The sequence below is a fragment of the Saccostrea cucullata genome, unplaced genomic scaffold (assembly GCF_032062105.1).
Source record: "Saccostrea cucullata isolate Sc308-1 unplaced genomic scaffold, CSIRO_AGI_Scuc_v1 ctg697, whole genome shotgun sequence".
NCBI classification, from domain to species: Eukaryota; Metazoa; Mollusca; class Bivalvia; order Ostreida; family Ostreidae; genus Saccostrea; species Saccostrea cuccullata.
The window spans coordinates 257,969-330,057 of record NW_026928374.1 but is presented as its reverse complement, the minus strand read 5'-3'; the positions used below and the strand labels follow the sequence as shown (position 1 = coordinate 330,057).

Here is a 72,089-nt window from a genome sequence, read left to right as displayed (position 1 = left end):
ATGTAATTATAAAGTATATTCAAAAAGAAAATACCAGGAGGACAGCTAAGAAGGACAGACAGTCTCAAATATTTTTGAAATAAATGTACATAGTTTTTGTAAAGATTGTATATTTGAATTGGCCATGAGTTCATAAAACTTGACAACATTTGGTCTGGTGCAGTAACTTTTGTGTAAAATTTTTTTTTCTTATCTCTGAAAAAGCTGTACACTCTAAAATGTAGTAGTATTCATCGCCTATCTTTCCATTGTTACAGAGTAAACATACTCTTTCATTTAATGGGATGCCACACCACCTCCCTGTTTCTATAGGTAGATGATGATTTGAGGTACGCATTTTCATCAATAGCTATCTTTGTTTTGGGCGTAAATTTTTAATGTAGCTTTCAAATCCGAAATTGGTTTTAAAAATTCTGTAAATCTGGCCTTTGGAAGAACTATTTATGTCATTTGACCATTTTTGAATGAACTGGTCTTTTAAATTCTGATTTACAATAGTCAATGGGTTTGATTTCGACCTCTATGTGCGGTGTGACCTAACCCTTTGTCATTCAATTTGAAATAAGGTGAAACAAAAATACCATGCAATTAATCTGAGAAATTAAATTTGGAAAATAATGAAAGATTTTTTTTCAGGAATTTCAAAGAAAATGTCTGTCCAACAGACGGGAATTCCAAGTTTTGTGATAGCAGAAATGCTTGTTCTTTCACAGGTTCATATTTTTAATATTATTTTTATTTATAAAATTTCTTTCTAAATACCAGTAAGTCTCATTTCTTTATATAAGACCGCCTTTATTATTTTTAATGTATTTTAGGTCTCTTCAGTCAATGGGAAAGACCACTGCAAGTTCTCAATTGTTGATAATTGTCCATCGACAGAGAAAAATTGGAAAGAAAAAGAGATATTGATGAAATGCCCACTTGGATTGACATATCATTGTTTGTCGACAATGCAGTCTTTTAAGGAATTTTGTGCTCCAGTGATTTTTCTTCAAGGTATACGTGCAAGAATTGTTTATAATATTAAGGTCAGACGACACCTTCTTCAAATATGTTTTTTTTTTTATCTCTTAGTGGTATATAATTTTTTTTATATTTGTTTTTTCTTCTTCTGATATCTAGTTTTCAAAAGGTTTTTAAATACAAGTACACCAAAAATGGTGATATGGGACATTTAGAAGATTTTCCATAAGGGATGTAAAAGAAATATGGCCCTGTGGTATCTTGTCCAAATGCCTGATAAAGAACCCTAATAATTTTTTTAGGAATCTTGTTTAAGTATCTAGACTTCAATGACAAATTCTTAGCAAAAAAATATATATTTTTGAGGAATATGTCATTTGACCCTAAGTCAATATTCTTATCTCAATTTCTTATATATACTAAAATTAATTAATTTATCATAGTTTACTGTAGGAAAGTATAAAGGATGAATTTGTACTGTGGTTTACTTTAAAAATTTCTTTAAGACATTTTTGAGATGTCAAAGGCAAAAATTCTTAGAAATGGTTATAGTAATGTAACATTTAGAAATACAAAATGTGTAATTTTGGCTTAAAAATTTGCATTCATGAATTTGAAAAAATAACACCCAGGTTGATAAAATAACTCATTAGTTATGTAATGAGAGCTATAGTGAACTACGGGATAATCTCCAAGAGATTGCTTATTGTCGTTTGTTCACTTTTTATAAAAAAAAAAAGTGTTAGCACATATTCTCGTTTGCCTATAAAAATTTCATGGCAGTTTTAGTTTGTTAATGTAATAGGAAAACACGTTTTAGGAAATTGTGCCATATTTGATGAAAAAGAATGTATAGTCAAAAACAATGACGAGAGGGTCTGCACAAACAACTCTTTTACACCAGAGCATACTCCATGTCCATCGAGATTCCCTTCCAACGAAATCTTTAAATGTAAGTTATAAGATTTATTTTTTAAATCAAGGGTGTCGAATGATCATTAATCTTGTTACACTGTAACAAGAAGGTTGGATTTTAATGGGAGTTTTGATCCGGCATAAAAGGATATCGAGACAGTATTAGATTGCATAGTAATAAATGGTTATTGCCCTTTCGATTCTAAGTAAGATTTCGAAGAATAGTTTTGTCATTTGAGGCCGTCTTCAATACATCTGAATGTCAACTGGAAGGACAAAGATAGAGACATAATCTTTTTTATATTATAAGATTTTAAAAACGATTTTCTTCATTTAAAGACATGAAAACTACAAAACATGCTTAAATTTTGCCAAACAAAATAGAAATATCAATCATCTTTTTTTGAGTACTTTGATATACAATTAGAAATTATCACATAATTGAAAATTTAAAAAATGCCAGTGTTTTGTTGTTTGTTTTTACAGATAAAGTTTGTAACAAGAATCTTCAAAGCAATTCATCAATACATCAGATGCCATTATCAGACGGGTATTTTATTTTCTTAGCCAATAGAAAAAAAATTAAAATTGTACATTTTATAACACCAATCGAAGGAAGGGCATACTTGTTTAAGTAAAATGATGTTGTTTTCATGCCCTTTTATATCGTAAGTATTATAATTACTCAATGATATTAGGCAAAGAAACTTCATTTTATACATCTTCAAAAAAAATGTTGCATATTAAACACAGGTTTTTTTTTTTACCCTTTATTTTAAAGATGAAAATATGACAAGTGCCTCAAAGCTAAAAAAACTATTTGATCTAAATTCATTTCAACTTAAATCAGTCCATGTACATGATGTCGAAAGTATCATGCGCATCCTACAACTACATTAACATCTTTGTCACTCTTTAATCTTTATGCAAGGGGGATTGTGAAGAAGTCATCTAAGTATTGAAATGCACAAGAAAACAAGACGTTTAAATTATTAAAATGTCTTGGTTTATAATTATTTTCCTTTTGAGTACGTAGATGGCCTCATCACATTATGCAAAAACAATTGAAATATAATAGGAATATTATTATTTTAATGTAAAGAAAGATAGGTTATATAGGCTTTTCATTTATCTTGTAAAGTGATGATCATGAGTATCTCCTAAATATACTGGATTTGCATGGGTCTGTGTAATATTTAACAATTCAAATTTCTAAATGATTTTAGGTTTTAGAATGCTTATTTAATAGATCAAATTTCTAAATTTCAAAAACTCAAACTAATTTCGTATATGGAATTTAATATTTTAGTACAGTTTTACTTCTTTTAAGCTCACCTGAGCCGAAGGCTCAAGTGAGCTTTTCTGATCAAAATTTGTCCGTTTTCTGTCGTCGTTGTAGTCGTTGTTGTCGTCCTCGTCGTCGTAAACTTTTCACATTTTCATCTTCTCCAGAACCACTGGTCCAATTTCAACCAAACTTGGTACAAAGTATCCTTGGGTTAAGGGAATTCAAGTTTGTTCAAATGAAGGGCCAGGCCCTTTTCCAAGGGGAGATAATTATGAATTAAAAATTAATGGCATTTTTAAAAATATTCTTCTCCAGAACTGCTGGGCCAGGAAAGATGAAACTCATGTGGGATCATCCTCAGGTAGTGTAAATTCAAGTTTGTTCAAATCATGACCCCCGGGGGAAGGGTGGGGCCAAAATGGCCGATCAAAGTTTTACATAGGAATATATAGAAAAAATCTTTAAAAATATTCTTCTCAAGAACCTTTGGGTCAGGAAAGATGAAACTCATGTGGAATCATCCTCAGGTAGTGTAAATTCAAGTTTGTTCAAATCATGACCCCCGGGGGAAATGTTTGGCAAAAATGGCCGATCAAAGTTTTACATAGGAATATATCGGAAAAATCTTTAAAAATCTTCTTCTCAAGAACCACTGGGCCAGGAAAGATGAAACTTATTTCGGATCATCCTCAGGTAGTGTAGATTCAAGTTTGTTCAAATCAGGACCCCCGGGGGAACGGTTGGGCCAAAATGGCCGATCAAAGTTAAACATAGGAATATATAGGAAAAATCTTTAAAAATCTTTTTCTCAAGAACTACTGGGCCGGGAATGATGAAACTGATGTGAAATAATCCTCAGGTAGTGTAGATTCAAATTTGTTCAAATCATGACCCCCGGGGGTAGGGTGAGGCCAAAATGGCCGATCAAAGTTTTACATAGGAATATATAGGAAAAATCTTTAAAAATATTCTTCTCAAGTACTACTGGGCCAGGAAAGATGAAACTCATGTGGGATCATCCTCAGGTAGTGTAGATTCAAGTTTGTTCAAATCATGACCCCCGGAGGTAGGGTGGGGCCAACATGGCCTATCAAATTTTTACATAGGAATATATAGGGAAAATCTTTAAACATATTCTTCTCAAGAACCTTTGGGTCAGGAAAGATGAAATCATGTGGAATCGTCCTCAAGTAGTGTAGATTCAAATTTGTTCAAATCATGACCCCCGGGGGAAGGGTAGGGCCAAAATGGCCGATCAAAGTTTTACATAAGAATATACAGCTGTAATGGAAAAATCTTTAAAAATCTTCTCAAGAACCACTAGGCAAGGAAAGATGAAACGCATGTGGAATCATCCTAAGGTAATGTAGATTCAAGTTTGTTCAAATCATGACCCCCGGAGGTAGGGTGGGGCCAAAATGGCCGATCAAAGTTTTACATAGGTATATATAAGAAAAATCTTTAAAAGTATTCTTCTCAAGTACCACTGGGCCAAGAAAGATGAAACTCATGTGGGATCATCCTCAGGTAGTGTAGATTCAAGTTTGTTCAAATCATGACCCCCGGGGGAAGGTGGGGCCAAAATGTCCGATCAAAGTTTTACATAGGAATATATAGGGAAACCTTTTAAAATCTTTTCAAGTACTTCAAAGCCAGGCTTCGTTAAATAGTGTAAATTCAAGTTTGTTAAAATCAGGACCCCCGGGGGAAGGTGGGGCGAAATGGCCGATCAAAGTTTTACATAGGACTATATAGGAAAAATCTGTAAAAATCTTCTCAAGAGCCACTGGGCCAGGAAAGATGAAACTCATTTGGGATCATCCTTAGGTAGTGTACATTCAAATTTGTTCAAATCATGACCCCCGGGGGAAGGTGGGGCCAAAATGGCCGATCAAAGTTTTACATAGGAATATATAGGAAAAATCTTTAAAAATCTTCTTCTCAAGAACCACTGGGCCAGGAAAGATGAAACTGATGTGAAATAATCCTCAGGTAGTGTAGATTCAAATTTGTTCAAATCATGACCCCCGGGGGTAGGGTGAGGCCAAAATGGCCGATCAAAGTTTTACATAGGAATATATAGGAAAAATCTTTAAAAATATTCTTCTCAAGTACTACTGGGCCAGGAAAGATGAAACTCATTTGGGATCATCCTCAGGTAGTGTAGATTCAAGTTTGTTCAAATCATGACCCCCGGAGGTAGGGTGGGGCCAACATGGCCGATCAAATTTTTACATAGGAATATATAGGGAAAATCTTTAAACATATTCTTCTCAAGAACCTTTGGGTCAGGAAAGATGAAATCATGTGGAATCGTCCTCAAGTAGTGTAGATTCAAATTTGTTCAAATCATGACACCCGGGGGAAGGGTAGGGCCAAAATGGCCGATCAAAGTTTTACATAAGAATATACAGCTGTAATGGAAAAATCTTTAAAAATCTTCTTCTCAAGAACCACTAGGCAAGGAAAGATGAAACGCATGTGGAATCATCCTAAGGTAATGTAGATTCAAGTTTGTTCAAATCATGACCCCCGGAGGTAGGGTGGGGCCAAAATGGCCGATCAAAGTTTTACATAGGTATATATAAGAAAAATCTTTAAAAGTATTCTTCTCAAGTACCACTGGGCCAAGAAAGATGAAACTCATGTGGGATCATCCTCAGGTAGTGTAGATTCAAGTTTGTTCAAATCATGACCCCCGGGGGAAGGTGGGGCCAAAATGTCCGATCAAAGTTTTACATAGGAATATATAGGGAAACCTTTTAAAATCTTTTCAAGTACTTCAAAGCCAGGCTTCGTTAAATAGTGTAAATTCAAGTTTGTTAAAATCAGGACCCCCGGGGGAAGGTGGGGCGAAATGGCCGATCAAAGTTTTACATAGGAATATATAGGAAAAATCTTTAAAAATCTTCTCAAGAGCCACTGGGCCAGGAAAGATGAAACTCATTTGGGATCATCCTTAGGTAGTGTACATTCAAATTTGTTCAAATCATGACCCCCGGGGGAAGGTGGGGCCAAAATGGCCGATCAAAGTTTTACATAGGAATATATAGGAAAAATCTTTAAAAATCTTCTTCTCAAGAACCACTAGGCCAGGAAAGATGAAACTCATTTGGGATCATCCTCAGGTAGTGTAGATTCAAGTTTGTTCAAATCATGACCCCCGGGGGAAGGGTGGGGCCAAAATGTCCGATCAAAGTTTTACAGTGGAATATAATGGAAAAATCTTTAAAAATCTTCTCAAGAACCACTAGGCCAGGAAAGATGAAACGCATGTGGAATCATTCTAAGGTAGTGTAGATTCAAGTTTGTTCAAATCATGACCCCCGGGGATAGGGTGGGGCCACAATGGCCGATCAAAGTTTTACATAGGAATATATAGGAAAAATCTTTAAAAATCTTCTTCTCAATAACCACTGGGCCAGGAAAGATGAAACTCATTTGGGATCATCCTCAGGTAGTGTAAATTCAAGTTTGTTCAAATCAGGACCCCCGGGGGAAGGTGGGGCCAAAATGGCCGATCAAAGTTTTACATAGGAATATATAGGGAAACCTTTTAAAATCTTCTTTTCAAGTACTTCAAAGCCAGGCTTCGTTAAATAGTGTAAATTCAAGTTTGTTCAAATCAGGACACCCGGGGGAAGGTGGGGCCAAAATGGCCCATCAAAGTTTTACATAGGAATATATAGGAAAAATCTTTAAAAATCTTTTTCTCAAGAACCACTGGGTCAGGAATGATGAAACTGTTGCGGAATAATCCTCAGGTAGTGTAGATTCAAGTTTGTTCAAATCATGACCCCCGGAGGTAGGGTGGGGCCAAAATGGCCGATCAAAGTTTTACATAGGAATATATAGGGAAAATCTTTAAAAATATTCTTCTCAAGAACCTTTGGGTCAGGAAAGATGAAATTCATGTCTAATCGTCCTCAGGTAGTGTAGATTTAAATTTGTTCAAATCATGACCCCCGGGGGAAGGGTGGGGCCAAAATGGCGGATCAAAGTTTTACATAGGAACATATAGGGAAACCTTTTAAAATCTTCTTTTCAAGTACTTCAAAGCCAGGCTTCGTTATACTTATAGGGAATCATCCTAAGGTAGTGTAGATTCAGGTTTGTTCAAATCATGACCTCCTGGGAGGGGGGTGTAAAATTCAAGCGTGCCCCCCCCTAGTTTACTTTTAGTTCTGATCTGATCTGTGTGTTTTTCCTAGCCAATTGCTCAGGTGAGCGATGTGGCCCCTGGGCTTTTTGTTAAAATTTAAAATTTTCTACAAACTTCTAATCCAGTCACGGTAGCTTCGAGATAGAGCTATCGCTTCGTGATAGAGAGGCCTGGGGATGTTACATTTATACAATCAATCATTCATTTCATCTTTCAAAAGTTTTAGATTTTTGGGAATTTGGAATTTGGGTTCAAACATTCAAATTTCAAATAACCGAAACACTTTGATTTTATAGATTTTAACTTCAAATATCTAAATTATCAAATTTTCAAACGCTATTTGAATTTTTTAAGCCATGTCTGTACATGTATCAATTCAATATTCTGATAATATGGATATATGAAATAAGTAGCTTCTAAACCCTCAAAGTGTTTTGCTCATTTGGAATTTAAATGATTGAATCAAAATATAAAATTTCAACAACAAAAAAAATTGAAAGTTAGGAATAAGAAGTTTGAAGTAATATCTTAAAATTAAAATACGAAAAATATTAAACTTGAGATTGTTAAGCGTAAATTTTATGAGCACACGGTTGATTAAAAACTCTAAAATTTAAAATACAAAAAGCGTTTTTTGGAAATTTGAATTTTGAAATTTAAGTAAAACTATAAAAATTAAAATTGTAAACCTGTTTGGAAATTTGATAATTTAGATTTTTTTAATTAAATATTGATTTTCAATACACCAAATCAGTATGATTTTTTGAAATTTAGAAATTTGAACTATTATATTAACATTCTTTAACTCTGAATTATTTTAGAAATTTGAATTGTTAAGTGTAACACGGACGTGTATGGACTCTGCTCGAACGATTTGTAATATTAAGAACCAGTTTGACGTACGCGGCCGAATATACAGAGTTCAACAAGAGTAAATAAATTATTTTCAAATTATGTAAATATTTTCTTGTTTCAGATCTTGGCTAGTATTCACCTACCTCTCTTTACTTTTGATTTCGGGTGCACTGTATTCTTTCTATCTATACATTGAACAATTCTGTAAGTATTCAAATCCTTAATATTTTTTCTATAAAACATTTACTGGTTTCAAATTGGTGACAGTCTGTAAATATAATGTAAAACATTTTTAAAGATAATGTGAAGATTAACATTATCATGCTATGACTGTCAAAATTATATTAGTTTCCCGTCAATATTTTGAAAAAAGTCACTTTAATTTACTTCAATCTGTAATATTCAATATTTCCATTTATAAATAAAAAGTACTATGAAATTTCACAAATGTTGGGATCAAACTCGTTTTAAGTATACTCAGCAAAAAAAAAAAAAAAAAAGAAACGCATATTGCTTTACTCATCAAAAAAAATTTGAAAATGTATATGGAACAACTACCTATTTATCATTGGATACCTGTGATATATTTAGAGGACAACATGGGGTTTTAAACCCCAAGTGTTGAATTATTTCCCTTGAATAATCATTTCTATAAAAATAGTGTTTTACATGATTTCTTGTAAACTGGTGGTCTATTTTCATTGATATTCTGGATTTAGAGAAACAATAAACATGCCTATTAAACCCATATTTAAGATTTTATAACAATGTTGCAATCTCTCGCCTTAACAAAGATGAACGACGCAGGCTAACTATGAGGATAACCGGAGCAATGCAATAAGAGGTTGCAACTGCATTAAGTGTACATCAATCGGCTTTGCAGCCGTTTTAACGTACGTCTCCCCAGCTAAGAACATGGATGTCAGACCAAGAACTGGCCTTCAACGGATTACCACACCCAAACAGGATTGTTAGTCCCCCCTTTAGCAATCGATTCAGAACTTCTGCACAAATTGCTACTATTGCTGGTTGAAGAAACAAGCATAAAAAGTTCACAAATTGTTCACAAGAGACTGGGAGGAGCTGGAGCTGGTATTCGTCGACGACAGAAGTACATTGGAAACCCACCAGCACTGAGATATCGCACAATACATATTATTATGCCCCTTAAATTTGGGGGTGATGAAAATGACATCAACTTGATTTTTCAGTTCCCAACATAGGACATTTTTTTTATTTTTATCACAACACACTCTAAAATCACTTTTAATAAAATAAGGTTAAGCTGAAAACTCAGATTGTCATTTTTAATCTGAATATGCTTTTCTTTTTTTTGTGGAGTATGTTAAAATCTGACATCTCACGACGAGAAAAATTAAAGACCTGCACATGACTAATGGTATGTCATTCATGCATATATTTCAATTTATCTTTTACAGGCCAAAACTTAAGAGGTGATCAAAACCAAAATTTAAGGAAGGCTTCCCCAATATGTAAGTATAATTACATATAAGGAAAAATCAATCGTGTAATCGTGTAATCAATCGTAAGTGGCATCTCGAATCTTAAAAGTTTTGTTTTTAAATGTGATTTATAAATGACTTTTCAATAAAAAATGTAACAATCTGGAATTTTTGCATTTTTGTATTACATTTTCTGCCAAAATCAAACCAGAATGAAATAACCCAAAATATAAAAGCACACTTTTTAGGCGAATGTTATTTTGTGTTATGGCATTTTGCGTCGAGATCAACGCAAAATGTAATAATGCAAAATAGAATAACACGGATTTAGATTCTTACATCTTGCCTTGTTATTGCCTCGAGATTTATCAAAAGGTCTAAACGCAAAATATAATAACACACTTTTTGGTCAGTTAGGTTGAGTATAATTTTCAATGGAGTAGTGGGCGGAAAAAAACGAACAGAAAAAAAAAACGAGAGAAAAAATAAGCATAATGATAATTCTTAATTTAAAATAAATCGGATTCTTAATATATTGATTTCATTATCTACATCTGTTAAAAAATCAGTTAAATAATCAACCGCGCAGGATCGTTTTTTTGGGGTGGGCTGGGCTGGGGGTGGGGGGGGGGTGGGGTGTATTTTTGTAGGCCAGTGTGCTTTTGCTCCTTGATAGACAAATGCAATGACCTAAAAAAAAAATATATTACTTGGGACTAGCAGGTGTAGATCTTCAACAGGAAGGATTTTTACTGACAATTAGGATTCTTCACTGTTCTGCAAATCAAGTGCATGGCAGACCAACAAAAACAAAATTCTCTCTCTTATTTTTTAATAATAAAATAGATTGTTTCTGCATGTCCACAGTATTGCAAGTACAATGACCAACATACGAAGTAATCACCCCCACCTTTCCCCCCTTCTCGCTAGACACACACAAACATATATTTCTAAGTTGCTAACCAATATAGTATACACATTTTGAACATGAATATCAAGAGCTTTAAATGACCTTTGGTCTAACTTTTTGCAATTCAAAATGTTATAAGTTAAATATTTATTTTATTATTTAAGAAGACTTATTTTAATCATAAAAAATGACTTAAGAAATCAGTGTCTATTTAGTAGATTTAGAGTATGCCAGGGAATCAACAATTAGGCAGCTTAAGGTTGGGAACGATGTTTTGGATTATACCCGTTATACATAAACTACCCCATATTTTACAACTATTGTTGATGTTTCTGGCATACTCTGCTTTCGAGACCGTGAGTTTTATATTTCTATTTTATTGTGAAATAAATTCTAAATTTAGAATTTTGAAAATATAGACTTAAATATTTCAAGTACGCAAGAAACTCGTGTCAATTTCTGTAGTCCCTGCGCTCTGACGACAAACAAAAAAAGAAAGCCGCACAAGATTAACATGCATACTGGGCCTTCTTCCTCTTATCCTATCGCTTGGAGAAATTCCTATACTACCGGGGGTAGCTTTAAAAATGTTATCACAGGAAAAACAAAAATAAATGGAAATATACCGGTATGGAAATCAATTTTTAATTAAAGTTTTATAAGTACCGTGTTTTCAATATACATGGAAATGTAAGAAACAGAGTGGGAATTAAAGAAATGATATATACATTTAGGCAAAGCCGCCTCGGAAATAGTTTCCTCCCTCGGGGAACCATAAATTTGCTAGCTATTTCCCTCGTACACATTCCATAACTGGTTTATTATACCGAAACAATCATAGGCGTTTGCTAATTGACATCTTTTATATACCTGTTATCTGATCATGTATTGAACGTATTGAAGTTCCCCAAAAATATTTACATGCGTACATGATAATTAACTCTCAAAATATTGATCATCTGATCAGCTGATTAACTCTGCATGGCAATCTTAGTTAAACACAATTAAGTACTAAAGTCATGAAAAAAAGTAGGTTTCAGGACTGAAATGGATTAGAATTTAATCATGGCGGCTCCCGATTTTAACCATGGTGCAGCTCGTTTAACCATGGCGCACATAAATTTAACCATGGCGGGCGGCCATGGTTAAACCCTTTGTGGAGAACCCTGATGCATAATTACAAATATGTATGTGTTTTAACACATTGTACATGTATGATAAGTAATGCACCGTGTCCTAAAACAATTTAATTATTTTTAAAAAGTATTTTCACTGACATTTCGAAGAATTATCGTTGTTCTCATTTTGCTATCTAGAATTCAAGTATGATTTTGACATCGCATGTCGATCGAAATGTTTTGACGTCATAGTTACTTTGCTAAAAACATGACTTCATAGACTCGAGAGTCCTTCAACGATTGGTTAAAAATACTAATAAATATTCATGAGGGAATAGTCCCAGGGAGTAGCTCTGATATTCAAGGAAGTAGTCTTCAGATGAGGGCAATAGTCTCTTCTCGGGGAAATAGACAATTTTATGGTATTTATTTTATACAGAGAAATTACAGTAGAGATATAATAATTCTTACTATTTTATAAAGTGAGTTTTCCCATGGATGATATATAAATCAGTTTATGATGTTTTGTGTTAAACACAATCCAAAAATTAGTTATAATTTGTTTTATTACATATTGCTTTATTGCGTTTTGCGCAAAAATAAATAACGTTAATTGCAACAACGAAAATTTACGTTGGAAAATTTTGAGTCGATTCCTAAGCAAAATATGATAACACAAAAGTTAAGAGTCCAAAATTCTATTCTATTCTATTCTGCTTTATTATGTTTTGCATTGATCTAGAAACAAATTGTAACTAAACAAAATGTTCTAATTCCAGTTTATTACATTTTGAGTTTTATTTCATTTTAAGCATACTTTTAAAACTGTTTTATCTTCATTTCTATCTGATGATGTTTTTCTATAGAAGCGTATTGCTGCTATCTGAGAACATTTTATTCAAAGCCGCACGTACGAGATGAAATGTACGTACAAAAAACTATGTCATACATCAAAATATATCAAGTCGTATGTACGATAATTATAATCTGTCGTATGTTAGAAATACTTTGTCGTACATGTACATACAAGTTAATAATATGCCGAACATACGAGTTACTAACGCGTTCGTATGAGATGCTATGTTCTCTTTTCATATTAGTAAGTCTTATAAGAGATATTATGTCGTACAAAAGAGAAACTAGGTAATACTAGGTGATAAATCTATTATGTCGTACATATGAGATGCTAACTTGAACGTATGCGAAAATATATCTTACGTACGAAAAATTATGTCGTGTGTAAGAGATACTAATTAATAGTTCTCAATTATACAATGTACCATTGTGAGCCAGAAATTATTAAGGCTTTATTAATTGGAAAGGTTGCATGTCAATATACTATATATTTCGCATAAAATTGTTATTCCTCATTTCCTTTTGGTGTATTGTAATAAAACTTATATTTAACAGATACATATAAATAAAAAATAAACTTTAGAAAATCAAAAGTTTAAATCCTGCTGAAATTTGTTTGTAATACATTTTTATTGAAATCGTATCGTTTATTTTGAAAATTGCTTGTGTTTGCTTATTTAGCTTGTGTACTTTTGATGCATCATATCTTCCAACAATCTCTGGGAATTCCCATGCGTATCAATTGCGCCCCGTTATAAGCAGACCTATTATTGCTTTCATATGAAGCAGAATTTGTGCAAAATCTTATGAATGAAAAGAAGAAAACACTTGCTGTTGTCTTCGACTTGACATTTAAATATACATGAATCGACGACGTTTTGTCAATTATCAACGGCAATTTCAATTTTTATGTCAATTTTTATGTCGATACGATATATTCTCGTAAGCTTGAGATTGAAGATACCACAGAGTCTGACACATCTGTTTCATATTTGGATATTTTACTTGAAAAATATGTTTATAGTAATCTAACAACCAAACCCTATGATATAACTTTTCTATTGTCAACTTCACCTGCTTACGAAGTTTATGTATCTCAATTGATTCAAGACGCAAAAGAAAGTTCTACTTATGGATAATTTTTAAAACGAGGTAAATTATTGACAAACAAGTTTTTGAAACTAGATTTTCAGCAGTCCCGTTTAAAGTAATCATTTCGTTCTTTGGTCAACACAATGACCTTGTTATAGTTTATCATTGAGTCAAATACTGACGACTGGGGTTTTCCAGTTAGACCATTACTTCCCGATCATGACAAGTAACACAGGGCGGGTGTGAATGGTCGGCAGGGGATGCTCATTCCTCCATGGCACTTGATCCCACTTCCAATATTTGATCTTGAATACTGTTCGTCATCTCCATTTGTGTCATCCTTTATATTCAAGTAATTTTCAGCTGATTTGAGACATTATTTCAAGGTTTAGAAAGCCACAATAACAAAACATATTTTCTTTTACAGACATTTTTTCTTTCTAACCTCCTGAAATTTCTAGCTATATAAATTCATATATAACTACAAATGATTAACATAAAAATGCCTTAATTTTCTTTATAACATTATAATTATCAAATAATCATATAATTAAGATTGTCCACCATATGAAAGCTGCATTCCCGTACATACATATGGCTCATTTCCTCATATGTATGGCTATAATCTCGTAAATACAATTAAGTATCTTGTATGCGTGAGACTTCTATATATTATCTTGTTTACATGACTTAGTATCTCGTTCATACAACTTAGTATCTTGTACGTTCGACTTCATATCGCGTATGTAGTAAAAGTATCTCGTACATGCGAAATATTTTTATCCGTATACGAAGTATCGGGGGTATACATCCTTTGCCCTATTCCGTCATTTTGTCTGTATCTCTGTCCGTTTGTTTGTTTTTCAGCAAAGATTTTAAACTATGCCCATAACTTTTCATTAGGCCGGGGCTATGGCTTTCATATTTCACATTATGTGAAATTCCGTGTGGAAAGACCTTTCTTTTGGTAACACCAAATTTGATCTTTTTACCTTGACCTTGGATTTTGACACACATTAACACTAAAATTCCAAACTTTTACTTTGGCCATAAATTTTGAACGGTCGGTGCTAAGACTTTCGTACTTCACTTATGTATTCTTTGTGACAAGACCGTTCATTGGATACCAACAACTTTGATCCTTCGATCTTGACCTTGGAATTTGTTCTTTCAAAAAAATTTAACCTTGACCTTTACTTTTAAACAGTAAGGGCTAGGGATTTCATACTTCACGAAACTATATAATCTTTGTAACAAGGCATTTTTTAGAAACGAACATCCTTGACCCTTTGACTTTGACCCATGAGCGTGACGTACACTTATAATTCCATAACCTTGACCATAATTTTTAACAGGAGATGCCAGGATTTTATATTTCATATTTGTATTTATTGTCAGAAGCATTGCTCTGGGTACCAACATATTTGAATGACATTTGAGAAAATTTAACCTTTGCTATGTTGCCCTACGGGGGCATCAGTGCTTCACAAACACATCTTGTTTTCTTTCATAGGCAGCAAGTCGTTTCCGTAGTTTCCGGATTCATAAGTCATATTAAAGTCGAACACGACTCGTAGATGGGCCTATGCCATTTTCAATACCATATGATCTCATTACGAGCATCGCGGTATACTCTTCGCATTCGTTACACCTGACTGCTTTATTGTCACGAGTATCGACGTGGAATGGCGAAACGTGTTCGTGTTGGTTTTCTCGCATAACTTTTCTTTATATTTAATTGCAGTTACGCGTATTTGTGTTTGTTTTTATACTGCACATGTAATAGTCTTTTGTATTCTACTATCATGCATTGAAAGAAGTATATAGTTATGTTTTGTCCTACTGAGTGTTGTATAGCATACGTCCTTATACACTGGTGATCATTTATTACTTTAACAATGGACAGTGAGTAGGTGCCCGGCTATATTTATAAAGGCCCGCAGATATAGTGAGAGATCAAACAAATTTGGCGGACATTTTTTTTTACGAATCGTGTTCAGCTTTAGTCTTATAATCTTAGTAATTAAAGTCCTACCTCTAAACGTTATTATTACTTCTACAGTGTGGCTGTTTGAAATTAATATTCTTGAAATACTCAGCCATGTCAAAAAAATCTAAGTGTAGTTAATAAACTTGTAAATCCGAAAGTTATTCAATGATATTATATCTGTCAAGCTAGCAATTTACTATGCCTTTGTTTTTCAAAGAAAGGAAGGACATGGAAACTGTCAGAGGATAGAGATGCAGAGTCATTCTTGAAGCAAACCTGAGAGTCACAGTTTTTTCAACCAGCAGTTGAGCAGTCAATTCTTTAGAATATGCATGAATTTTTTTTCAAGCATCAACAGTGCATATTTTTAACAACTTGATGCAATTTTATTATGGTTCACAGATGTATATATAGACCAACGTATCTACCTCAAATTTTTACATGAGATGATTGGCTTTATGTTGTCATAATACAATGTGTTCATTTTAAGTTTATTATTTTTGTAGATTAGTAGTGTAGAAAAAAAAAAACTAACTCAGAGTGATAAATTTTGTGATAAATCCTTTTAAGTGTCATATTCATATTTTATTTATATCTGTTCATGTCCATGTGATTTTCTAGATTCATAAATTTACCTTTTCATTAGACAGGTTTAGTTACAAGTAACGTTGCAACGTGTACGAAAAAAACTTTACATACACATTCTTAGTGATATTTGACGCCATTGTAAAGTATATGATTTGGTAATACAAACGTACATATGGGAACATTTGTTAGAAGTGGGGTCGATGAGATTGAAAGGCATTTCATGCATGATTTTTAATTAAAAAATCAAAGGAAAATTGAAATTCATACTAATTCTAGTCAATTACTGTCTCACCTGCTTTCTTCCGCAGAAACAAAACTCCCCAAACGAAAACAGCGCACCAAATGGGATAATGTCGAAACGTTTTATTAAACGGAAACATTGTGATAATTACGTGGGTTGATGATTTGATATAGACATACGTGTAGTAAAGAATATTTCTCATTCAATTTTTTTAAACAGAGGGCTTACAATTGACGATTGATTTTTACTGTTTCTTACATATATTTTTAAGGTCTTCTGTCTTCACGGAAGACCTTATAGTTATTCCATTGTTTTTTATAAAGGCCTTCGTTTCAGACGGAAGACCTTAAAGTGATTCTACTATTTCTTTTTAATATTAAGGTCTTCCGTTTCAGACGGAAGACCTTACAGTGATTCCACTTTTTTTTTCTTTTTATTATTATTTTTTCCCAAAATCTTGTCGGCAGGATTTCTCAGAGGTGGCTGGACCGATTTTCCTGAAATTATCGGGGATGATAGAGAACCTTAATACGCTTAGACATCTTTTTAATTTTTTTTAAACTCACTTCCCGTCGTCATATATGTCCGATTTCCGCTTTTTCCAAAATATTTTTTTTCTGATTCATATCTCAGAAACGATAAGAGATTAAGAAACCAAACTTATATGAGTAATAGATCTTAATAAGTAGGCAAGCACGTTTGGGTTAAAATTGTCTGTCGTCACTTCCGGTTGTCACAGGAAGTGATCAAAGAAATCGAAAATTTTTAACTTTTCTTTTTTGAAATATTTTATGCATCACATTATAGCATCTTATTTGTAATTTCGAAATATGTCAGTCCCACCGAAAACAAAAACGATAACTTCCGGTTATACGAGAAAAACTGCATATTTTCACTATTTTGCTTATCCATAAATATTTCTTATACATAAAGTATTTGTAATGATTTTTGGATATGTTATTGAAAATGCAAATGTCTACAGTAACGTCAAATATATTTGTAAAATTCACTTCCGGTCGCGTGATTTCCTGTCCTCAAAATGAGAAGTTATCATCGCTAGATTTCGTAAATGGTAAGAGATTAAGACACCAAACTTATACAAGTGGTACATGTAGATCTTGATGAGTAGACAAAACCAGTTTGGATATGATTGTCCGCCGTCACTTCCGGTCGTCACAGGAAGTGATTAAAGAAATCAAAAATTTCAACTTTTCATTTATGAAATTTTTTTGCATGACATTATAGCATCTTATTTGTAGTTTCAAATTTATTTCAGTACCACTGGAAACAAAAATGACAACTTCCGGTTATAAGAGAAAAACTACATAATTTGAAAATTTTTTTTCCCATAAATATGTTTTATTAATAAAGTATTTGTAATGATTTTTAGATATGTTATTCAGACTACATATGTCTAAAGTAAAATCAAATAATCTTTGTAAATATCACTTCCGGTCGCGTGATTTCCTGTCCTCAAAATGAGAAGTTATTATAGCTAGATCTTGTAAATGGTAAGAGATTAAGACACCAAACTTATAGGGGTGTTAGATCCTGATAAGTAGGCAAATCCACTTGGGTTAAAATTGTCTGCCGTCACTTCCGGTTGTCAGAGGAAGTGATCAAATAAATCTTAAATTTCAACTTTTCTTTACGGGTTCTTTCTTGTTAATATGTTATAGCATCTAATTTGTAGATTTGAAATATGTTATTCCCACTAGAAACAAGAATGACAACTTCCGGTTATGAGAGAAAAACTGCATAAATAAAGTATCATAGTATCCCATAAATATTTTTTTTATAAAAAGAGTATTTGAAATGATTTTAGGACATGTTATTCAGACTGCAATGTCTAGAGTAACGTCAAATATCTTTGTAAAATATGCTTCCGGTCACGTGATTCCCTGTCCTCAAAATGAGAAGTTAACATTTCGAGATCTTAAACTGTAACAGATCAAGACACCAAACTTATATGAATAATAAACCATGAAGATTGGGAAACAGATATAGGGTAAAATGCGTCCGCCGTCACTTCCGGTCGTCACAGTAAGTAATAAAAAATTGAAAAGATTTTTGTAAATCTTATTAAGACCATAATTGTCTAAATCAACGTCGAGAATCTTGTTAAGTTACACCTCCAGTCATTTGTTTTCCTATAATCATTTTAAATATTATATGCCTTTTTTAACATAGAAAAAAAATCATTCATACAGATAAATAGAGGAGAACGGAAGACCGTTTTTGTAACTGTAGCAACAAGAGTTTCTAGTTCTTTTTATTACTTTTTTGACTTTCTAATTTTGTGTGCGTGATTTCTCGAAGACTACTGTATAGAATTACATGAATTTTTTTAGAAAGGATGTGTCGAAACATGAACTTGATCTATCTGAGCGATTTTTTGAAAATTCTTATCTGGTGCCAAGTTTTGTACCATTTTCTGAATTTAAAAGACATTTTGTCCGCGGTTAATCTCAAGAATGGTAAAAGATATCAATACGAAACTTTAAGAGATTATAGATCGTGATAGATGCTAACCAAGACGCGACTTTTCGTTCGTCGTCAATACTTCCTGTCGTAAGGAAATGCGAATTGAAAATTTTTTTTTGCTTTTCAACATTTTTCATTTATTTTTGGAATGTTAATAGAGACCCTTTTGTTGATGTTTACTATAGAATTAGTTTGAATATTGAAGCATCTAAACTCTAGATATTAACATTCAAAAATCTGAAGCGGTACCAAAATGGCGGCTGTCTTTGTCAAGTCCGACATTTTGCGAGTAAGGGGTTAAAGAGGCAGCTGAGCTTTTGCTTGAACAAAAGATATGTACGGATAAATTAAGGTAGATCGCGGGTTTACTGTCTGCCTGAAAACATAGGCTAAAAATTTGTCAGCTAACTCCTCTCGTTTAAAATTTTTCTTTCTGAAATTTTTTTGAGATTCGTCTGCGTGGTCAGATTGTTATCGTAATTTAAATGCGCTAATGTTGATGAGAACAGATGACGCTTTTTCAATGAATTATATAGTAAAATGTCCCTTTTCTGTCAGTATACGCATTTCAAAACCATAATCATAAAATGAAAACGAAGCAGACGAATTTTATATAACTCGATACAATGAATGTGAAGTTAATTTAGAATCGATTTATTAAAAAAAATTAGTATGTGTTCTCGCTCAATTTCTTGCAAAAAAAACTTTAAAGTTTTACTATTTTTCATCAGAAGTATTATCTTTTCGTCACGACGTTATATTACGTTGGTGCGACGTCATTATTTTCATATGCCTGCATGACTCGAAAAAATTGAATTAATAATCAACAATTCACTCAAAATAAAGCATGCAATCCGTGAATAGGGGTGCAGAAAAATTATAACAAATGTATATGGGTGTAATGAAAAAAAATCTTACCGGATTTGAGAAAATATTCAAACATATATAATTTTGGCATCATTTTTATCTATTGATAAAATGTACCCGATTTTAAATCGGAAAAAAATATTGCAGTTGAATTAAAGTAGCTTTATGACCTACAATGTATACATTTATACTTTATAGAAAGAATTGATTTTGTCTGTATCCCTGAATTAACAGACTTCAGTTTTCCCTTCAAAATGTCGTAAAGGCCATTTATTATCATTACTTAACCGATATGTAGAATACTATAGAAAGGATACAGTATCCTATAGTAAACAGGTATTGATTCTATAGAAAACATTACTACATTGTACTATATGCTTTTGTCGCCTCAATTAAAACGCCTGACACTCCCTCCTTTTTTATGCTTGTCAAGGAATTTTTGGTTGTTGATAGTACCCCCAACTGAAAATATATACGAGTAGCTGTGCCCCGAATTGAAATTGCTCCCTACGGACCTACAACTCTTGCCTTGACACCCCCCCCCCCCAAAAAAAAAAAAAAACTCCAATGGCAGTTGTAAGCCGAATCCCTATAAATTGTGTTTAATAAAAAGGTCGGAGAGATGAAAATTTATAGGACGTACATATTTTATCTGGTGATATTTTATTTGGTGATGTTACCTTAATGATTAACGTCTCTCCTGTTGACAATGATTTAATTTACCCACGCCCCCCCCCCCCCCCCGTCCAAGAAAAAAAATCATCAGTAAGAGAAACTCGTGTACAAATGATAGTTCATAAAGTATATTGACGTACCATATACTGTCCATTCCTTTCCTATTTTGAAGATATTTTACCTGTACTTGGCTCAGACAATATTGTTGTGCATAAAATATTGCCAATTTAGGCGTACATCATCACGAAGAAAATGGATACCTAGCTTGTATAATGAGTAAGAGATTGTTGTAAAACAAATAAAAATAAAAGTAGATTAGTATGGATACTAAATTAAACAAACAAAACAAAATTCATAAAAGTGAACACAAAAAAAAAAAAAATAATAAATAAAATGCAGGGCAGGCGCCAGACACACCGGCGGTAGATCTGTTTTTGTATTGTATTTAACTATTAGGCAATGATATTCAAAGGCGTATACACATAACAGATGTCAGCGTTAAAAACTACTTATAATGTAAAAGACAACCTTGATCAAAACATCATTTATTCTCAATTACATACAAAAAATATTTAAATACACCAAGCAACCTTTAATATATATTTCACTTTTAGCACTGCTGAAGATATTTTTTGCTTGCTAATTTGCGCGGTTACCTTTTTACGTCAAATCTTATTGTGACGTCAGCAAACCCGCGATCTACCTTAAATGTAAATGAATACGTTTATTTTCACGTAGCAATTACGTTGCAGTTTTGTGTTAAACTAAAGTGTCTATCCAAGGTCTTCTCAAACATCTACCATAATTGGTTTTGGCGTTTCATCAAAGTAGAAAAAGAAAGATTACATGTACAAATGAAATGAGATATCTACAACCTTTTGATGTGCACCACGGAATACAGATCTGAAAGCATAGTTTTAAGTAAAAGTTTTTACAAGAAACAATTTATATAGAGAGTATAAAACGTAACCACTGTTTTCCCATGCACACTTGTGTCATATTAAACTAACAGAAAAGACACAGATAATACTTTTTTTTTAAAAAAAGGAGTGTTTAACGCAGTTTATACACACTTTTTTCTCACATATCTGATACAAGTCATTGAGCATAAACTGTCATAAGGCAAGGTATGTTTTCAGCGAAACATTTCAACCCTTTCACTAAGTGTAACTAATCAGGATAGTCCACTTCGGGGATAAACAGGAAATTTACAAAAGTTAAAAATTTATAGTCGTTTCACTGATTTAGTGTTACTTACATAGATACAATATTTACCGGGTAATGTGTAAAATGTGTTAAGGGGGGACCTATGTCATTCTACGTCAAAGTAGCGTTATATGACGTCACAATAGCGACGTTTGTTTTTACCTGTAGACTTTTGCAACTGTGATAGGGGCTTAACACTGTTAATAATCAATAACGTACACAATTTACAAAAAGAAAATTTATACATCATTAATAGCAGTTTTATTTGATTAATGATGTTTTTTGATATCAGAAATCTCTTCTTTTGGTTGATAATTCATAGCTATACCAGTAATGAAAAAATACCTCGATATTATGCTGATGTACGTGCAAAAAATATAAGATAAAATTCAGCAAAGATAGTGGCTTGAATCAGGGAGATATGTTTAATTTTTTTGTTTACCATTAACTGTATTTTCTTGATAAAACTAAGAAAAAAATTAAGAAATTTACTTGTTCACATACTCGTTTATTGATAAGTACATTTAAATTAAATTGTATAAAGTCATTCTTAGGTTAATTCCTATAGGTGTTGGTTGTTGATGGGGAAGGGGGGGGGGGAGAGAAACAGAATAATTGCATTGAATCAAAAAGAAAAGATTAAATCGGTGTAAATTGTTACTAATCAAAACAAAATACTTGTTTTCCATAAAATGGTTTTATATTCAGATGTTGGTCCGTGTTTACTTACCTTTGTCTTAGTGCAGAAATGTCAGTATTTATGACACAAGCGTACGAAAATAAAAGAAAACTTCATATTTCTCGTTTATTTTATCATTAAGGTATACTTTTTTTTTATTAAATAAAGAGATAATTCGTTTCTTTAAAAAAATATGAATTACAACATTTTCACACAAAGACTTTTTAATATATTACCTTTTATGCATGTGGGAATTGTAAAAAATACGACAAGAAAAATTGGGAAATACTTACTTTGTGCTCCATTATAATTTTTTATGCGAGATGAATTTGCCTTCATTTTAAATCTCACACAAAGACTTTTCGGACATAGGTCCCCCCTTAAATATACTTTCTTAACCTCGAAATTTACTCGATAAGAACATTTAAAAACGTGTTGGATTTTCACGCTGGCGACCCAATCCCCCTTGTGACCAAAATTTTTCAGCTTGATTTTACGTGAGTTTTTTTTTTCAGAATCGGACGGAAGAACTCTTGTTGCTCGCACCACGAGATCGTTTCTAGTTATTAAGGTCTTTCGTCTTCACGGAAGACCTAATAGTGATTCTACTGTTTCTTCATCTTATTATTATTTTTTTTTCCGTTCATCTAATTTTGAGCACGCGACTTCTCAAAGACTTGGTGGATTTTCATGAAATTTACAGAAATTATGTGTTGTTATCTGAAGTTTTTTTTTCGAGAGATTTTTTGAAAATTCGCTTCTGGTGCCAAGTTAAGGGACATTTTCTGAATTTAAAATGACATTTTATCCATGGTTAATCTCAAGAACGGTAAAAGATATAAATATGAAACTTTCAGGGATTATAGATCGTGATATTCACTATCCAGGACGCGACCTTTCGTTCGTCGTCAAAACTTCCGATCGTTATGACAAGTGGATTTAAAAAAATGTATTTTCTAACTTTTTGTTTTCAAAATGTTTCATTTCTTTTTCGAATGCTAATAGAGACCCTTCTTAAAAAGGTAAATATAAAATTGTTTGAATATTGGTAAATCTCAACTCTAGATGTTAACATTTAAATGTCTGAAGCGTGTCAAAAATGGCGACTGTCTCAGTCAACTCCGCCATTTCGCAAGTCGGGGTTTGTAGAGGCAGCCGAGCGTTTGCGTACATGAGGATAAATGTAATGTAAGAAACTACTTGGATTGTTCTGTGTCAAACTCAAACTAAATCGCCGTTTCACTGCTTTAGTGTTACTTGGCTAGATACTATATCTGATGTGTACAATGTGTTAAATATACTTTCTAAATCTCGAAATAAAATATAGACGATAAGAACATTTTTTTTATTTCATTGAAGCAATCACACCTATCTTAAAGAAGACTTCAAAGAAAAGACGCGAATATTTACTCATCTTAATTTTACGTGGAATATTTTTCAGAATCGGACGGAAGACCTCTCGTTGCTCGCAACGAGATCGTTTCTAGTTTTAGATATATCTTTTAAGAAAAAATGCAAAATGCAAGCAGCTCGTAATACTATTTATCCTGCAACTACTCCTTGCATTGACCTAATAAAGGTAACCTAATAAACCAAAGCTTTATCCAGTCACTGCCCTAATAAAACCTCGTGCATGTATTCCGACGTTCTAAAAGCATTGTGACGTCACGTATATTGCAATGTTTACGCCATGGCGTCACGGTTTCAACTGCAGAGATGTGCCTAAATCTGTCGGAAATAGCTTGTTTTGGACGTTCAAATGTAAAATTTTGTTGCAGGATAAACAAAATACATGATAAATGTCTTGAAATATAATTCGATATTTGGGCTCGGGTCGAAAACGTAAGAGGGCTCGGCTAGCCTCGCCCTCTATCACGTTTTCTTACCCTCGCCCAAATATCGCTTATATTTCAAGACAGTAACCATGTATTTTATATGTAATGTAATTGTTTCATTAAAGGGCGTTATTTTACAGAAAAATACTGGTATACAATTATGGACTTTTTTCGTTGTTCAATATGGTTTGTTATTCACCAGAAAAATATCAATTTTGATCGAGGCGAAGCTTGTTTTATTAAATAGTCCAAATGTGAATAAATAAGACATTAAAAGCTGGACGACGACACCATTTTCATTTACGAATTCCAATCGTTGAGAATAAGAAAATATACAGATTGTAACCTCTGTCTTTTTCCTTTCAAGTTACGGAATGTGTAAGACGTCAAAATGTTTTTAAAAATCCTAAATGTACGATAGGTTCGTCTGACATTTTGTTTTCCTGTTGAAATACACAGCCAACTTCGACCGTTGCAACCATTGTTTTTAAAGGCGTCTACAATGTTGACGTCACAATGCCGCTGCACGCGCACTGACACTCCGGTGATTACGACCTCAAATCCGGTGAATATGTTGAGTTATGAAATGTTTGCTCTTGTATAGATCATAAAGGGACTACAAATAGACAATTAAAGTATATAATAATATTTCATATGAAAAAAATCAAAGCAAACAGAGGCTTTAGAATGAGTTTGCAAAATAAGAATAATATGTTTTACGGTGTGACCGTTGAGGCGAGCGCAGTTGTACCATCAAAACACTTAAAAATTGATCAGCCCCTTCAAACATCAAGTCGCACGAGACATCTCGTCTAGCTGTGACGTCACACGACGTCACGGAGCTCGTCGGAGCCTACGGAAACGGCCGAGCGTCTGGTTTAAACTATAGATCTAGCACAATTTTGGTCGAAAAACATTGCAGAGTTATTTTTTGTTTCTTTGAAAGATTTCTACAAACTGCAAGCTTTTTATGCTTTAAGTTATTGTTTATTTATTTATCTATTTCACGGAAGCAACCGACATGACTTAATTAGCATATCGTCAAAATTCGTAAGTTTCCGGTGACGTCATATGTATCATTTCCGAAGGGCATGGTGAAGGCCAGTGTTGTGGCATGGGGGTATTTTTTTTAATAAGGCAAGGCAAAATCATTTCGTTAAGTTCTCGGTAAGAAACAATGTTCCTTTATTTTTTTTTACTATTTTTGATTTATTCGCGCAAAGGACATTGGGTAGTGCAGGAATTCTGGGAATGTTGCACAGAGAAATTTGCCTGACGTATGTACAGATTTCATTCCGAATTTCCTCTGTTCTTACACGTTAGTCTATTGAGCTCGCTTCGCGAGCGTCGCTTCGCGACGCTCGCTGCGCTCGCTATAAGAGAAAAAATTCACACCGAGGATTTTTATTTGGTTCATGGGTGGGGTCTTGTTCAAATGAAACCTGAGTAAAAAATTAACATTCTGCTTCTGTATCTGTTTTCGTTGCTAAATATATGTAGCCCAAGACTTTAATGGAATCATAGACTCACTATTCATCACAGTTTTTAAGTTGTTATCTAGTTTAATCGCTTAGATACTAATCAATCGAATTAAGAAAGAAAGGATTTAATCGATATTTAACTCTTTTTGTTACACATGTGGCCAGTGTATTAAACGTTTTTAACTGTAGCTACACGTCGGATTTGACGTCGAAGAACATTATAATTTATGCCATCACCGTACAAGTTCGTCGCATATCGTGTAACTAAACCTCTATCATACGCTTAATAGACTCCAGCGTATGTTTGCCCTGACGTCATACCCAATACATGTTTTACCAAATATTTATAAGTCCTCAGCATTTTGTTATATCAGTGTGTATAGTTAGTTGCTTTATTGTTGATAAATGTTTTTTTCATAAGCTTAATGCACCAGTTTATTAATGTAAAATAATTGGTGTCAAACAAACGATGACATCACCCAGTAAACGGAATGTTTGCTGAATGCCCTTAAAAACTTTTTTTAAAAAACAATGATATCATTTTGACTGTTCTCAATAATATAAAATCGCATATTTTCGAGAAAAATATCTCGGTTCAAAGAGATTTGATTTCGTTTCTGAAGATTTTTTCGGTAAAAATATATATGTGAAAAGTTGTATTTCGCTTTGGACATAAATTCATGGATCTCTTCAAACCTCGAAAACGATGAAAATTAAACCCCCATGATAATTAGTGATTTTATAGTATTTTTTCTGTTGTTACTGATAAAAGCTGTCGGTTCTGCCAATGACTGATATAAGGTCGTTGTTTACAGGAGTTTTCGTATATATTTCTGAGAAATATATTTTCTGAAAAGCATTGTTGGTGCTAGGAATTGATGATAATTATTACATTGACGCAAACTGTGGTAAATGTACAATTTGTAAAGGGGCAATTTAATAAAGATTGGAAGAATTTTTGTAGATAGATAATAATGTGATGTTTTTTCAGGCAATTTCGTTTATTTCATATTTCCCCAAAGTACCTAATTTTGTCCTGCAAAAAACAGTATTGCAGTTATCTTGAAAGGGTCTATTATTTACATAATTATGTAGATTATTTCCTGAGTTCATCCACGTTAAATGTAAATAGAGAGAATGCGAGTTTTTTTTTTTTGGTATATTTTGTTTCTTAAAATGTAAAATCACATATTTTCGAGGGGTCAAATTTTAGTTATTTCAGGAAAATATTTTGGATCATGGAAATTTTATTTATTTCGTCATTCAAGAATTACTCAGTACAAATATATGTGAAAAATTGAATTTCGTGTTGGATATAAATTCATAGGTCTCTTCATACCTTGAAATCCATGAAAACCCCACGAAAATTAGTGATTTCAAAATATGTTTATTTTTTCTGTTGTTAGTGATAAAAGCTGTTGGTTTTGATATTTAGTGCCTTATTTATAGTAGGATTTGTATATTTCTGAGACATATAATATCCGAAAATCATTGTTGGTGCTACAGTTTAAAATTGGTGATGTTAAGTCCCTTTATGGAAACTGTGGTACTAGTTTTCTGCAAGGCAAATTTATAAAGTTTGACATAATTTTGTTGATAAATAATTAAATGACGATTTTTAAACAATTGCTTTAAGTCATATTTCATCAATGTATATAATTTTCCTTGCAAAAGAGCAGTATAGCAGTTATCATGAATGGGTCTATAATCTTAATTATTTCCTTGAGTTCATACGAAGTAAAAAGACAGAAGGCAAGATGTGCTTAATAAGACATTTATTTAAGGTCAAGATTAAGTAAATGAAAGGTGCCTACAGATTTATAAATTTGAAAAATAAATTCTTTAATGATGCTTTATAAGTTTAGCTTGGTCAAATAAGGTGTTTTGGGGCATAATTTGTAAATAAATAAGACGAAAATTATATTTTAAAGTGTCATTTCAATGAAAATTGTCTACGGTTTCTCAGAAAACGGTGGTTTTTATGTTTTTGGCCTTAATCATGATATTAAATTTGATATAGGTATCGGGATTACTTTTCATGATTTCAAATTGAATTCTGTGAAAAAAAAATACCTTATTTTCTACATAACGGTAATTCTCTTAGAGGCTAAAACTACGAGAAAAAGAAAGTTGAAATCGACTTTGACGTCATAATGGATTTAGCACCAAAAAAATAGACTAATGTCATTTACTAGAACTTGACCTTAATCTGTTTATTTGATAATGATATTTGAATATTTTTAAAACCGTTGCTATTTAGAATTTGCAACTTGAGTTGCAGCAAAGAGAGGCCACATTTTTCATAAATATGATTGCGTAGACCCTGGGGTACACAAAGAAAATATATAAAGTTTAACGTGGTTTAATTGTGCTTAATTCGATTTGTCCCTTAAAAAATTGCTTTTATTATGCAATTCACCTTTTTCGAATTAGAACTCAGTTAATCACAGGCAAACGTCGTGTAAAATGTACTTTTTTATATAAATTAATCAACCTATCCAAGATCCCAATCTACTCTTTATATTTTATATGTAACAACAAAACAAAAATAATATATTTAACAATAATATTTTTATTTATGAATTTATTGTTTAATTACTGTAAGGTGGTAGTTGCTATGGCATGGCATACACAATTACCGATAAAACGGTACATAAACTCTAGCTGAAAAAAGTCCACAAAGAAGATCTATATAGTGAAAAACACAAATTTTACCAAATTATAGAGTTATCTCTCTTTGTTTTCCCAAATAAGTGACCTCTTATGAAAATCAATATCAATATCTATAAAAATGTAAAAAAAAAAAAAAAAAATTCATTCCAATATGTTACTTTTAAAAAAAATTGACTTGGAGGTAGGAGGGAGACCAAAAACTATCGATAGTACTTCTACTTCTTTCGTTTTATAGCAATGAAAAAAAACGTTTTAAAGCATATGAGTAATTCCACTGCCAGCATGCAATGACACTTATGAAGATAACGAACAGTAGTTAAGAATAAAAGTTCATAAAAAGTATAAAATATGAACAGGGCAAACAAGGACTTCCAAAACATTGGAGGTTAGAATAGGTGCGATTGAGGAGAGAACATCGACCTCCTGCCCACCGGACACACCCTCCTTGTGTTCCATGTCATGATTGGGAAATAACGGGAAAATTCATCGTCAATTCATATATTGTACGCGGCCCCGGGGTCAATTGTTTGTTAAAATTATTTATAAAATTAAGCTGTTACATATGTTTACTTAAAATGTTGTACTCTAGATTCATTATCCCAGTGTAATGGTGGATTCTAGAGTACGTGAAAATTAAAGAAGCTAATGGTGGAGAGGAAGGGGGGGGGGGTGTAAACAAATTAACCATCAGATATATCTATTTTTAGATAAGGTATCCAAAGCTGACAGCTATCATTTGGTAAAGAAATGTTTTATATATTTTAGTTTTGATTAAATCTTAGTTTTCAATCTTTTTAAACATTTGATTATTTTTGTATATCTTTAATGGAGCTCCATTTAAAGGAGATCAATAAAGTCTAAAAATGACCACAACCACCCTATGTGTTCAGCACAGACAAGATATCTTACACAATATGCTTTGATGATGTTCAATTTGTGTGGAGGAACATGAACTTACATTGTGTTTATATATTTATTTTAAAGTATTAAATGTTCAAGCGTCTGGTTGCTTTTGAATACTTCAGATGAGACATTTCAATAAAATAAAGTATTTCAATAAAATGTCTTTTTATTATTTTGATTTATTTACAAATGGCAGCACATCATTCAATGTATTATACCATATTTTTAAGAATAACAATTCTTTTAAGAAAATTTTACTAACTTTTTTTTCATTTCTGTACCACTTGATAACATATGCAACAAAATCTAACAAGTATACATGCAAAAAGATATACAAAAATATTTTTCTTAAAAAATGCAGTGAAATGCATGTTATTGACTAAAAAAAATAAAACTCTACGATTGATTTCAAAAGTCACAGATGATGTACATTTTATTTTTTTTTCTTTTGTACTATGAAGAGCAATACAATCCACGTGTAAAAATAAAAAAAATATATCATAATTAATGGTTATGAGTTAAAATTTAACAGAATAAGCACACAAACTCTCATCTACCTATATATCATACATACACTTTCATTCCATGATACAATGGTAACTGGAAATACTGTTAATCAATAAATTGATAAATAGAAAATAACTGAAATTGATATAAATAAACAATCAAATGAATATTTCATGACTTCAGGACTGAGTTTAACAAATTAGGATTTCGCAGATCCATGTATATTGCCTTGTATTTATCACCCTTTGATACTTAGTCTTTAAGATTTTCATTTATCTCCTGAAAATAGTTTAGACACGAAACAAAAACATCGTGAACGAAAAGGTTTTGCTAATTGAATGTCTTAAGGGTATAGTAATCTGTTTCAACCCTTGTATAGCGAATGCAGAGAAAAAAGCTTTGTCACTGTTGAAATGGATTACTTTAAAAAAAAGATGGATGGAAAATATCAATAAATTAGTGGAATTTCCAAGCATAAATCTTAACAAATGTTTTACAACTTTACCAACTACACGTGTACCTGCATGCACCTTCTATTATGAAATGTAATACAGGTAAGAACTATCTCTGTAACCATGGATCCTAGGATCACGTGCCTGGTAACCTCGAACAAAATGTAAATGGGGTGAATAGTACATGCGCACTAGAAAATCATGTCCAAAATAACGTTCATGCGACATCTTATTTGATAGATCCTCTTTATGGTAATTAAAGTCATTTGCTTTACTTCCCGATTCAAATCGTTTTTTGCATATAAAACAACCGCAGGAAACTAGAATAAAAACAAATATTGCAGCTGCACTTGCTGAAAGAAATAAACCTTCCATGGAAATTGATTGTGATGACGTCACTTTTGTGGATTCAACACGTTTCCAACTGTTGTCATTGACAACAGACACAGAAACAATATTTGAAACTTCACCTTGGTTCCCTTCATCATCAACGGCTAGAACAGCTAAATAGTAATTCACTCCAACTTCCGGTAGGACAAAGGAAAATATTTCTAAGTTGCCTGGGTTTGAAGGTGTTGGAATCTTGTCCGTAATTTGGGTCACTGTATCAGTTGAACTTAAAATGGCTGAGTAGTTGTTTGACAAGAAAACCATGTATGATGATGCTGGAAAAGAAATAAAACGCATTCAAACACAACAATAATTACATGTATTCTTCACCCATCGTTGACCAATTATTTAACTCACTACGTTAAAGACTAAGATTTGACGTGAACGTATGTAATTTTTTGCTAAATATTAGCTTGTTTCTTTTCTTTCTTACCTTTTCCTACGGTAAAATCATCACCCACAGCATTCCAGCTTACATTAAATGAATTACCCTCGGTGCTCATTAGTCTAAGGGTCGTTATCCTGGCTGGTGGCATCTTATCTTCAGTTACTGGTTTGTAATTCTGAACAGTGAATGTTCCTCCAGCTGCAACCCTCTTAAATCCACCCACGTTTTCTGTTTTGAGATTAGAAGTTGCTGAAAAAATAAGGAAATTAAATTAAAATTTTGAACTGCTTTTAATTGTTTTTGTAGGTTGTTTATTGTAGAAATATATACTAAAATTGTAAATTAAGTGAAATTAGCATAATTTTTAGTACTTGTAGCAATATATATTGAATTAGGACACTATTAATTAAGAAGAAATAAATTCTGCAAAATACTTTTTTAAATATAAAATAAAAATGTAAAAAGCTATCTAAAAATATGAAATATTTTGTAAAACGTGAAGCTACAGAATTGAAGAGTTGGTTTTTTTTCATATATATATGTTTTTCACAAAGACCTAAACAAAAAATGAGACTGCTATAGTTCTGCCGCTAATAAAATGTGTAATAATGCTTTATTTACCTATTTCATTTTGTATTTGCCTTTTCCGCCTTTTCAGTTCAGGAAGCAGAATTTTTGATTCACCATCTTTGCCAGTTACTACAAGTTTTAGACTGTGTCTTCCACTCGATTTGATTTCTGATGGCAATATCAATCCGGTATATTGACCATCTCCCTTTATCAAATCCATGCCTACAATATTAACATTGTACGTTGGTGACTAAATAGGCAAGAATTTTCTTTGTATACAAGTCCAAAATAACAAAGTAATACCGATAAGATGGGAAATCGGAGGGATTTCTCTCACCTAGACCATCATCAGCTAGGTCTACATGGATCACGTGACCATTCTCATCCTCTGCAAAGATTTTAACTTCAGCATCAAAGACAGGGTATATTCCTTTCTGAACTAAAGCATAAAGTACAATTGGAGAAGACGGTGAAAAGTCAAACGAGTCTGTCGATGTCCACGCAGTGGCAGTTAAAACGTCTTCAGAAGGATTCCTAGGATAGGAGTGTGCCGTAAGAGTCAGAATGACGTCAAGGGTTGACGAAATCTCAATGACGTAATCACCTACCTAAAACGAATCATAGAAAAACATGCACATGGGATTTGATTTATAAGATATATATAACAGTCTACTATGAAGATTATGACAGACAACACATGTTTATCAATTAAAGTATCTTGCTGTAAATATGATACCTCAGCAATGCCGTCAATTTTTAAGCTACAGGAATCTGTACAGGCACCAGAAGTAACGAAACTATTTCCTGGACCTGATAGCGTTGCAATTGTGAAATCAATCCCTGGTCCCATTAACAAGATAGTGGTGTCAAGTCCAATGGTAGAGTCTATTGTTATTGATGTAGTGTAATTCTGGTCTTTGGTCACATTCACTGATTTGCTCTCGAGCTAAATGTTGAAAAATTGGGAAATTAAAGAATTACTACATGTAAAGTTTTGGAAAAAAAGTATATCTAAATTTTGTTTTTAAAGATATTTTCATTGATCTTGCAAATATGATTTAAAACCAATCAGGTTTCAAGTTTTTCGTCAAATACCTTCTAAATTTTTTATATTATTTTGGTCAACTTACTTGATACATCTTCCCTTCTTCATCGGAAGAAGATGCAGCAATGCCAAGAAAAATATCTGCCAGCGCTGTAGACCGTTGGTTTCCGGAGTAAAAGAAGCTGAATCCGCCACTGTCCTTTGCTAGTTTATCAATTTTGGCATCCGCCTCCCTCCCAATAGCCACCGATCGGATGATCACGCCCTCTGCCAGAATTTCCTCTCTCACTTCATCCGGTCCAGGAAGGACTGTATTTGCGCCATCAGATACCAGAATAATTTCACTACCAGTTATGTTGTCACTGTCTTCTGTTAATAACTGCAATAAACAAAATTGGACATATCTTAATTTTACCTCTTGATCATGTTAATGCTTTAAAAAGAAACAATATTTCATCTTCCTAATTTGTTTCATTCCTTTCTTCGATCAAAGAAATAATTTTAATTACTTTTTTCTAGACACACGATGATACTATATCTCCTGAAAGGATACTTAGTTTGAAATACCTCTAAAGCTTTTTGTAGACCAGCTCCAATAGATGTTGCGCCATGAGCTTTGATGTTCTTTACTAGAGTCACTAAACCTTGTCTGTCTTGTTCTGACGTCACAGTAGTCAATGGCGCCACGACACTGGCCGTTTCGTTAAATGTGACCACGGCAATGGATGTAGCATTTGGTGACCAGTTTCTGATGTAATTTGATGATATAGCCTTCAATTTGTTTATCCTTTGCTTTAAAAAAGATTTTTAAAAAGAATTTTGATTTTTTCTGCTACTTTGAAAACGGAGTTTTGAATCAGGATGTTGATTTCAATAATAATTTTCAAATGATTTATTGCGCGTTTCAATTTATATCACAATAATTTCCTTTTGTAGAAAAAATTGAAATCAAAAGGATAAGGTAAATTTGGAGCAAGTGATTATCATTAATAAAGATATTACTTGGTTATAATTAATGTATGCATGTGATTTTATCATCAGGGAAAGTTAGTCAGGTAAGCATATATCTTCTAAGATTAAATTATCATATATCAGTGGACAGGGATTAGTCAAATTAATTTTGCTATGCAAAAATTGCGAAAAAGAGTATCTATACAAGAAAAGGTACTTCACAATTATCATTACATCTACTTACATTTACAATACTGTAGTTAATCGTAAGACTGATTTAAAATAGTTTTCAAAAGTAGTTAAATGTGTACTAGATCAAATATAGCAAGAAATGACAGAAATTTTAGATTGTGGGTTATATAAAATGGAATATAGTTATCTAAAATATGGAAAGAGAATATAAGGAAAGAGAAAGTAAAATTCATAGGTATTGTAATACCTTTCTCAAAGGGTTTGTTGCTTTACTTTCCTGGAGGAAGCATGAATATCATTGAAATTTAATTACGTATAATCATTGATTGTCATATTTAGAAATAGACAATGTCTGACGACATTTGGTTCGAATTTGGTACTTACATCATAACTGTTCATACTTCCGGACTTGTCCAATACTAAGACAACTTTCTGACCCGCCCGCTGTTGAACCACCCTGAATGTTGGAACTGTATTCTGAGATGGAGAGCCTGGTTTTGTATCTACAAGCAAGAAAAACAAGGTTAACAATCTGTATTCGAAAATATGTGAGTATATCCAATACTGCATAGATACAAAGTTTTGTCTCTGGAATTTCCCAAAAAAATATTTGTAATAATATTAAATCAATGGTTGAACTGACCTTTGAAGTCAGAGTGAAGTCTCATTATTTCCCAGGCACTCCTTCCTTGGCAGAATCTGTTATGAGGGGTATCCGCCTCTCTGTTGTGTGGAACATCACTGTTTTCATCGTCACAGAACTCAACAACCTTAAAAACAAATGCATAATCAAGTTACATCACATGCTATGATGCAATACAATAAGAATATTAGATAACTAAACAACGATTATATTTAATTCAACACAAGAGCATTTTAAGAAGACGCTTTTACACTGTTTGAAAATTTATCATTGTCATTATTTAACGAATATATCAGTTTTACATAATATATATGTATACAATGTACTAACACTAGATATCTCTGGTTTCCCCATGATTGAGCCTTTTACAGTATTGTCCTGTTCCTCTACACAGAATTTACAATCCTTTTCTGGTAGACCATTATCGTCCAGAAGACAAGGTTTGGAGCTCTGGCAGTATTTCAGGTGGTTTTGGCCCTTTATGTTTCTAGCACATCTGAAGAATGACACCGATTCTAATGTAAGATATTACAGATCATTAACTTTAATTCGACATAATTTATTCATTATTTAGCGTGATGGAGTTCAAGGCATAAAAAGATACATGATATTTGTATAGTAAATATGTTTGTCTTTGATTGATTTGTAATAATTTTATATTATCTTTAAAAACAATGTCACTAAAGGCACACACTGATGAAGTAAGTCTGTATTATTCTATTAAAAACGAAACAGAAATGTAAGACTTTTTTCGTTGATGGGTTTTGAATGTTAACTTACATATTGGGTTTAAATGTCCCCTCAGTAGAGTAAAACCAAGGGTTTCTATTTGCTTCCATGATGGGTGCTTCTTTATCGCCATGTTCGTCAAATAACCCCCATCTGAAATGGCCCCAGTGATGAACTAGTATCTTATCTATGAATGAAAAAGTCATTTTGATCATAATTCATGAAGCTGAATTTTATATTTCTTTGTTCAAAGCAGATTTGTATAGAGCATTATAGGGTGTTTCATATCAATATTTTATCGCAGCAAAAATGAATGCTTAAGCTGTTGTATAGAACATGTACCTCAATAATATTTTGATTGCTTTCTTTAATATAAAAAATATGCACCTGCAAGTCCTACTGTCGGATGAACTTGTACCGTAATTGGTTCTAAATGTATATATCTTCCGGGATGACCACATCCGGTCATTCCAGATACGTATGGTTTGTTGTCAACCAGTGGATTGGGTTTGTCTACAATTATGTGGGCCGTATCAAGCTGTGGCCCACTTACAAATTCTTTGGTAAAATTATTTGGCCATGACTTTGGTATAACTATGGTGACATCTTTAAAGAAAACGTGGTATTTTGTTGACTTGTACAACTGGGCAGAGGCGGCTGTGATTAAGTTCTGCAAAATGATATAATAATTAAGTAAAGATTCTCTTAATAACATAATTTATTTCCGCTATGAAAAAGAGTTATGTCAAAAAGGTTTAAAGAAACATAGGTAGTCTTTTCCCAACATATGTATTTTGCGTAAAGTAATAATGTTTTTATTTCTGTTACCCACTTTGACTCCACACGGGTTTTTTATATACATAAATTACCAAATAACTAACTACCAAGATTCCTGATTAAATCTATTATGTTCATTTTTTTGCAAAATTGCGCAGCATGTAAAATGTCCCTCTGTTCAACTTAATCGTTAGAACTAGATATGACAATTATATGTACTTTCAAGAACAAATAAGTGCAATTAGATTAAGAGTGTTAATTTTGCACTTTGCCTGAAGAAATGATTAAGAATGACACTCTATATTTTCGACAGACACAACTGTGATGAGGTAGACTTAAGAGATTATAACTATACCTCAATTGTACAGCATGAACAGGTGAAGTGTGAAATCGTTTGTCAATGATAAACAAGCGTAGGTGAGAATTTACAAAACAGAAATGGAAATAAACAATACATATAACGAGGGCAAGATGGTTAAATGTTTTGTTTAAATCAACATTAAGTCGGCACCTGATGTATTATTTAAGGTGTATTTTTAAAACGTATAGTAATGCTTGTTGTAAATTTAGAAGGATTCTGTTCCTTATGTACTTTGAAACATTATCACAATAAAGTTATATAAAATCGTAGGCAAGACATACTAATAAATATATATTTACAACCACTGAATATTTTCTCCTTTATTTCTTAAGAAAACCCATTGCGTTAATCACTGCATGAACTACATTAGTCATGTTGCCTGTACAGATTTCTAGATCAGTGGCTGTTCCCTCAATGAATCGTATAAAGACGCTTGCGTCATTAATACAATAATTAATCTTTTTGATCCCACTTTAAATGATTATTTAAACAGATATAAATATAAACAATAAAATGTCTTTCTTTGTTATTACTAGAATTAACGGTCACAGCTATTGCAGAAAATATTTACATAACCCGCTTACGCGGGTTATGTATTTTTTTTCTGCAACAGCTACTTCCGTTAATTCCAGTAATAAAAAACAAAGAAAGCATTTTATTGTTTAAATAACACGTAGATGCTGTTTGATCTTGATCTGAAATAATGTAAGGAAACCATCTTGTTCCTAATTTTTGCTTTAACACTAATCTACAATATCTCTGAAAATTTAAAACCAATAAATAATTAAAGTACTTATTACAACATGTGCACTTTACAAGGCAAAACCGCTTACACAGACTGGAAACAGGCAAATTGTCATTTTATTGCTAGTTACAAATTTTGATTGAAGAGAAAAAATTCAGTCAGATCATCATTTATCATTCAAAATTTGATTTATCGTGCCGTTTTCTAAAAACAAAATTATGCAAATCTCCTTTTTGTCTTTGATACTACAGTATACTTTAAGATATAAAAGGGTAATTTAAATATTTTCTTTTGTTTACAAAAGTCTCACAGATGAATTCAAAATAATCACAATAATTTTGACATTTTAATACTAGTATCATATTTATTGACATGATATTCTATCACAGTAGATTTCTTTTAGAGAGGGATAAGAATAGACAATAAACTTCAATTCTTAAAACAAACAAATTATTTATCTGAACTGTTAAGGCTATTTATATTTGGTCTTTAACAATAAAAACACAGTGACGTATTTTTGTATTGTATTAAGTCGGTCTCCTTGTACTAAAAAACCTTCAGGAAATTTATTTTCACCTTTTTATGCAATCTGCAAGTTTGCCATTATAAGAATGTAAAAATCATATGGAGTAAAATATAATGCAATCTACAAGTTTGTGATTATAGGAATGTAAAAGTCATACGGAATAAAATGTTTAATTAAAAATTTCTTTTTGCATATGTTTGAATTATAAATTTAAAACATATCTCTTAATGACATTATTTCAATGCACAACTTAATAAACGCCACATATTTTCATAAGAGAGAAAATGCAGAAAATAGAACAAAATACTTGCAATAGCCTTTATATAAATAGCTTTTAATTATCATAAATATTGTAAATTTTTGAATTTATTTTTGGGAGGTTAATTCAAATTTAATTCAAAACATAATAGAATAAGCTCACCTTTAGTCTCTGTATATGAATTTCTGTAGGGTCCAATTTACTAGATATTGCTACAGTTACTCCAGTGTAACCATTTCCATCCAGCTGTATCCTCTTGGACTGGAGAAAACAGTCAACATATCCAATTACACTCAAAAGCAAAATTGATGGAAGGAGTTCCATGTTAATGGCGATATACAGATTGTTTTTCTTCAGGTGTATCGTCCTTTTCTTCAGGTGTATCGTCCTTTTACTTGGGACGATATTTTAATACTCCATCCTTTCACTAAAGAGGTTTGTGAATGCAATTTTCGTGACCATTGGCACGAGATGCTGAAAGAAAGCACCGAATAAATGTGGTTTGATAACTGATCTAGATGCTGATAATCGTGAGAAATCTTTCACAGTAAAAGTGGTCGGAGCGCTGGCCTTTAAATCGCCTTTGTTTCCAAATCCAAATATTTAAAAATTTTTGTAAGATGTTGACAAACTTAAGAAACAATTCAGCATGAAGTTTTTAATACCATGCACAACACATCTTTTTGTAAATTAAATCCAAAAACACACCTGTTTAATTTTGGCCTAAATTTCATTCATTTGCAAGTTGACAACCCTTCAGGGATTTTGATAGATTGTACGTGAAATGAAAGAACATTAAATACTGATTCAAAATTCATAACTGCATTATTTATACCGATAGCGTTTGAAATCAAAGTTGACTTCCGTAATGTCATCAAATCATAAACTTTCACGGGAGGGCGGAGATAAGCCTACGTTAAACCAATGGAAAACGTGTTTCCGTTCAAAAATAGTCTAAGATTAAACATCACCAACTTTTTCCAAGCATCGTATTTACTGCATTGCCAATAAAAATAATAATTAATAAAAACATTTTCAAACGTAATAAGAGGAACTAATTATCTTGATATTGGAAAGTGGTTTTGATTTTGGAAATGTCACCAAACTAGGTAATTCCACGATAAATTTCAATTAACATTTAATCGTTAGCTGCAGTTTTTCTAACCACGCATGCATGCAGGTAATTATTTTCAACATTGCATTGCAAAATGTCATTATTTTTTTTAAAACATATAAAAATGCCCTGCAAAGAAATGAAATTAATTCCGTGGTATTATAAATAAAGCGCATAAACATGTAAATTTTCACGTATATAAATTGAATGAAGTTGAAAATTATAATTCTATCTTAATATGAAATCTACATTAAATCTACATTAATTGCATAATTAAAAAATTGATACATATATCAAACGAACATAAATACTCATAATTTGCTCCAAAAGGAGAAAATAAATTTAAAATAATGCAAAAGGGAATTTTTCGCCGTCGGTTTTAATATAAATATTAAGTTTTAAGTTCAAAGCTAACACGGGGCAAAAATATAAAAACATTTTTTATAAAAAGATTTAAATACTTTGTAGATGTATATGTATATAGTGAAGTTGAAACTTGTGTTTGATACGCTTTTGCCTAATTTCAGTGGTTGTCTAGTTAAAAAAGATATATATTCTAATGCTTAATGTTCTAATTTATACCAGAAACAACATCATTGCAGCTCGATGCATATCAATGACATAACATGTCTAAAGCATAATTAGTTAAAAAGCAGAGGACTCTTCATGTGGAACCTAAGTGCAAAATAAGACAAAAAAATATACTGTAGATGATTAAATTATCAAAATGATATATGAAAGATGCATAGAACTTGAATAGGTCTATGGAATTAAAAAGTTTAACTGCATTTATTAATCGTGTCAATTTATTAATCGTATTGCTCGTTGAGTTTGAAAATACAACATTTAATATAAAATGAAAAAAGACGAAAATTGAACGAAAAGGCTAAAAAAAAAGCAGTAATTTAAGAGGTCGCATTATTTCCCCATACTGCATTGCTAGTTTTTGTTTGTGAAATGTGATGTTTTCTCGGTATAAATCATAACAAACATCGCCTCAGAATAAACATTAATTTTATCCAATTACTAGTCATCAGAGCTTTAAAAATGGACGTATGGTGTAAAGGTTTGTATTAAAATAAAACATTTGAAAAATTTGATATACTGATTAAAAGACCATTTTCTGTATATAAAGTGTGTGATAGCCTTTTTTTTAAACTACACGATTCCCTTTGTGTTCAATGGTTTTCATAAAAGATTGATTGGAATGATTATTATCTTAATAAAACAAAAACCATTTCTGTTCAAAAAGAAGGCACTAAGTTCAAAATTTTGCTGCAAGATGTAGAGTATGGGGTTCCGCATTACATCAGAACAAGTATTATGAATCATCTACAATGTATGTATTTCTTCATTGTAATCATCTATATACTTTTTAGATAATCCATCTTCGTATGTCTGAGTGGATAATAGTCGCAATTATATGTTAAAGACTGTATTAGAAAACTTTATATCCTGAGTGATAGTGAAAAACATGCATCAATTATATTTTCTTCCAGGTTAACGGCTTTTCTTTAACTTTGGTTAAATAAAGCAGTTAGATGTACTAAAACGGTTTATTTTTAATTACACATCAATTTAATATTAAATATTTGAAATATATGCTGACATCAGAAAATCTAGTGGTCTCGACCTGTTTAAATTTAATGAATTTCATATACAGTTAAAACGAATTACGGATATAGCGAAGAAATCTCATCCCAGTGACTTCGTTAAAACAGAGTTTTGCTGTAGGATATCTGTGCTATATTTGGTTCAAAAATCAAGGAAAAGTATGTTAATTAATCACTTAATGTATACCTGTTGCCACTACGATTACTATATCAAATGGATGGCTCTGCATATATACATGACATCTTTCTGTATGTTTATTTTGCAATCCATTGCATGACTTTAAAAAAAAAACTTTGAAAACTGCTCTTAAACTCCGGTACCTCAGAAAATTATCTTTTCGGAATTACAGCGTAAGAATTTTGTGTAGAAAAAAATATTTTCTTACTCATGCAAAAGAATCTATTTTTGATTGAACTAATTTCATAATGCAAAATGCAAATGTGTTCCTTTTACTGCCATTCCCCACGATAAATTAAAGTCCAGAATTTTTTAAATTGTTGAAGCTGCTTTTTCATGAAAATGGAATCGGTCATTTGCAAAATTATTTTGTTTTTCAAAATTTTGATTGATTCTGATCAGGTCCTCCACTAATCCTTTCCCATGAATAACAATTGCACCCCGTAATTTACACAAGAATCTTACTTATCTATTTCATATTTAGATATTTTAATAGAAAAAGATTATAATGGTAATTTAACAACAAAGCTTTGTGATAAACGAGTTGAATTTAACTTTTCAATAGTCAACTTCCCTTTCTTATATAGCAATATACTTTTATTTTTATGACAAGGAGCACACGGCGGGTGTTACTGTTTATTAGCGGATGCTAGTTCCCAATGGTGCCTGATCCCATTTTATTAAATAATGTAGGAAGTTTTCTTTTTCATTATAATTTTCATGATCATTTGATTAATGATGTTTCAAAACAACGTCGATTTGAGAATACAAAATACTCTTGATTTCTTTCAAATCAATTTTGAATAAAGGAACAGTATTATAATAATCAAAAACAGAATATCAAACATGAATGGACCATAATTAAAATGTCTCAATAGAGGAATGATTTTAAAGTCTTTGAAATTTTTATCTTTCCTTTTTGAACTGAGAAAAGATGATAGCTATTTTTAAACAAAAAAAATATATGCCTTAAATTAGAAGTGTCAATATACCCACAAGACTGATGAATAAATGCAACATAAAATAAATAATATTTGCATTTTGGCGAGCGTGTTATTTGCAACTAAGTGAGCTTGGTATTTTCTTTTTGTCACAATGATAAGACTTTTTTTACAGTTTTCATTTTCTCTAAAACAAAAATATGTTGATTTATCTTAATTAATAAATTGCAGTGTTATTTATGAAATGATAGGGCCAGTAACTTTTGACATATTTTTTGAAGAAGGGACAAAATTGCTTAAAGCTGAGGGGATTTCCACACTTTAAAACATATTGTAATTACATGTAGTCATCAAATTGTTAAAAAGAAAAACAAGTGTATTTTTATCGAAATCCAGGCTTTTATAATTTATTTACTCTCAGGGCAAACTTTTAATTCAGACTCTCTAGTCCTAAAGAATAAGAACACAATACTATTTCAAACAAGTAATGTAAGCCTTTTTGTCATCAAAATGATTTCATAGACCATCAATCAAGCAATATTGAATTTTCCTTTTTAAGATCGATAAGAATGTAAAACAAAGAGTATCCGACAAGTAAGGGAGGTCAACACGTTTACTATTACACAATTAGTTTGATAAATTTATTTTTGTTTTATCCAGTTTACCTTTTTGTCAATCCGTGATGTTTTTCTTTAGTATCAACAGGGATGGATGAAACTCTGGAAATTGTATTTAACACAACATAGATTTTGTTTTGGTTATTTTATAACAACTAATTTTTTATACAGGTTTTTAGTGCAATGCTTCATTTCTTCACTGACCAAAAAATAATTTTGATTCAGCTTCTAGGAGAAAATACCAAAAGGATTGATTCCTTGATTTAAATTCCTGAATTATAATTTATTTTCGTCTTGAAACGTTAACATTTAACGAATGTTTGTCACAAAATACACGAAGTAAAGAATGTACTTAAAATATTTAGATGCTTACATTTCATCTAATTGGGTTAAATTTTGATCAAACTGCTAAAAGGGATAAAACCACAGTAGTTTTATTATCGTATTAAATTTCAATCTATCCAAATTTGAATTTATGAAGGTTTATCTTTCACTTGAATATAATCACCTGGACACGAAACATGCGGTCAAAGTGTTGTCTTATAAAATGGTACATCAGAATAAATGGTGCATTATTTCTATTCTAACAAACAACAAATTAATTCATTAAGTGTGCATTTAAGCAATGGGCAGCAGAGAGCTGTGGCATTGAGTCACATGGAAAGACTTGGAAAGTCCATAACCATAAATATTAAAATTCATAATAGTACTTTATTAATTAACCACTTTTAGTACTAGTGTGGTGAAGTAATTTTCCACGCATAATTATCTTACATGTTTCGATTTTTAATGGTTATTTATGCCACCAACGCCAAAACAAAAAGGTTAATGATAAATTCATCCTGACAACCATCAAATATTTCTTTTATGAATGTTAACATTTGTGCTGTATTTCAATGAGTATTTATATGAGAAATCTCGTCACCAAACCTCCACATTAAATTCAATGCCAAACATAAATACTGTTATACTCTCTCTCTCTCTCTCTCTCTCTGACTTCCCTAACAAAATACTATAGTAAACTACAGTTAACTATAGTTTACTATAGTTAACTATAGTACGAAAGTTAAAACTTTGGAACTTTGATTTACTAAAGTGAACACTTTGGAACTTTGATTTACTATAAAGAAAACTTTGGAACTTTGATTTACTTTGGTGAAAACTTTAGAACTTTGATTTACTATTAATAGTAAAAACTTTTGAACTTTGATTTACTATGATGAAAACTTTGGAACTTAGATTAATTGTAGTAAACTATAGTTTACTGTAGTATTTTTTGTTAGGGTTGGCCTTTTCATATTAAAATTCTAATGCTATAAATGCTTTATTCAGCATACAAACCAAAGTTACATAAAGATAAGTAAGTTATGTTATTTTGAATCAATGTTTTTTTCCTCTGCAAATAATTTAATTCTGGATGAAACGCTGTATTTTATTGGATAAAAAATTTACTTTATATCGTATAAAATGGGTTGCCTACGTCACAATGACTTGCGTCAAAAACATCAATCTACCTGACGTTACATTCAAATTTTGTACAAATTGAAGTCCTTTTGTTAGAACAATGATCTTTTTTCTTACATCAAATGAATGAAATTAAATTATAAGGAATGAATGCAACAGCTACCCATTTTATACGGTATAAACTGGGTCGGAACAGTATGCTTTTTGGGAGTTGAACTATGTTCAATCTCCCATGGTCATCACGTATTTAACATGCGCAGTAATTTGTGTTGATTATATAGAGCCGAAAGCGAGGCTACTGTGTCGGCTGATTTACTCCGATGATATTCAACAGAAAACATAAATGGGGAACATAAACATCCGCCACAAATAGTTCGTCATTTTCTCCTGAATTGATCTAATTTTCATAATTTGAAATGTAAGTAAATGTAATAATGATAAAGTAATCTTATTTTGAATATTAGATTTCGTTCAAAGTAAAACTAAATTATAAAGAACCTCAAAAGTGTTTCGTAATGGAACTCATTTTTTTGTGTGGCGTCATACACTGAAAAAGATGCGATCGACAACTCTACATACTAACGGCAAGCGGTAAAGCGTGTCGTCCCGACGGTCCCGGATTTTTAGCAATTTCTTGTTTACCGGTGCACAGAATTTATTTAAACTTTTCGTGAACATTTTCTTGGTTTAAATGAATTCATTAATGCATAAAAACTTTAGGAAACATGCGTATTTATTACTAAATCAGCAGTATCACCTGCCAAAAGCGGTAAATCTAGTACTCTGTTATAAATGTTAAAACCAAAAAACGGACACTGATGTTTTTGTAAAATCATTTCGTAAAAACAACAAAATGAAGTCTTTTTTTAATAAAAGGAAAACCTCATTTACATACCAGATAACTCGTACGTACACAAACTCTCACATATAACACCGTTTTTATGTTTGGTCATTAAATATTTGTTTTAAACTTGGTATTGCTTTTTTCATCACAATATTAAAAAAGATTAAGTTCTGACGTACTCCATGTATAATGTTCATGTAATTGAAATACATTTATATTCACAGAGAAGTTTTATATAACAAACCTGTAAGCTCTTAAAAGATTGCTGTGTTAAAATCCACATTTTATGAACATTGATATTATTCCTGCGAAACTGAAATTTTCATAACACTTGGGTAAAGGTGCCAAGGAAAAATATCTTACAAATTTGAAGACTGTGAGCAGTGAATTATATAAATGATCAACCGCCTCTTATATGAATTTAATGGCAGTGTCCATGTTTGCAATGGGAAACCCAAAATATGTGTAGGATGGAAAAGTAATAGAAGGTGCACAACGGCAATATGTAATAAAGATTCTATGAAAATTTCGTTCAGTGGTGTAAGAGGAGTTGCGGATAAGAGATGGGTATACCTAAAGTGTAACAAACAGATAGACGGAAATCCAGATTAATAAATACCCTCCCGCTTTTCAAGCAGGGGGTATAAAAAAGGACTAATATAGGCAGGCAACAATATGGCCCCTGCATTTTTTTGCCATTCAATGTCTCAGAATGTCTTTCTCAAGATTTTTGCAACCCAAAAATCTGAAACAGTTGTCTGTATTTGAAATAATAATATTGTTCACCTACTTAACTTCCCGATCAAAGATTTTATTTAACACCACGTTCAACTCCCATGAGTGCTTTCAGTACTTTGATTTATAAACCGCGTCGCGGTTTATAAAGCGTAAACTGCCCCAACCCAGTTTATACCGTATAAAATGGGTAGCTACTAAATTCATTCCTTAAATACAAATTAATGTACAAAATTTAGGGAATAAGATTCTTGTAATGAAATCACACAGCAAATCGAGTTTTAAACCAGGAGCATGGCAAAAGAAAGACCTTTAAAACATCAGATAACGTGTCATAGAGGAGTGACCATTTTTGGTCAAACATGGAAGTTCGCTAGTTTGCGAGTTGTGAGGAAGATTTAAAAGATAAAGGAAGAACTCTGAGAATACAAAACGATGAACAAGGATAGCTGTTTACATTTTTGGGAATATTTTGCACATACAATTTCTTGGTTGAATTCTACTTTTCCACTCTGCGTGCAGAGTTTTGACGCTGTTTATGGAGACGAAAGAAAATAGAGACAAACATGTCATATGTATGATTGTGTTGATAAATTATCGAAGAAGACAAACGTATTAACATTTTGTCAGTGCATTTCCTCTGCAAGTGTAAATGAGTGCAATTCTGGGGGATGGGGTACTCTGTGTTATTCGGAGCTAGTTAGATACCTTGTGCTATTATTATGTTATGGGTTAAAATTTCTTACCGAAACAAGTGCCTGTGAGCAACATCCAATAACATTTGAAACATTTACATTCAACTTATTTATGGTTAACAACAACAACACATCAATATTTCTGTAAACATTGGGAAGATATACATTGTACTAATAATTTTGTGAAATTTAATAATTAATAATATAATAAATATGGACTCAAGGCACGGTCAATATGCATTTATAATGACCCAGGATGACGGATATTGATCTCATATACATGTATCTTTGGTCATTCTCTGTCATCCTGGGTCGATAAATGCATATTGACCTACACTGAGTCACTCTTAGTCTATATTTGCACAATACATATGTAACATTATACATTTATTGACTGAGTTCGAGGGCAACATGCGTTCTGTCGGACCCAAGAACCAAACTGTCTGCCTGAGGCCGTTAGGCCAAAGGCAGACAGTTTGGTTCGAGGGTCCGACAAAACGTATTTTGCCCGAGAACTCTGTCAATAAATGTTTTGCTATACCTTTCATTTTTTTTTTTATTATTTTGACATAGATGTATTTTGTACTGTAACACGTGGTGTAACATCAGGTCTGTCACTGTTTAACACTAACCCCCCGTTCACACATAGACGCCGCTTCTACTACGATCAAAGTGTGGTCAAAAGCGTGGCCGATCGTGACAAATCGCAGGAGGAACGTCGTGGGGTCGTCATAAGCGTAGTATGATCGCAGTAGAGTCTTCATGATCGGAGAGCTCTACGTTCTCACCACGCTTATTTTGAACATGTTCAAAACAAGCGTAGCGGGATCGTGGCCAACAAGAATCGGGGTGGAGTCGTAAAAAGGGCGTAGTAGAAGCGTACAAGCAGTGCGGAAGCATCGTAGAGAGATCTTCATGATCGTAGTAAAAGCGCTGTGAGAGCGTAGGAACTCACCAAGCACGCTCATACAACGCTCCCTCTACGTTCGTACTACGTTCTCACTACGATCTCTCTACGTGCCTGAAGATCCTACGAAGACCTACAATGAACTTACGCCGATCATATCACGACCTATCAGACAAGAGTTTGTTCTTATACCGCTGATATTTGACCAATCATCATCTGTTAACAGCATGTAAAGGGTGACACTATACTTGATGATCATTTACAATTGAGCATTTTCACATCTTGTTACAGTTATAATAATTGAAAATGCCCTAAACCATGTGGTAAAGGCCGGAAAAAAAAACTGCGGTCGCAAAATATGTATCATCGCTAAAATTTTACTACAAAAATCTGCAGTTTCAAGATATATTTACATCATCACCAAAATCTTACTAGAAGCGTAATGCAATCGTAATATGATCGGCACCACCGTAGCGACATCGCGGTACAGTCATCTAGGTCTGTGTAGCGTCGTAGTATGGTCTTTAATGTCGTTGTGGCAACGTAGCGTAATCGCACTAAACACGGCTGCTTGTCGGCAACGGTCAGCGTAACATCGTAGTAGAAGCTTGTTAGCAGCGCGTTTGACGTAGAGACATCGTAGTACGGTCGTAACGAAGACCATAATTGCAAAATTGCTCTATTTTGACGCCGATCGGCTGCGATCTGCCCCGATCCAAAAAATTTTCAGATCGTGGCTTGATCGGGATGATCGCCGTAGAGTCGCAGCTCTGTGTGAACGGGGGGTAACGAATGAAATTGAGATAAAGCTCCGCCCTTTGATATTGAGATTGATCAAGATTCTTTATCATCACCATTTACAAATCTCATGAAAGAGTAAATTGATGATTATGGAATTGATAAAAAATCTTGCACTAAGTAGGAAGTTCATTTAGTTCAAAATTTCCTGAAATATTCTTTGACATATTGGTGGTGTGCAATCTTCGATTCAGCGTAATGTTTTGTTTACCTCAATTCCTTCTTGCATACCTTACGGTCAGACAATGAGTTATATTGTTTAATTTCTTCTTTTTCAACTTCTGTTCATTATATGCATTCACGTCTAAAATGTAATTACGTATTACGAGAAAACTTGTTTACAAACAGGTGACGAGGAATACATAATTAGTTGTAATATATAACTATTGTTATATATTTTATCCAAATATAAGAGGCTAATAATTGGTTATTAGATGGATGTTGTTTATATGTATTAATGTTCAAAACAATATTTACGCTATGCTTTTCTTTCCTAATGGAATTCTCCCATATCTGATGGAATTTGCTCGGTTACTTGTTTCCTATGACTTCGTGTAACAAAATATTTTTTTTCGGCTGGAAAGATTTATGTGGATTAAATTTAAGAAATATACACTTTATCTTATTGTTGTTAATCATTGTTTTGGGGGTCTGAATCAAACTTTAACAATGCATAGCTATGCGTTGCACATGTATCAATTGGAACACAAAGAAGGTACAATATGCTTGCAAGAAATATGCCAGTTTTATTTGGGAATCAAGACTAATGTTATTAAAAGCAAAAAAAAATATCAATCTCCTTAGACCTGTGATATTAATAGTTTCTTTCTCTACATTTTCAGTCAACGTGTAATAGTGTGCTGTGATTAAGGCATCTAGTTTTTTTGCAGTGTGCATAATGATGATAAGAAAGTATCATAATTATATATAAGTTATATTTTTGCATCGCAGCAGTTCAAACAAAACCCATCATGTATAAAATTCGACACTCAATCAAATGAAACTAGTTTGAAAAATAATTCAGATATCCTATAAAAATTAATCTCTTCAATCATGTTACAAGTGTGTTAATCAGTTTATGTATATAAGGCGTGGATTTCTTTGATTCTTCATTTTAACTCAATAATGCAAAACATCATCATTTCAATGATGCTGTAATAATTGAATTTCCCTTAGTTTCAAATCCATTAAACAAAAAGTTTCATATCCAGCTCGGGATACAATATAATCAGATATTTATTTTATTCATGGATATATGGGATTTTTTTTCTTTTCGAAAATATATGTTTTTCATATCAGTGAAAAAGCATTGTCTTGCAAGCTAAAAGATGAGAAATCGGAATTTGGATACGTCCTGGACATAAAGCAAACAATTAAAAAATAATAATAATACGTTCAAACGTTATGAAGTGTTAATCTGGAGAGTACGAAAGGTAAGTGTAAAAATGTATAAGGTCAAGTTAAACAGTGATGTATCCATTATTAACATATCTGTTGCATGCATTAATAAATTTGAAAAAATAGCATATATATAGCTTTGACAGATTTTCCCACGCAGGGCAAAGGAATCTAGTGAGTCATGTTCATTTCAAAAACAAATTTAAATCTACCTACTATAGTAATTAACTTTTTTCTATCTTAAACATGATATCTTTCAAGCACTGACTGGTACATAATTATGCTTTAACTTTAAAAATAAAAGTGGATTATATTCAAGGTCAAGGTTGTAATGAGTATGTTCTAAAATTAACATAAAATTAAATATGTTGAGTTCATTACATGTAAATAATAGCGGAGATATAAATGTATATTATCAAGCATATTTGAAGTATATTTTAAAAAAATAATGCGTTTATTAAAAGCTTTCTCGACACAATACAGGTGTGATGATTTTCCCCCAATGCATGAAAAACTACTCCACCCTATATCCAACAAATAATTAATATAAACTTAAACAGGTGTTCAAATCACTCTATGACTAATCAATCGATAGAAATTATTCCCAATTCACTCATTCGTACAAAACCACATAAACCATGAAATCGTTATCTGCTTTCGTTTTGTGGTTAATGAATATAAATCAAAAAGACACTTGATTAGCACCTCCTCATTGTCACAGGTTTGTGTAATTGGTAAAATATAAACACCATTGGCATGGTAGTTGTGTCAGAGTGGTATCCAATGACTTTCAATTACTAAATAATTAATTAACGGAGCATTGATATCATTTAGAAAAAGGTTCTGAAATTTGAATTGTTGTGTCTCCTGCAAAGCAGACACCAAGGGCTGACTCTATTAGGCGTTTGTCTGTCCGTCATTCGATCCACTGCCACACCTTATAACTTGAGAAGTTTTAGAGGTAGGGACTAGATATTTGGCTCACTTGAAGGAATGTCTTTTGGTAAAATACTTTTTACAATAATTGCTCGTATAATATTCGATGCAAAGACAAAATACCATTAGTTTAATGTATGTATTTACAAGTGCTATTGCTGGCGACGTACGGGTACCTTAAATTGCTCTACCTATAGATTTCTGAATGGCTTTGAGAGGAATAATGCGTAAATGTACATGATGATTACTTAATCCTAACATTCAGGGTTAGCATTTACTGAATGTTCTGAACGTTGGCATTCAGTAAACAGTCAGCTGACAGAAACAGAGACACCTTTAGAGGGAATATACGAAGGATTGCAAACAAATAGTTAACACAACGGTTAGCTACAAGAAACATATGGAAATAATGAAATGTATTTAAGATGAATAGTCCATAAAACAATACCAAATATGAGCAGAACAAACAAGGACCCCCATAACATGAAAAGTGGGATCAGGCCTGGAGGCCATAAAACTTAGACGAGCTCACTTTTGATCGAAGTCTCACTTCTCCGCTATATATTCCTTTGGTAAAAGTGAGACTGAGATCAAAAGTGAGCTCGTCTAAGTTTTATGGCCCCTGGGCCAGGTGCCATTGAGGAGTGAGCATCCGACCGGTCACACCCGCTCTGTGCTCCTTGTCATGATCGGGTTATAATGGAAAATCCGTCGTCAATATAGTGTATAAATAATGAACCAACAGTTGATATTAAAAATTTCAGTGAGCATTTGACTCAATGATAAATTGTATTTGCTGACAAGGTCATTGTATCGACTCTTAACGAGACTGCAAATATCCTTGTTTCATCAACTTCTTTGACAATAATTTTGCTCATTTTAAAAATTGAACATACGTAGAGCATGCTCTTGCGTATCGAATTTACTGAAAGATATATTCTCCATATGCAGGCGATAAAGGTATATTGCTGCATAAAAAAAAGGAATTTGAAAATAGAAATACATAATTTAGCATCTATAAATAAAACTTCTCTTGGATGCATTCCAGAATAAAAAAAATTTCTTCTTTTTATTTGATGTTATTTTGTAATAAGCATAAATAAATATACATGTAGTTACTGAATTAAGATGTCTCAATAGTTCCGTATTCTTTATCAACTTCCCTGTTAGAGAATAAGACTTAGGCTAACTAAATCGCTCTCATCAGCAATTAGTCATTAGCCCACTTCTGAAATATTCAAATATCTCGCCCCCAAAATGTCAACTTCCGTCAATAGCTGATTTATGATTCATTGATAAATCTGTGAATTATCATAAATCATACTAATTATATTTAGTAAGCAATTTTATGTTCTCAGTAAAAGATGATGAATTCTATCCCTTTAAAGCGAACGAAAATTTCTATTGAAATGATATTGTCTTATAATCATACCTATAAAGAAGTATATTATCTCGATAAACTGCAAATCATCAACTGAACGATATCCATGAATTACTCTTAGAAATCATTAATAATCTTGGGTCTTTCTGCTTACTAAAATTCGATACTTCGATAAATTTTATGATTAATGCATTGACATGCATCATGTAAATGAATGATATTTTTTAATGAAAAATGAATATGCGCTACACCAGCATAAAACGTCCGTAAAAAATATAATATAAAGAAATGTTTATACTGAAGTTCATATTAGTTTAAAGTGAGTGTCAAAACAAAGTAAAAATAAATTTAAAATGTTTTCAATAAAAATATTTACAGTAAATTGAAAACTGTGTTGCATTTCATGTTAATTATTAAATCATTTATAATTAAAAAAAATATTGAGAATTTTCTATTATTTTTCTCGGTTTTTCGGTTTGATAGTTTTAAAAGCGGTTAACCAAAAGGGGTTAAAATTAAACGTAAGGTAATATTCAGATAATTCAGCTTCCTTATAGTTTTATTACTCTTTCCTGTTTGATTGTTGATCTTATTGTTCAATATATGTCCTCCCTAATCAAATGGCAATGTTACAATTTATTTCGTAATATTTGCAAATGTCAAATTGTTAATTTTACAGTGATTTATTTTTCACTGATGCCAAGATGAATATTAATTTGTTAGCCAGGTTTCCATCATATTTTAGCACCAAACTCTGGTCCCGTATTCTTTATAAAGAAAAAACTTCATCCTTTAAATTCTTAATTATACGTAGCATTTTATCATTCTTAAATTGACTGCAATTAAAAAGTTAGTAGATTGCTCACAACTTCCGATGATTTATTTGTAACACGAAATATTTTAACTCAATCTGCTCAACAATTCACTAATTCTACTTCATTCATGACAATTCAAAGTGGTTGTAAGCGGTCGATCAGGGATACTTTTTATCCATGGCACCTAATTCCATTTCGGGAGTTTTTAGAGGTCTACGTTTACTCTGCTCCAAAGGATCGTTTCAATGAACTCGTAAGCTTAATTATTGTTCGCTATCTACATATTTCATTTCAATTGCTTTTCATTATGTACAAAGTGTGCGGCTATTGGATGTAACATATCTTTGATCAGAAGACTTGAGGAAACCGTTATGTTTGAAGCAATGACTTTAACTGGCTGGTTAATAAATACAATTTATGCTTTGTTATTTTGGAACAGAAATATGTAATGAAATTGGTAGCTAAGCCAATAAGATGACAACGTATTTTTTAGACTACATACAGATATTAATCAGACCACCAAAGTTGAAATATATATATGTACTACAAAATGTGTGTTAATTGGGTCATATGCAAAAAATGCTTGCATATATTCACTGCTGATAAATCATTTTACAATGTAATATTAAGGTAAGTCACTCGTCAGCTTTTTAGAAAAGTTCACGCAGAAGTTTTTACTTCAAAACTACTTATTAAAATTCAATTTTTATAACATATTTAAATTCAACAATGTAAATTTTTTAACATTCAATGAAAAAACTGCTCAAAAATCTACAAAGAGGCAAGATTTATGAGGGACTATTTCTTTTGGTGGAAAGATATTTAGCAGAAAATTCTGCAAATCTGCACATTTACAAAATTTAATGTAATGGAAATTTAGCCTCACATACTTTTACTCGGAGAATATTTTCCGTTTTGATATTGCTAAAAATATTTAATATAGGTCTTAATTTATATTTTTAGACAAAGTTTTACACCTTCCCTCAACAAACTTTTCCAAAAGAATGAAAATATATTAAAGAAGTCAAGATCAAATTTACACCATTTTTTGCCTGAAAATCACATATTTTGACAAATATTTCAAAATTAACATCACTGACCCCACCTTTTTCTTTCATTATTTTAAACTACTCGATACTTGTGACTGATCAGCGCTTAAGTCGTAAAAAGTTTGATATAAGAAAATTTTTTATTGCCTAATAAGTTTTTTAATGCCCCAAATATGTTATTTTTAGTGCAAAAAGGTCACACAATAATTTACGCTTATTAATTTGCAAGATTTGTTTAATGATAAATATTTTTCAAACTATTTTACGTAAAATAAGATAATATTTATTGCCATGCTTACATCTGATCAAATATAATAAGGGTTAAAGTAATTAACCAAAGAGATGAAATTTAAGTGCAAAAAGGTCAACTTAAATGTACCGTAGATCAATAGGATGCATACCGACCCCTAATTTCTTTGCGATTCTGAGTTACACTTTATGAGTACTTATCCAAAATGTACTTCTCAAAAAATCCTTGATTTAACAAATTTCAGGAGTGACTTACCTTAAACATCAGCAATATTAAGCAGGTCGGTGGTGACATGAATATCGTTCTTTCCTGCTAATGACCTTGATCAAACAATTAAACATCCTAAAGTTTATCAACAGCCCCTGATGCAAAAAAGTGTTTTTTAACATAATTGTTAATTTGTCAATATTGACATTTGGAAGAATTTTTTCGGAACCTTTCTCTTGGAAATTAAGTTCCCATTTAAAGGAGTTTGAAGTAGATGTACATATGACTTTTTAAGGGTATATCAAATGAAAACCTGACTTTGTTTATGAAACAGAATTTTAATATCAAACATATCATAAAACAGATTTATAAATGATATTTTCTTTACACATGTTATTCATTCTCCACTTTTCAGGTTGAGTGATTTTAACCAATCAAATGATTCCACATTAATGCTTCCAGATGCGGTTGTAGCAGAGATATTACCACCCCCTTCACCAAGGGAACCTACAAAATAAAAGTTTGTTTTTTTTTTTAAATTCACTGAAAATTTTCAAATATATTTAAAACGTTGAGTTCTACTCTTGTTTGTTATTATGTACTTCAAAAAAATGGCAAAGGAAAAAAGTACAAAGAAAATTTTGAGCTTTCTCGTTTCTTTTCGTTTTAAAACGAAAGGTTGCAAATTGAAATAACTTCAAACTAGAGTTGAAAAGTTTCTTTCCTTACCTTTAAATGATCTAGGGTCATCTTCAGAAAATTTTAGTTCATTAAATGAGAGAGAAGTATCGTAGGTGACCTTTGACCCATTAAGATCAAAAGAAGCGTTGACTTCTCCTTGAACTTTCAGTGCTATGTTTCCTGCAATAAAAGAATTAACCTTGCCAGCACCAACTTCTATAGTTCCCCTTTTTCCTACATTTCCATTGTCTATTTGCATGACCTGTGTATTTAAATTGACAATTATTATATGTGGGTGAATTTTATAGGGTAATGTTAACTGAAAAAGAAATTTAATATCATGTTGATTTCAATGGTTGTAAAATGTGATGATTTTTATGCGCTGATAAAAGATACTCCAAAACAAATTTCTTTGATAAAAGTGTACTTTAAAACGTGAACTGAATGTTCTGGGTCTATAAGTTTTAGGAGTAAGAATGTTAGTAAACTATTAAAAATGATACTTTATATTTAGAGATTATAGCCCGACTATTTCATATATAATGATTTTATATGATGATTTTTATATGCATCTCATTTTTAATAAAAGTTCCTAATTGGGGTTTTAATTTGAACTTTGAAAAAATGTGTATATCGATGACGTTTTATCTTTTTACAATATTTAATTTCATCCAAATGTCATCACCTAGTATTTCAGGGAACTCAGAATGAAAAAAAATACCATAAATGCTATGTCATCTGTTTCATATTTGGATGCCTTATTATCTGTAGACATTTAAAGTATGTAAAAAAAGCTTCTGCATTGTTTGTTTTCTTTATTTATTTACTCTCAGACCATATACAATGGTGTATGAGGTACAGGAACATATTTACATATATACAAAATACAAATTCAGGCATGGAAGAGTAGTGTCAATTAAAAAATGTTACTGAAAGCAGGCCAATGTCTTTTTAGCAAAACAAAGACAGCTTTAACAGTGAGTCCACTTTTGTGATGGACATAATTTTCTTAAACTTATAAGTATATATACATGTGAACAATACATGTACTTCTTATCAGTGAGTTTTACACGTAATGACGAAAACTGCCCCTAACTGTTCCTAAAGCAAAAACATCACAATTTGATGTTTTTGTTTTCAAATTTATTGATACACAAGAGCATGTTTTGGGTATTTTTGAACAACTTTGATGTTGATAGAGGCTTTGGTAGATTCGGTAAGATTACATTTTTGAAAATTTTAAGAATCTCATTTCAAGTACTATGAATTTTGCAAATTATGGTATATATAATATGACCTCTTGCTTTGCAAATTCATCCTAGCATTGTTTTTTTTCTCACTGACTGTTTTTAGTGTTTTATACCAATTATTAAGTCAACTTTTTCATAGATTTTGACGTCGGATTACTCTGGGTTTACCTGATCCATGCAGAATTAAGGACAGAAGGCTCACAGCGAATGAAGTCTTTCGAAAGGGCAAGGTTACTCTTCCTCGGCACACGATTAAGTTTTCTAGAGGGCCTTACTTTATGCTTTGATTTCAAATACGTATTGTTGTAAGGGTTTACGATCGTAAGATCGATTACTGTTCGTTTCCTTCACATTTTTCATTATTGATGGAGAATAATTATGATAGCCTAAGAACTTGGTGAACCATAAAGAGTAAGAAACAGGTAGAAACTTTTTCTATAGGTTTATAAATATGTGAAGCTGTGTTTTTCGCAGGCACTTGACGTTAATTATTTTTCTTTTAATAAAAAAAAATATATCCCTAATATTACGCAAGGGGTATATTTCTCTATTAAAAGAAAAATAAGTAACGTCAAGTGCCTGTGGTGTTTTTTGTATAAAACTTTGTTCCCTTTCACGTATTTGACTATATCATAAAAGAAACTAATATGCGAAAAGGGGAAGTCTTCTCAACAGTTTTATTTTTATTGGAAAAGATATTCATTTTAAAGAAGAAAAGGCAAATATAGATATCCATCTTTTTATCATTCAAAGCTATTCTTTGTGGAAATGAATTACCATGCAAATTTTCGCTTTATTTGTGCATTTGTGCATATATACTCATAAATTCAAAAAGCAGATGGCTTTAAAAAAAGTCTATTAATATATGTGAATTGAAAACCTAACTGTTGCACATTGTATAAAGAATTTAATTGCAAACTGTTTAGTCTTAAAGAATTTGATTTTGACTAGCATTTCATATCTAATGAATACAGAGTCAATGTTCCAAACAAAAAAACTAAAACGGAAAATAAAAAAAAGAGAAAGGGGACTAAAGGTTCATCCCTAATAGGGAGTTTTTGGGATATACCATAATAATCAGTGGATTACGTCTTTTAAGGTGGAGAAATTTCCCAGACCCTGGGACAATCATCAAATATAAAACACATTAAACATTTTTTTCTATTATGCTATTTTTTTGTATGTCTTCTTATTTTGGAAATACATTGTATCATGTTATTTTCATTCTTTTGGTCTTTGTTTTGAACTTTGTGTAGCTAGAAATTTTCTTATGCTCTTAGCTCTTACAGATAATTTGAATTAAAAAAAAGATATCAGACTGACCTAATTCTTTGCAGAATGAATTGTCATTCTTTAAGCTGACCCATTTAAAAAAAAAAAACATGAATAAAGGACAAAAATATCCAATACTAGATCGTATGATAATGAAGCCAGAAAAATTATAATACAGGTGTTAAAAGAGGTCCTCCCTGGCACAGACCGTCATCAGTCAAAATCTATTCAACAAAAACTGCTGACAAAATACATGACAAAGTTAATCCTGAACATGTTACCTATCACTAAGAATGATGGATTTTCTGTATGAAGAAACATCTTTCATTTTTTCATCTTTCTAGGTAAAATTACACTAAGTTTCCCACACTTAAAATAAATACAGATTTAGAAACTTACCTTATTACTCACTTGTACTGAAGTACAAGTTGGGGAACAAATATGCATGTGTTAAAGAAGCATACAAAATCTGAGGTTAATGACCAGCATATTTAATGATATTGCAGACAAATCAACAAAGATGAAAGATTTATCTACCTTTAACCCTGTGTTATTTTGATAAAAGTTAATACATGTAATAGGTAATTTTCATTTCAAGATAAGGAATAAAAATTTCATTAATCTGCTTCTGATCTCCTCAGGATTATTTTTAAAAATTATCTGTTTGTTTGCATTTATTTTGATTTTTTTAATAATATATACAAATGAATCTGCTTTTTAAGTTTATATCCATATATTTCCTGATCATGACAAGGAGCACACAGCAGGGCATTAGCAGTTTAACAAGTTCTTCAACTTTGAACGATTCAAATTACTTAATTGAGTAACTAATTAATATATGTACCGGTACATTTAGCACTAACTGCGATACATACATCAGTAGTATAATTTATCTGCTTACATAGTTAAATGAACACAATAACATATAAATGGTTTTTGGAGAAAAATATTCCTAGGTAAAAGAAGGTTGCAAACTTGCATATATTTCTCATATAAGGAAAAAAAGTTGATGCACATCATTAACCAAAAGAAATATGACCTTCAGTTCAGACAAACCTTTATTTGTTGTCATGGCTATGTTTTCTGGCTTTGTTATGTACAGATCTGAGTTTCCTTCATTGACAGTGCCATTAAAGTCTCCCTCTAAGCCATCTTTAAAATAAAAAAAAATCTTATTATTAATAACTCACACAGTCCACAGTTTTGAAAATTATCTGTTTAACACAAAAATCAAATCTTCCATAATGCTGAGTGTACTCCATGAAATCATCCAAGAAAAGCCTAACTAAGTGTTTTAACAATGACTTTGTTTTCAACCTAAGTGACTATATAATCACAGCATGCAGTTATTGTGTTTCTGGCTCCACACAATTGCCTGAGACCATGAACAAACTTGTATCCAAACCATCTCAAGAGGATTGCATAGTTATATCTTTAATAATATTAAGAATATTTTAAAAATATCCACTTTTTTTTCTATTTACATGATTTTCCCATCTTTCAAAAAGGAGTGGCTCTACATTTGAACAAATTTAAATCCCCTTCTACAAGCAATATTTTGTGCTAAGTTTGGTTGAAATAGTCAAATGGTTCTCAAGAACAAGTCAATCAGTGAAAAGTTAATACATGTACACAGACTGACAGCTAGACAGATTTACAATTCAATCAGAAAAGCTCACTTGAGCCTTTAGTCTTTTTAATATTGATTGAGTCTTGTACATATACCTTCAATGAATTATCAGATTGTTAAAGCTATAAAAATTACAGGTACTGATTTTGAATATTTACCAATTTTAAGATCTCCAGAATTGACCTTGACCTCAGTTTTCCCATGACAGTTACTAAGGCTGATATTTCCAGTGTTGCTATGGAAACTATTGTTTTCCCCGTACACTGAGGTTGCAGAGATGCCTCCATTTTCTGTTTGACACTGAATTGTTAATCCCAGTAATCTCTCTGTGGTAATATTCTGAAGTAAAAAAAGTACAACAGTATTGAGGTTCATCTATACTCTGACGAGAGAGATAACTCTTTAAAATGACATGAATGTCAACAATTCCTTTACAAATTTGTCAAGTTGAAGTATCCTTTTTGTCCAGTTTTACCCTACAGGCAATGCTATAGTTGTTTGTATTTAACTTAACAAATACATTTCTCTTGGGAAAACATAAGAACTAATGAAACATTTTATATGAGAAAGATAGGGTTTATGATCCTTAAGCTTTTGGTACTACCAAAACACTGTTGTATTACCAATTTCTGCAAAAACAATGGCTCCCATGAACTTAAAAATTTAAACTTATTTACGCATTTGAACATTCATCTAAATGGGACTTTATATAGAAATAATTATGAGATCACTGTGTTACATTCAGGTACCATTTTTCAAATCATTTATCATGTGATTATCTATAAACATGATAAATAACCTGAAAGTGATGTAAAACAAAGTGTTGTGCCGTTTGTTTGATGACCTACCCCTTGTCCTTTTAGGATGATCTTGGAATTCCCCTGTAGGAGTTTCTCACTTGTAACATCACAATCTGTACCCTGTACTTCTACAGTACCACACTAAAACATCAAGTGTTCATCTTCATAATCTAACAATAACAACTGAATCAATTTATAGTTCAAGGACATTATAGTAACACAATTTTTTCTCAATGAGAGAAGCAAGCCCTAATAATTTAATAAATTATATTAAATGAAATTGACCAGGGATCCCACAGCAACATGTTGACCCACAACCCTTTGCATTGCTAGGATGATGACCTGTTTGTCCATTGCACTTCATTACAAGTCTGATTTACTGTATTAAAAATGGTGACTGTTTCAACATCAGGAAGCTGAGTTACATTGTGTAACTCTTCTGTACAGTAAAGGTACCTTTACATTCTTTAGAGTACAGACTGACTGTGTTGATGCCGCCCTCTCAGACTTCGCTTTGACTGTGATCCTCTCACTCTCCATCTTTTCAATAGTAGTTCTGCATCCTCTAGCTGTTACATCAAGATCTGTGTGAATATCGAAATGTAAAGGAACACTGTTGGATGACAGATTATTAAACAGAAAAATACTTTTTGTATACAGGTATAGGTATTCAGACTTAATATTTCTGGTTATTTCTTAACCCCGTTCCCCGCAGTCACGCATTTTAACGCATATACCATTTCCTATTTCTAACGCAAAATCACGCATATACTGTTTCCCCGCAATCACGCATTTTCACGCACTTTAAAAAGTTCATTTAATTTTTAATTTAATGCCAATTTCGTCCTATTTTATACTTGCAAAAATCTCCTAAAATAAGAAAAGTTATTTTTGTATTAAAATATTACGTCATAATATTATTTACGCTAAACTTTAGAGAAACGTGTACCACGCTAAACGGTGCTTGCAGGGAAATGGAAAATTTCTATTTCTATGACTTGAACATTAAGTGTATGTTGCTTAACAGTTTAGTAAGTTGTAAAGAGTTAAGTTATTTTGAATTTCAAATTATTTAAAAAATTAAATAAGTTTGTTTAAAGTTTCAAACTTTTAAAATAAAAAAGTTTCTTTGACAGTTTGTGTAGAATTGTTTAAATAACATGTTAACACAAGTAAAATACAGACAACTACATGTACCAACCAAATTTCATGGGGAGTTGAACAACACATTTTACAGGGTATTCCACTTTTGAATTGAAATGGCCTTTGGCAGTAAATTCTTTCTTATCTTGAAAGTTCATACTAAACGTATAGCACTGCCTCAGGGCCACCAATACAGAAGAATCCACCTTTTCATCAGGTTGTAGGACATAAAATAATTTTACAAACATTTTGTTCATTTCTGGATATTTGTCTGGATTCAGGGATTCGATGTGAATATCAAATGGTACGTCGATATTTAGTTTACCAAACTTGTCAGTAGCCATAAATTTCCCTTCTAAAAATCCTGGATTGGTGTTTGATATTGAAAAAGTTTGTGTATTTTCGTTCGCTGAAGAGGTACTGCAACATGCTTGGAATTTCTTCCTCAAACACTGTTTAAAAGTCCTTGTCAGCAAAGATTTTGAAATCTGCGGAACTTTCAGGTATATCTGTGACATAGTTCCACTCTTTGTTTTTGCTTAAATGATGGGAATTGAGAGTTAACGGTACAAATTTAATCCTTGAATATGTTTTGTAATTTGTGGTCCCCGCTCAGAAAATCTGGAATGTCGAGCCCGACTTATAATCCACTAGACCTATCGATTTCACTTTCATAAATTTAAAGTTTTTGCTCTGTTTAATTTCTTTTGTGTAACAATACGCATGCATTGTCAGTCAGACATTTTTAGGAAACAAAAGAAATAATGTCATAAAGTTTAACACCTACATAGTTTCTCAGTGAAAGCAGAATTTTTTTTTTTCATGGATTTAGCTGAAAGAGATCCACATGAATTAAATTCACATGTGAAGGTATTGAATGAATGATGTGAATTGTTTAAGCTTAATGTTTATAACTTTTATATACGTAAAATGGACTTCAAACTGTCTTCCTTTATGCTTATGATTCTTCAAGGTACACGTTTGGGCGGGGGAGGGGGGGAGAGTTTGTGGCTAATTTTACCAACTATTTCAGTTTTAATTCTTTTAATCCACATTAAAATACCACCCATCCCATCCCCATTATCTGAATGCTACTATGCAAAGGTAATAAAAATTAAGATTAAGTGCTAGATATAATAACAATTAATGTAAGAATTATTGTACATATAGTACATGTTTTCAGAGTACATCGATCATTCAGAGCACAAAGCCAAGAAAAAGGAGCTAATAACAGAATTGTTTCCAATTTAAAATATGGATTACATATTCACACATATCGTCTTAATAATACATAGCCTAATAGATAATTTTTTCATTGGTTGATTCGAATTTCTCCTAGTCCCTTCGCTAACTATTCGTTATTATATTATCACGATGAAATTTTATTGTTCTAAAAGATTTTTCTAGTTTCTGAAATTAAGCTAGCGCTTATGTTTCATGTTTTTAAATTGTCATATACAAATTTTAATTGAAAAATTCAAATTTTTGTAGAGGACAATATGACTTCAACATTTTCAAAATAAAGGCGTCTTCCCTAAATGTATTTCAGGTAGAATTTGACGAAGTGATAGCAGAACCTAGTGGTGCACACAGTTATGACTGCTGCTGGGAGAACTGTACCTTCACGTGTTTTAACTGCAGCAAGAGCTGCCTGTACAAATTCCTCACCACCCTACTCTCTTGTCTCATCGCTCCCGTCTGGGGCTGCGCCTTCGCTTTCCTCACTTTCTTCATGGTGTGGTTCGTCACCCCAATGTTTCGTGGATGCAGTATTGTGATGGGGTGCTGTCAGATGTTCGTAGGGACCTCCACCATGTGTCTTTGTGCCCCAATTTTTGATGCCGTGGCTCTAATTCTATCAAGGATCCAAGTTGGGATGGAGACATTGAAAATGTAAAATTGACAATATTTATTCCATATCATAAGTATGTGGTTAAGAAAATGTCATTAAAAAGAATTGAAAAAAATGTCTTAAAAAGTTTATTTCTTTTTTTCTCTCTTAAAAAGTGATGCATATGATTCCAGGGAAATTGAGTAGGATTACCAGAATGTATTGAATCCTTTTTACAATCCTTCCCACAGGCACTTGTTTCGGAAATAATTTCGCCTGAATTTTTTCGGAGCGCATATTGTTTTTGCCCTGTCTGTCTGTTTGTCTGTTTATCTATTTGCCTGTTTGTCTGTCTGTTGTCAACTTTAACCTTCAAATTAATGTCAGAGCTCCTGGGTCTACATTTCGTTGAACCAACGGCATCGTGTTGACTCAGGATCGAAGCCCTGCATTCCAAGGATGCTGTTAACATGTACAAACTTTCTCATTCTTGCACAAAATATATATATATATATATATATATAGATATATAGTTATATACCCCACAAACATATTATATATATTTATTACACACTTAGTAATAAATACAGGTTTTTTGCATATGCGATATGGCTGACATCACAGTAGCCGTATCAACCCTGCAGGGCTGATATGGATTTGCGGGGCTGATATCCGTATCAGCCCTGCAAATCAATATCAGCCCTGCAGGGCTGATACGGCTATTGTGACGTCAATATCACACCCTTAGTAAATAAAACCACAATAACAGTACTTGTACTCATACACAATTTTTGGTGGGTTCATATTCTCTTAATTTTAACTTTTTGAAAATAAGGTTGATCTTAATTTACAAATACATGTAATACTATAGAATATTTTCAAATTACGGATCAAGTGCATTGAAATAGAAATAGAAACAAACCCAAATCTTATAAGACATTAGACTATGTACAAGTATGTAAGAAGTCCATGCATTATTATTTACTTATTTTCTTCTCAACTGTATTTTATTACTAAGTATGTAATAAATATAATAAAACATACCCTTTTCCACATCACATCCTGTATAGCCCTAACCAATATCAACCCTCGGGCCTTCGGCCCTCTGGCTGATATTGGTGTCATCGGGCTGATACAGGATGTGATATGGAAAAGGGTATGTATTATTCTCTATATAATAAAAGGTTAAAATATATGTACAGTGTAATTTTTTCGGGAAAATATTACATCTGTATTGCATATAACAAGGTTGCGAGCACATGCACCTGGCGTTACTTATTTTTCTTTAAAAAAAAAAAATTATGCAAATACCTAATAATAGACGTTAATTAATAGGTATGTGTATATTTTTTTATTTTAAAAAAGAAAAATAAGTAACGTCAGGTGCCTGTGTTTGCGAGGTAGTCAAAAGTAATCCGAAAGATCTTGTCACAAGTAAATTACCTGCTAAAAATAAATATGAATCGAAATCCCTTTTTAGTTTTTTCTTTTCTTCTCTCTCTCTCTCTCTCTCTCTCTCTCTCTCTCTCTCTGGGGGGGGGGGGGGGGGGGGTCAAAGTTATGGCCAAAGTTGACATTTTTTAAAGGTGTACAGTACATAGGTTAAATTTTTAGGTTACTTAAGGTAATGATGTCATTTTTTTTAAAAGATGTCAATTGCATGTCTTTTTCAATCAAAATATAAAAAACCTGCATGTCTCAATTTTCTCATCCAAAAGCTTAACCGATTTAAAAATAATGTAGGTTAGACTTAAATCATTGTCAAGATCAGGAGGTCAAAAACCCAAGTTCACTCAAACTCAATAAAAATATTGTCTTGTGGGGAGGAGTGGCTAATTAAAAGTGAAAAAAGGAAAGGAGAACATCAAAATTTTAATTGTCCAAATCCTATATTCTGTGAGGGTTGGGGGAATTAGGGGGTGTCGAGCTTCTTTCAGTACATGTACTTACTTTCTCTTCTTTGACTATACATGCACTTCAACGTGCCTAGCTGATGAAAGTGTGCACGTGTGTGTGTGGGGGGGGGGGTGCTAAACCTGCGCCTCAATGTTCAGTGCCTATATTTTGTCTATCTTTGCATAAAAAAGTGGTGGGGGAGGGGGCTATATCCCCCATTCTCACCTGCCACCCCAGGTTCCAACGCCTATACATTGGTGCCACGACTGTCATCGGATCCATTCATAGAAATTATTTGATGAAAACAGTAGTGTACGTATACACATACGAGAGTTGGGCAGAGATGAGCGGCAGCCACTGTTTTATCCTGCACCTACAACTGATCTAGATGATTTTCAACTTTTAATATGCACCTCTTGTCTGACGTCAAACCTGTGTGATGGGTCGGTGAAAAAAAAATTCAATTCCTCTTACAACTAAAATAGAAGTAGAAGTAGAAATTTTTTTTCGTCAGAAACCGGGTTAGTTTTTTTTTTCATTTCAACGATAGAACATCTAGAATTTAAGTACGTCTTCACAGTAAAGAGTTTCCCTATCTAGAAGTACATGTCTTCACAGTAAAGAGTTTCCAGTAAAGAGTTTCCATTGCTTCTTGTCAAAGATTTTCAACTTATCTATCAATAAATCTTTATTTTGCTTCGTGTTATTCAAAATAAAGTCAAGCTACATTCTGCACTTTTTCATAATTTCCCGCCAATTGTCACATTTCGGAACCCCTCCAATTTTTTCCTCTGACCCGGAAGTGATGCACCATAATCAGAACATGGAGTGCTAGTTGATCATGGAAAACGAGTCAAACGATGTTGTGTTGAATTTTCACGATAGTCTGCTATATAAAGCTGATGTCAGCTTACTAGACGACCAGAAATGGTTGAATGACAAACTTTTGGGATTTTGCTTCGAGTAAGTATAATCTACGCCGTTTGTCTCTTGGAAACTTTTCGAGTGACCTTACAGAACATTTGGGCTCTAATGTTGACCGAGCACTCATGCGTGACGAGATTTATGAATGACGGGTAACGTTGCCTTATTTACACTTGATTTTTTTGGCTTGGTTTACGATACTGCGCATAGAGAGGGCAAAACTTTTTGGGCAGTAAACACAGATTTATAATTGAATGGGTTAAAAACTAAACATCTGCTATGATGTAGACACTAAGACAGTAAATTTTTAAAATCCCTCATCATTTGACAGCTACTGTACATGTTCCATTGCCACTTTACAGCTATTACTGAAAACACATTATTATTTTACAACGAGGATTATTTTCCTGTTTTATAAGAAGGTGTTTCAAATGATTTAAATTTTAAGACTACTCTATCATGTCTATTGCATCATCTTGCTTGAAATCATGTTCATGATGTTCATGATAATTTCTTGTAACATGAAGCTAGTGTTGAGTAACTTTATACATGTAAATACAATGAATTATGATCTCCTTTTATCAACATGATCATTTTTTCTACAATCCTTATCAAAGCGAATAAAAATATATAGTAGGAAGTTTAAAACATTATTATTTACAACACAATGAGTTTGTTTTCAAGTCAAATAAAGCAAACTGTGAGATTCAAGTAATCCATAACACACCTCTCCTTGGCATGTGTTTTGTTTTTTCTTCAATTAATAGATATCAGCTAAAAACTGATGTCCACTTCCTTATATACATGCTAATGCTTTACATTGGGACTTATAGAAACTGGTCCTTTCAGTTTGGATGAAAAAGTTTAAACTGAAGTCCTGTGTTACAGTAGGTGTTACAGTAGGTGTGGGCTCAAAAAAGATCCCTCATTTTCTGATGGCCATGAGTGCCGAGTATAAGACAAAATTTGAAGTTCTCCACCGGCATATGGTGGCATTTCCATATGAGTGAAAAATTCTCGAGAGGGACATTAAACAAGAAACAAAAATAATCAGAATGTTCAGTGTAAATACATGTAGAGTCAATTACATCCAGCATCCATGATAATCCCAGAGTTCTTGAAATCTTTTTTTCGCTGTCAGTCATTTGGACTGACTGCCATGGGAAGTTTGTCAGTCCAGACAGATTTCTATCGGTCCCAAAAAAAAATTCAATAAAAAGATGAAAACTGTATTTGAATTTTATTATGAATTATCAATACATTTTGCACCCTGCGTCAATACACACTGCACACTTCATGCCGATTTGATCACTGAATAACAATTTTTGTTGAATTCTTCTAAAGTTTTTAATGTAGTTCAATTTTCTCGCCTGGCTTACCCTAGCGCCGTCAAAAAACTTGTTTTAACAGTTAATCAATCATAGTTTGGTACTTGCGTTCATCAAAGAAGCCATTACGAGATACTGAAAAGCATTTACCGGTAACAGATTATGATTTGTCGGTAATAGGGAATTCATACAAATAGTCGGATTTTCACAAGTTGCTCTTTCAACGTCTACCGGTCATTTGGACTGACACAGAACGTAAAGTTATCGGTCCTTGGTTGTTTTTATCGGTCTTGCCGACAGGACCGAAAGATTTCAAGAACTCTGTAATCCCCAATTCCTCATTTTATTCCATACACAGAATCCTAAATTAGAATGTAGCATCATGTGACAAATTAAAAGGTAAGCTTCAATGATTTCTCATATTTATTGTGTATGACAGGTATATGTAGCCTATATTTGTTTATTGTCATTTCTAGGTATTTTGAAAGAGAGAAGTTTAACCATTCTGCTGACAAACTTAGTTTGATTAATCCTGATGTTGCACAGTGTATCAAACTTCTTCCTAGTAAGTAGAATTTTTACCTCAATTTGCATGTGAAATAGTTAATAGTAACTATAAATTATTACAAATACATGTATCAGTACAATGTACATAATGTAAATGTCAAGACATGAACATTAAAGAGGCAGTAAAACTTAAACGAGCTCACTTTTGATCCGAGACATTCTTACTCATGTTAATAATATTGCCAAAGGAATGAATAGTGGAAATTAGTGAGACTGAAATCAAAAGTGAGCTCTACTGATTTTTTTATTTTTATGGTCCTGATGCTTGAAGCTGATGTTAATTGCTAGGTGAATTAATTATATGGTCAGTTGCCCTATAGTGACCATCAGTCAGTATATTGGTATCATCTGTTCGTCTGATTTCATTTGTTCAGAGCATATTTTCTCTCTCCTTGGTCCTATGGAAGCTCATGCTTCAACAATGGAGTGTTTATGGGTTGAGATTGTGCTGTAATCTTGGATAGATTTTCTAGATGAATGGTTTAAAATAAGAAAAAAAGTCATGTTTGTGCAAAATATATGGTAGAAATATAGTTTCTCTTTGATTGGGCCAGATCAGCTCACTCTTTGTCCATAGAGTGCCAATGAGTAGAGGGTATGTTGTGACCGTGAACCATTTTTTCTAGATGAATGGTCAAAGTCAGAAGTCCTCTTTGTTTATATTAATTATTTTCTCTCTTCTTGGTTCTTTGGGAGCTCATACTGTACATGCAAGAATATATAGAATATATTTTTGAGTCAGTTATGTTGGCCTGCTCAATTACCACTATGACTCGTTAGTGACACTGCAGTGCTAGCAGTTTGTCTACATCAGATGCACAGATAACTTGTTAACTGTAATTGCTCTAGAAAGTGTGTCCTTCATTAAGTGACAAAAAGAAATAGGTCAGGCAGTACAGACTTAATGCAGTGGGTAAGAGGAAGGCAGTGGTGTCTATAAATCAAGCCTTATCAGTGCTTACTGTTGACATGGTTGATTCAGAACTTACCCTGAATGCACACCGGTCTAAAAGAAATATTTGAATGATTGTAAGTGTTTTACAGTAAAGAGTGACTATGAGATATTTGACTATCGTCAATTGAAGACTTATTTTTTTAATGGGTGGCTTTGGTGGGGGTGGGGCATGAGGATCACAGACACTAACATTTTATGTCCAGAAAACAATGTTCCATAATTAAATGAAAGTAATTTTTTTTTATTTTATAAGCTTTCAAAATAATTATTATAATGTCTACCCTGTATTTGTGTTTTGATATCATGAATATTAAACATGAGTTCTATTTATAGATGACCAGTTAGGAGAGTTCCTGGAGCCCCTGAATCTCCCATCAAAGCAGTATGTCTTCCTTCCCGTCAATGACAATTCACAGAGCGAACAGACGGGGGGATCTCACTGGTGTGTGTGACGGAATTATCATTGTAAACTTTACACCCCAATAATCTACGTCTGTCATATAAGGAAGTTTTTATGCTGTTGGGGAATTTGTTCATTTTTTAAAGTAAACAAAGCAGGAAAAATCTCCAGAGGCCTAGGCATCCTCTTGACCTCTTCCATAATTGATATTTTTATGCTCCCCTTCAAAGAAGGGAGGGCATATTGCTTTGCTGCTGTCTGCCAATTGGTCGGTCTGTCAGTCCACTATCAGTTTCTGTTGATTTTTTTCACAGAGATTGAACATATTGTAATGGAATTTGGTATACAGTTTTTTCATAAGAATATCTAGTCAAGTTCTCTTTTGGGTATGATCGAGCTAATTTGGACAGAGTTATGCCCCTTAGACTTAGATTTACAGTCTCCATTCATTTTCTTTGCAGAGGTTGCGCCTATTAAAATGAAATTTGGTGTACAGATTTATATATCTAGGTCAAGTTCTGTTTTGGGTACGATCAAGCCATAGTGGACAGAGTTATGCCCCTCAGACTAAGAAAAATTTCAATTATTTGGTGGAGGGGGCATAAGTGTTTCACAAAAATCTCTAAGTCTTGTTCCTTTTATTATTTTGGCAGTTCTGTACATGTTTATGTTATACATCAGTAGTTGCAGATTAAAGGTTTGGTGAGATTTATATTATTGGGAGGATTCCATCTTCAATGTTTTTTGATTTCCATTTTAGGAGTCTGCTGGTGTATATAAGAAGTCGACAGGAATTCCGACATTATGATTCCAGTAAGCACACAAACCAAGAGGAAGCCAAAAGACTGGCCTATAAACTTCAACCATATGTCCTCGGTAATGTCTATTTCTTCATTGACTTACAAACGTCAAAATATGCTTGACTTGACTGTTAAAAAAAAGGAATTTCAAAGCAAATATAGTGCTCATTTTCAGACATTTTTGAAAAATAAATAATTCATAGAGAACATTTGATTAATGCAAGGCAGGCAGAAATTAATTCTACATTTATCGTCACCTATAAACGCCAAAACCTAGTAAGGGAGTAGGAAAAAATCAAACAAAATCTTCAAACAAATGAATATTTACTCATTTTAAAAACATGAATTAGAATACTGTCAATATGTGTAATCATGAAGGCTTATTGTTTAATAATCATTTTCAGTAAACCTGTCACTTTCAATGATTGATTAGACTCACAGAGGATTCAAATATTTTCTCTTTCTATGTAATGTATATTTGTAAGAACAAACCCTGACAAAAACTTTAAGAAATGTTGATTTGTTTCTTTTTTTAGAATGCCAATTTCTCTGAAACCTTTGCGCAGGTGATGTAAAATGTAGAATTCACTTTGGACAGCCCAATGATCATAAATAAATAAAACTATTTATTCTTTCCTTAGCTCCCATGGGTCGCATGAAATTCCTGGAAATGGATGGACCCCAGCAAAATAACTGTAAGTGTACGCTATGCATTCCTAGCTAGTACAGTTGAACCTTCATATCTTGAACTTAACACTGATTTATATCTCAATCACTTTTTCTTTAAGACGAGTATTAATTTCACCCGATATCCCAAATCCTCAAATATCTTGTTGATTTTTCTTAGTCCTAATCTGACAGTTTGAGATAAAAAGGTTTGACTTTCTGTATTTCATGAATCCATCAAAATCAGAAATGGATCAATATTTAAATTTCATAAAAAAAAAAAAAAAACACTTTCTATATCTTAACAGTGAATAAAAAATCACATTTTTTGTTTCTGTGCAGCGTATGACTGTGGAGTGTTTGTCATAGCAACAGCTGAACATTTATGTAAAGAGCTATGTGAGGGGTATAGTATACCATTGAATGACATAGTCACTCCGAAGACAGTCACGGAAACCCGGCGAAAGATTAAAGACCTGATTTACGAAACAGCCAAGGAGTATTCAGGAAGCTGAATCCAACGTAGGCTTAAAATCTAATGAATGTTATAATTATTGAAAGTATAACCGATGCATTGTTTAAACCAATCGAGGCATTAAATTTCCGTCAGGTCAAAACATTGATTTTTTTCTGTGGTCACACACCATATGTGTTTAGGTATTTTTTTTTCTTTTTTTTTTAGCTTAAAATATGATGTGAAAAAATAAAAAAAAAATGCAGATTTAAACATTGCTAGGAATATAAACATTGCTAGGAAAAGCGTATAGCTAGTATGGGTTATAAAGAAAATTTTGGAAGTTAATACTGTCAATCACTTGTTCTGTTAAAATATGACACTATTTATCCAAGCTGAAAAGTTTTAAGGGAACCAGTACATGGGTATTTTGATTCTCTTAAGCTATCTTTAAATACAGCAAAACTCGATTATTACAAAGTCACTGGGACCTCTGAAATTACTTCATTATATCCGTAATTCGTTTTAACTGTATAAGAAATTCATGAAATTTATGTAGCTGGGGATCCAAGAAGACTTCTCTATATACGTAAATTAGCAATATCCATGTTCGTACTAAACGAGTTTTGCTGTATTTTCATTGCCTAGATAATTCTCATTGCATTTACCATGCACAACATATTTAGCTTCGTTTATGAAATTGGTAGTACTTTTGTGTATTGCTTAAATAATGGCAGTAAAGTAGACGTAAATTCGTACCGGTAAATATATATTGTGCATGGAGCCAGGTTTTAATGAATTTCAAGTAGGTTAGTGATTTAAACTCATTTTCTCAGGTAGATTTGGAGAAAGTCTGGAAATGGAATTGACAAGGGGGTGCCCCTCTGCTTACTGAAATGTACTGACCAGTAACTTAATGACTGATTTTTTTACAGTTTTTCTAATCAGAGATGTAAATAAAAAGTAAAGTCAAAATGAGGAAGTATAAATTAAACCAAAAGTACAATGTAGCTTAAACCATCAAATTTATTGATGAAGATTCAATGAAAGAAAACAATTGATTTTTCATTAATTGGTCTTTTAAGTTCTATCTAAGCAGAGGGTCATTTGTCCTTGACACACATTTGTAAACCAACATTTATATGGGTGAGAGATATATCTGCAAGATTGCACGTTGAGCAGCTCTTGGATTTATATGTATTGTTTAGTAACAATGAATTGAAAGCTTTTGATTTATATAAAAGATGAATGATACAGGCAAATTTGTTTGGAAAATTTTTTAAATGTCTTGGAAACTTGTTCATGTGGTGAATTTTGAAGTAGAAATATTGTGTATAATTGTTGGTTTACAGTAGTTAAATGTACATTATTTTGTATACTCATTTTATTCTGTGATTCTTGAACCTTATTATATATGTTGAACACTTGTTGTAAAAATCAATATATGTATGAGTCCTTAATATTTTAACAATGTAAACAGTATAGTTTTGAAGTTTCAAAATGTACATTGTAAATTCAAAATATTAAAGGAAATGACATGATGCAAAGTACAATTTTTGAAAGGGGAATGAAATGAATTTTGAATAAGATATGTACGTATATGAAAGAGTTAGGTTATGTACCTATTATGATGAAATGTATGTGTTTGAAACTTTTATTTTTTTCAAATAATTTTTGAAAATGAATTTTTATGTACATGTATGTTTTATAGGGCTTGGTTGATGTCATTTATAATACAACATTTACTCTCATGACTGATATGTATTTTA

The 72,089-nt window shown here is 32.3% G+C and overlaps 4 protein-coding genes across 4 annotated transcripts; 2 read left to right on the top strand and 2 right to left on the bottom strand.

The window, feature by feature from the left end:
- Nucleotides 1-30,155: 30,155 nt before the first annotated feature.
- On the bottom strand, nucleotides 30,156-38,147 carry LOC134277363 (calcium-activated chloride channel regulator 1-like). The gene is made up of 13 exons (XM_062759698.1): nucleotides 37,944-38,147; nucleotides 35,501-35,783; nucleotides 35,165-35,300; nucleotides 34,715-34,880; nucleotides 34,385-34,511; nucleotides 34,126-34,244; nucleotides 33,166-33,390; nucleotides 32,684-32,977; nucleotides 32,290-32,499; nucleotides 31,891-32,161; nucleotides 31,605-31,775; nucleotides 31,029-31,232; nucleotides 30,156-30,870 (listed from the first exon to the last, which is right to left on the bottom strand). The coding sequence occupies exons 1-13, from the start codon at nucleotides 38,103-38,105 to the stop codon at nucleotides 30,290-30,292; spliced, it is 2,949 nt and encodes a 982-aa protein (XP_062615682.1). The 5' UTR covers nucleotides 38,106-38,147; the 3' UTR covers nucleotides 30,156-30,289.
- A 15,797-nt stretch (nucleotides 38,148-53,944) lies between these two features.
- On the bottom strand, nucleotides 53,945-61,125 carry LOC134277362 (protein FAM185A-like). The gene is made up of 7 exons (XM_062759697.1): nucleotides 60,558-61,125; nucleotides 59,813-59,940; nucleotides 59,405-59,497; nucleotides 58,715-58,895; nucleotides 57,983-58,078; nucleotides 54,453-54,584; nucleotides 53,945-54,230 (listed from the first exon to the last, which is right to left on the bottom strand). Exons 1-7 carry the CDS (start codon nucleotides 61,015-61,017, stop codon nucleotides 54,121-54,123), a joined length of 1,200 nt encoding a protein of 399 aa, XP_062615681.1. The 5' UTR covers nucleotides 61,018-61,125; the 3' UTR covers nucleotides 53,945-54,120.
- Nucleotides 61,126-61,288: 163 nt separating this feature from the next.
- LOC134277360 (caveolin-1-like) lies at nucleotides 61,289-62,448 on the top strand. Its single transcript, XM_062759696.1, has 2 exons — nucleotides 61,289-61,369; nucleotides 62,049-62,448. The coding sequence occupies exons 1-2, from the start codon at nucleotides 61,322-61,324 to the stop codon at nucleotides 62,394-62,396; spliced, it is 396 nt and encodes a 131-aa protein (XP_062615680.1). The 5' UTR covers nucleotides 61,289-61,321; the 3' UTR covers nucleotides 62,397-62,448.
- Nucleotides 62,449-65,025: 2,577 nt separating this feature from the next.
- Nucleotides 65,026-70,518, top strand: LOC134277359 (sentrin-specific protease 8-like). Its single transcript, XM_062759695.1, has 6 exons — nucleotides 65,026-65,189; nucleotides 66,955-67,043; nucleotides 68,334-68,442; nucleotides 69,161-69,276; nucleotides 69,842-69,895; nucleotides 70,209-70,518. Exons 1-6 carry the CDS (start codon nucleotides 65,068-65,070, stop codon nucleotides 70,379-70,381), a joined length of 663 nt encoding a protein of 220 aa, XP_062615679.1. The 5' UTR covers nucleotides 65,026-65,067; the 3' UTR covers nucleotides 70,382-70,518.
- Nucleotides 70,519-72,089: the final 1,571 nt, after the last annotated feature.

Excerpts from the sequence above, each read along its gene's own strand:
- LOC134277363 (XM_062759698.1), bottom strand. The coding sequence starts at position 38,105 with ATGGAACTCCTTCCATCAATTTTGCTTTTGAGTGTAATTGGATATGTT. Across the intron at positions 35,784-37,943 it reads TTCATATACAGAGACTAAAG|AACTTAATCACAGCCGCCTC; the intron begins GTGAGCTTATTC and ends ATCATTTTGCAG. Across the intron at positions 34,881-35,164 it reads GGGACATTTAAACCCAATAT|ATGTGCTAGAAACATAAAGG; the intron begins GTAAGTTAACAT and ends GTCATTCTTCAG.
- LOC134277362 (XM_062759697.1), bottom strand. The coding sequence starts at position 61,017 with ATGTCACAGATATACCTGAAAGTTCCGCAGATTTCAAAATCTTTGCTG. Across the intron at positions 58,079-58,714 it reads TTCTGGAGATCTTAAAATTG|ATGGCTTAGAGGGAGACTTT; the intron begins GTAAATATTCAA and ends TTTATTTTAAAG. Across the intron at positions 54,231-54,452 it reads TGACCCTAGATCATTTAAAG|GTTCCCTTGGTGAAGGGGGT; the intron begins GTAAGGAAAGAA and ends TTTATTTTGTAG.
- LOC134277359 (XM_062759695.1), top strand. The coding sequence starts at position 65,068 with ATGGAAAACGAGTCAAACGATGTTGTGTTGAATTTTCACGATAGTCTG. Across the intron at positions 65,190-66,954 it reads CTTTTGGGATTTTGCTTCGA|GTATTTTGAAAGAGAGAAGT; the intron begins GTAAGTATAATC and ends TGTCATTTCTAG. Across the intron at positions 69,896-70,208 it reads TGGACCCCAGCAAAATAACT|CGTATGACTGTGGAGTGTTT; the intron begins GTAAGTGTACGC and ends GTTTCTGTGCAG.
- LOC134277360 (XM_062759696.1), top strand. The coding sequence starts at position 61,322 with ATGGATTTAGCTGAAAGAGATCCACATGAATTAAATTCACATGTGAAG. Across the intron at positions 61,370-62,048 it reads AATTAAATTCACATGTGAAG|GTAGAATTTGACGAAGTGAT; the intron begins GTATTGAATGAA and ends AATGTATTTCAG.